The sequence below is a fragment of the Eumetopias jubatus genome, unplaced genomic scaffold (genome assembly GCF_037043125.1).
Source record: "Eumetopias jubatus isolate StellerSeaLion01/CBP00866 unplaced genomic scaffold, mEumJub1_p1.0 scaffold_4, whole genome shotgun sequence".
NCBI lineage: Eukaryota > Metazoa > Chordata > Mammalia > Carnivora > Otariidae > Eumetopias > Eumetopias jubatus.
Window position 1 is genome coordinate 15045900 of NW_028274810.1, and position 70028 is coordinate 15115927.

Sequence of the window (70028 nt, forward strand, 5' to 3'; positions counted from 1 at the left end):
GAGGTGTGTCCCTGCCCCACGCATATTTCCAGGACAGAAACGAAGTCAGCCTGCTTCTGGCCCTGGTCCTGGCTCTGTCCCCTCCTGCCTCAGGTCTGTCCACCAGGCAATGAGAGCGGGGCCAAGCCCTCCTGCCTCGGAAGTCTGGAAGGCATTAGCACTTCTCCCCACCTAGGCCCGGGGGTGGGCATCCCGGCTCAGCAGAGGTGCCCCCCCGCCAGGCACCCACCACAGCATTGGGTATCTCAGGCTCCAGGGGCATCGACTCCAGAGTTCTTGTGGGCTTCATAAAACTCTGCCTCTTGCTGTTCCAGCTCCCAAAGCCAACCGCATTAATCACCTTCACTCACCAATCCCCCAGGAATGTGGCGGTCTCATAAAAGTCAGCCCTGGGTTATACAAACCAACCAACCGAGGCTTCTAAGTCAACTGCTGAGGCTCTGCCAGGCTCCTGGCCCTCCTTCCTCTACTCTGCTTGCTGCCTCCCTCAACACACCTCTGAATTAGGAGGGATTGGTGTCGCCCACGTGAAACCACCTTTAGATTGGGGGTAGGTGCCCAGAAACCTGAAAACTACCTCCCCCTGCCCGGGGCCTCCCCTCTCTACCTGCTCCCACCCTACCACCATCGGTGCTCCCCACTCCTCCTCAGGATGCGCAGGCCCATATTCGGTGTCTCACACCCCACTCCCCAACCGGGGGCTCTGCCACCCACCTCTTGTTCTGCCCCAGGGCCCTCTACCCACCCTCCATGGAATAGGACATGGTTCTGGGGAGATTTCCCTACGGAAGTAACAGAACAGAGGGGTTGGGGCCAGCTGGCAGGCTCTGGGAGTGAGACTTTTCCTGCCCCTTCCTGCCTTCCTCCGTCCCCTCTTCAATCCCCAGGACTCCGCACCAGTAAAGTCCCACTGGGCCTGGCCTGGGGTAAGTAGGTTCGGGCCCGCCTCAGGGACTTTCTGCTGAAGGATAGGGGGAACCACACCCCTAAGTGCCTATAAACAAGGGAGAAAATATGCATACACTCCACCCACTCACCAGAAGGGAAGAATCCACAGCTGGACAGAGGGAGGCACACAGGTGCAGGCCACACTGCTGCTCTAGGGAACAGCAGCATGAAGGGGGCCGAATCCGGAGCGGCGGCTCCCGTTCCAGGGCCCCAGACTTCTAGAGTTTCTTACACCACTTAAAATATTTCAGAAAGCCAACGGACATCCTACATTTAGCCATGGAGAAGCTTCTAGGATTAACAAAAATTCCAAGGCTTTGCTTTTGGCTTGGATTACACCAGCTCAATACAGAAAGTCTGGCCATTTTGTGCTGATAAACACTCTGAGCGTCCATGTACAAGGATCAGATTGAGAGAATGCAGAAAGAAATAATAACAACTGCTGTTTACCAAATTTTTCCCAAACATGGAGTTTGTAGTGGAGGAAATAATAAAATGGGTCTTAGATGCTTATTTCCTTAATATACAAGGAGCCCCTACAAATCAGTGAGAAAAAGATGAATAACCCTCCCCCAAAATAGGCAAAGGCCAAAGACGTGGTATTCACAAAAAAAAAAAAGAAGAAGAAGCAGAAGAAATTCAAATAGCCAACAAAGATAGGAAAATATGTTCAGCCTCACTCTTAAAGGCATTTAAATGTTTTAAGTGAGATGTAATTTTTCAACTATCAAATCAGCAAAGACTTAAAAGGTTGATAATACCAATACTGGTGCAGATGTAAGGGTTCACCATACCCTGGTGGAAATGTAAATTGATACAGTGTTTTTGGAAGCAATTTGGGAACATACATTCAAGTTTTAAACACACACCACATTAGCTGGCAATTAATCTACAAATACAGCTGTTTATCCCAGCACTGCTGGGAATGGCAAAAACTAGAAGCAGCCTAAGTGTCCATCAAAGAAGAAACCGGTAGCTCAAGTCTATACAAAGAACTTTGTAGTCTTTAAAAATATGATAGGTACATCTACAGATATTAACATGAAGCTGTCAAAGATATGACATTAAGTAAAAAAAAAGAGGGGCGCCTGGGTGGCTCAGTCGTTAAGCGTCTGCCTTCGGCTCAGGTCAGGATCTCAGGGTCCTGGGATCGAGCCCCGCATGGGGCTCCCTGCTCGGCGGGAAGCCTGCTTCTCCCTCTCCCACTCCCCCTGCTTGTGTTCCCTCTTGCTCGCTGTGTCTCTCTCTGTCAAATAAATAAATAAAATCTTGGAAAAAAAAGTAAAAAAAAAGAAAACTGAGCTATAAAACAGCATGGTTATAACATGGTCCTATTTGTATTTTACTGAAGATTTTATTTATTTGAGAGAGAGAGAGAGAGCACGCATGAACAGTGTTGCAGGGGAGTGACAGAGGGAGAGGGAGAAGCAGACTGCCCGCCGAATGCATAGTCCCACTGGGGGCTCCATCCCAGGACGCTGAGATCATGACCTGAGCTGAAGTCAGCTGCTTAACCGACTGAGCCACCCAGGCGCGCCACCATTTGTACTTTTTCTAAAGCATATGTAGTGACTTGTGTTATCTATGCTTGTCTATAGAAAGACATGTCTTAGGGCTAAACAAGAAATTGTTGGGTGTTATCCTGCAGAATAGGCTGGAGCAAGGTGTAAGAGTAGGTAGAATACTTTTAATTTGTACTTGCCCTTCTCTGCTATATTATTTACCACAATTTTTATAATTTTTTATTGATTTTTAAAAGAGGCCCCTGACAAGGACAGGATGAGAGTTCCAGTTTATAAGGACGGGATGGGTACCAAAGAGGGCCCAGGGGTGGGGGTGGGGATGGCTGCGCCAAGGCCCAGAAGGGGAGGCTTAGAAGGTCCTCTGCAGAGAAGGGGAGGCGCGCAGAAACAGGCTTCTCTTTCGCCTGGAAGAGAAGGTCTGCCCTCTCAGAACTCTTCCGCACTCAGAAAGGACAGACATACAGAGTTTGGGGAGACAAACCAACCCTTTACTTGCCCGAGCCTTGTAGGGGCAGGCTGACTTGCCCTGAGGGTCTGGCTCAGCCCCACCCCTCTCACCCCCTCCTCAGGCCTCCTTTTTCTCTTTCACCCGGGCCTGGACAAAATCTGTGACCCACAGAACGAAATTTGCACGGGAATTTTTCTAAAAGGAAAAGAAAAAGTGAAAAGTCTGACAAATAGAAAGCCGTTCGAGAAGAGTTTTCTTTTTTTTTTTTTAAGATTTTATTTATTTGAGAGAGAGAGAATGAGAGATAGCACGAGAGGGAAGAGGGTCAGAAGGAGAAGCAGACTCCCCGCTGAGCAGGGAGCCCGATGCGGGACTCCATCCCGGGACTCCAGGATCATGACCTGAGCCGAAGGCAGTCGTTTAACCAACTGAGCCACCCAGGCGCCCCCGAGAAGAGTTTTCTGAAGATCTTAACAGTCTGGCCAGAGATGCTGGGCCCAACGTGAGGTCCTATGAGAGAGGAGGACTTTTCTGGTCTTTGTGAGATTCCTTCTACCTACACACCCCCCACCTTAATTCCAGTCCATGTGGGGTCACAGGGTCCTCGACTGGGATGTCAGCTTCTGAGCTTCTTACCGGGGCTGTCACTTTGCTTCCCTGACCCTCAGTTTCTTGATCTATAAAGTGGGCATCATGGTACCTTGAGGATTGATGTGAGACCTAGAAATAATATAAATAAATATGATGACACAATGTTTGCCATACAACAAGTGGTCACTAAAAAGCATAGATGTGTGTTTTTTTATTTAAAGATTTTATTTATTAATTTGACAGAGAGACACAGCGAGAGAGGGAACACAAGCAGGGGGTGTGGGAGAGGGAGAAGCAGACTCCCCACTGAGCAGGGAGCCCAATGTGGGACTCGATCCCACGACCCTGGGACCATGACCTGAGCTGAAGGCAGACACTTAACGACTGAGCCACCCAGGCACCCCTAAAAAACATATAGTTAACTAACCTTATTGAGGTCATCATTTTGCCATATATACATATATCAATTCACTATGTTGTACACCTTAAATTTACACAATGTTACACGTCAGTTATAGCTCCATAAAGCTGGGGGGTGGGGTGGAAAGCAAATGTAACCATAACTGTTCATCAATATTCCCTAAACACAGTCTCACTTCTGTGCCTTTGCTCATGCTGGTTCCCCTGTCCAGGATGCACCTCCTTCTCCAGCTGGCAAAATCTTACTCACATTTCAAAGCCTAGCTGCGGCATCACCTCCTTTGTCAAAACCTCTGCCGCCCCTCTGCTGAACAGAAGCAGTCTCCCCTCCTCAGAGCTTCTGGGCACTTTGTTCATAGCCTTTCCGGCCCTTGCTGGCTGAGTCACCGGAGTCCTTCACCCTGTGCACTTGGGGGCCCTGGGCCGGGATGCTACTCTCCCATCTTTGAGTCCCTGTCCCTAGCACAGAGGACCCTGGATAAATCTTTGTCAAATGCCCACATGAATGGCTTCCCCTCATACAGACAACCTTCCCTCCTCCTCTGGAGGGACAGGAGTGAGCAGAGAAATGGGACTTCTTTCTCCCCAGTCAAATTCCTGGATTTGGGTTGATTCCAAAGGAGCTGGGGTACCATGAGGGGCCCAGTTCAGATACTTCTCGACGCTGGGGCTCTCTCCACTGGCAAGGAGGGGCTGAGCATACCAAAGGCAAAGGGGCACAGTTGGAGAGCTAGGCTGGGGTGGCAGTATATGCCCAGGAAGAGTGGGTGCCCATCCCAGGGCTGTCTGCCAAGTCACCTAACCTGGCATTTCCAGTGACCGTAAACTGGCCTTTTGAGGAAACGGACTGGTCTGCCCCTCCTGGCCCAGCTGTGCACAGCTGGCCTCTTCACTCCACGCCTGTGTTCCTCCCTACTGCCACCCCACCCCAGACCTGGACTAAGGGAATGTCGTGTGTCCGTCCTGCCCCCTGCTGGCCAACTCGGGAATGGCCCCTCAACTGGTGAGGTGGTCCCGGGTGTTGAGGGCGTGAGGGGTGGGCGGAGTGCCAGGGCCTGCCTGGCCACCCTGCATGGGATTGTTCTAGAAGACAAAGACCACCCCAGCCCCATTGTCCTGTGGGTCTCACCATTAGACCTTACTGGTTCAAGTGGGCATTACCCAGAAAAGACGCAAAACTCTGTCCTCAACATCTAATGGAAGGAAAATAGAGATCTTCACCGATATCCTGCATTAAGGTTTTGGACAAGAGATGGAAGAAGAGGTGTGCCCTCTCAGATCAGAACCCTGAACCAGCTGAGGGGGAAGAGGAATCCGGGGAGGACTTCCAGGCAAGGAAGTTGGGGAGGCAGAAGGTGCCGCGAGGTCGGGGCTCCAGGTACCTCTTTGTGGCCGGGTTTGGGGTGGGGAGGGTGTGAGGTGGTCAGAGGAGGCCGAAGGCAGATCTCGGGTACCAGGGACGAATCTAGAGCTTGCTTTTTTCCTTAAAGCAATGGGAGCACCTGAAGGATTTACAAGCAGAGGAGTGACATGTGTAGATCTGAATTTTAAAAGATCCGTTGGGCAGAGGTGGGGAAGGAGCAGAAGGAGAATCCCTGGCGAGGAGACCCCCATGAGAGGTTTGGGAGGCTGTGGTGGAATAAGGGGGGATCAATGTCTGAATGAAGGCAGTAACTGCAGGGAAGGAAAACCATGAACAGATTCTGGAGAGTTAAGGAAGAAAGACCCAGGACTCGGTGGCTGCCTGTGGGGATCAGATGGTGGGACCACAGCTGGGAGGGGGACACAGGGGAGGAGCAGATGGGGGCTGTGGAAGGAGCAGCCTCTGTGTGGAGCATGGAGAGCCTGAAATGTTTGAGGCTCATTGGCCGAGGGTGACCAAGGGATGGCACGCAGCTGGGTCTGAGGTGCAAAGGGACTGGGGCTCGAGCCCTCAGTGGAGGCCTTGTCAGCTCTCCGACGGTGGCTAAAACTATGGGTGTGGATGCACTCACTCGGGATGGTGGGTGAGGGAGGGAAGGGAGGTTGAGAGGGAATGCCCTGCTCACGTTAGGGCTTGTATAACTAACCCCTGGGGAGACAGGGAGGTAAGGACAAGCTAGAGGCAGAGCAGTAAGTCAGAGGCACATCACAGAACATGGGCTCATGGCCCAGCTCTTCCAGATATGTAAGCACTTCTTTACATCTCCAGCCTCAGTTTCCCCTTCATGAAATGGCCCTGATAATACCTACTTTGTCGTATCATTGAAAGGAAAAGAAACAATACCCATAAAGTCCATCACACAGCTCCTTACCAAGAGGTATTCAATAAATAAGAGCCACTGTCATGAACAGCCAACTCGGAGAAGCTACAAGATTCCAGAATACTCCAAGTATGCTAGTGCCCTGGGCCGGAAGCCCCTCTGGGCCTCCACCTGACACTTTTGTCACCAGCTGGATGAGCAAATCCAGGCAAGACACAGATGTCCCTGAAAGTCCCATTTATGTCCCTGAGAGGCACAGGCTGGGAGACGCAGCTGTCTGGGCGTCTGTCCTGCCCAGGGATGGTGTTCTCTGGATGGACGCCCCAGCCCACCCCTCCTCATCTCCTGCCTCGCCCTTCAGGACCTTCCCTGGAATCGCAGCTTACCGGTGAAAGGGCACGGCAAGGGCCTCAGCCTCTGCCCGGTGCCTGAGGACAGGCCATGTCCTCCCCACCAAACAAATTCCCACCTCTCCACTGGGCAGCCCAGAGGAATGAATGGGATCAAAATGGGGCTTGAGGCGTCCGGGAGCCCAGTAGGATGGAATGGCCCAACTCTCCTCTGTGGGGCAAGCTCCCCGATCCAGGGCCACGCAGATAAACTTCATCCAGTGAGGTGACTGCACTGGCCTCGGTTTCTTCATCTGTAAAACCCCAGGCTGGGCCAGGCCCCCTGCGAGCTCCCTCCCACCAGGAAGGGCTATTCCGTCTGGTCCCCACCTTTCGTGTCTGCGACTCACCTGCTGTCCAGCAGAGGGAGCCAGCACCTCCTCCCAGCAGGCCGGGAGCCAGGGCTTGGGAAGCTGGCCCAGGGTCAGGGAAGTTGACTGAATCACCACCGTGCCCGCCTGTGACACCCCCAGTGCACCCTGGCCCCGGCAAGCATTCAAGAAGCAGCAGCCGTAGTTGTCTCCATTTCACAGATGAGGAAACTGAGGTCGCAAGAGTTTAACTTGAACCCAGGGGCTCAGGCATTAATGAGGATGTGGGCGACTCTCAGAGGGTATACTATCTCTAATATCTGAGCGACTTGCCTTAAAGGGGCGGGCACACGGAGTAGATGTTCCAGGGATGCGGGTCGGCCACTGGCCCGGGGAAGAATGCTGTGATGGTTAGAGCTGGCCAGCTGGGGCAGGACTCCGCGGCTCTCTCAGGGAGTCAGGAGTTAAGAGATGGTGGGTCTAAGGCCACCTCCAACCCAAGGTGCCACATTCTGAGAGGACCCAACAGGCCAGGCACAGTGGGTGCCTGCTCTGAGTGACAGGCCACTGCCCCTGCAGGGGCTTGGCTCTACTGGGGCCTCATGGCTACCGACACTCTTCCTGGAACATGTCTGCCTCAGGCCTGGATGGGCCTGGTGTTTTCTCTGAAGGCCTCTGGATCCCAGTCACACACCAAGGGGCAGACCCCCACTGGCTATCTCTCTCACCAAAGGCTTGTTCTGGAATCCCAGGCAGGCCTTGAGGTGAAGGCAGGGTGGGGGGTCTTTGGTGGCCTGAATTCTGTGCTGTGTTCATGGGGCTATGACCTCCAGCCTACTGGGCTGGGCGGCCAAGCCACAGAGCAAGCTCATCAGGCTCATTCTGGGAGCCCTACGAGGATGTCTGCCCTGACCTTTAGATGGACCAACATTCTGGATCAGAGTTGGGGTGTCCAGGGCTCCTGGCCCCAGCTACTGTCCAGTTTCATGGCAGGGCAAGCTTCTCTGGAAGGGCTCCAAGCACACCATGGGGCACACTCAGGGGCCTGAGTGGGGAAAGTGAGGGGCAAGCAGATGGACAGTCTCTCAGGTCCAAGCTGGTCAGGCAGCAGTCAAACACTCATCACTTCTTAGGCAGGACAGTGCCAACTGGAGGAAGATGGAGTGCTGGCTCCCTTTAGAACCACTGGAGAGACTGTAAAAACTTGGATTCTGAGACTCCTTCATGGACTCTCCATGGTGGTGTCCAGGACTTTCCATTTTCAACCAAGCTCCCCCCCAGGGATTCCCATGGAGCCAGCTTCTGAGAAACTGCTCTAGAGCAACCAACATGGCAGCCTGCCTGGGCACCCTGCTTCTGGGGTGGCTAAGGGTGGATGGAATGGCCCAATGGCCCAGGGGCAAGCCTGCCTGCTGGAGAGGCCCCTGGGAGAGATCCAGTCTACTCTGAGTGGTTCTGCTGGGAGCAGTAGGAAGGACTTCCAGGGAGGCCAGCTTTGGGGAGCATATTTGTGGATGCCCTCCCCTGCTCCAGACATGTGACCCACGCTGTCCTGTGTAACTCTCACAGTCAACGTCCACCCTTTTGACAAATGATGAACCTGAAGCTCAGAGAGCTTGGATTCCAAGGCCACATGGCTAAGAGCCAGCACTAGGGTTCCAACCAATTATTTCTGACGCCAAGGCCCTTGCTCTGTACTGTGTAGAGTCCCACACGGCCTGCATTGCTGGCAAGGTAACAAGCACCCGGTCACCAAGAGGGTTCCAATGGCAGCTGGATGCTACGAGGGAGAACCTTGCTTTATGTGGGGGCCTAACAGTGTGCAGTGGAAATGTGTGGTGGGCGTATGAAGGCCAAGAAATCAAGGAGAGGTTTTCAGGCTCCTTGGCTGGCTCTGTGCTCCCGGCCACCCCGACCCTTCTCTCTCATCTCTCTTTCACTCACAGTCACACACACACACACACACACACTCATACTCACACACACCTCCCCAAGGCTCAAGAAAGCCTACACAGCTAGTCCAGCCCCTCTCAAGGCCAAACAAGATGGGGCCTGGCCCCAGCCTTTGTGGGGTGGCCTGAGATTCTCGGGGGCACTGCCCAGGCCTCTGGGACCCCCGAGGGCCATGTGGGACAAAGGGGAGATCTGAGCCCTCTCACCGGCCTTCACAGGCTTCAGGCCACTGATCTCATCCTTCGGCAGACACCCCGGGGGCAGGACAGAGTCCCAGGGCCTCAGGGGGAGCGACTTCCTGGGATATGTTTGTCTTGTTTTCTTACTTTTAAAATTCCCATTTATTTTGTGTGGGGTGGAGTGGGAGCAGAGAGGCATGGATTACAATGGTAACTAACATGCTCTTCGGGAAGAAGTTGGAAAATACAGAAAAGCACAAAAAAGAGTGTAAAGCCACCAGGAAGGGCCCACACACCTAGAGATGACTGCCTCGGTTCTTGTGGCGTCTTCTCAAGGCCAGCCTCCTAGGTTCAAATTCCAGAGACGAATTACTTAACCTCTCTCTGCCTCTTTGTGCCTCAACGTCTTCATATGTAAATCAGAGATGCAAATAACAGAATCTGCTTGGGTTGTGGTAAGCATTCCCTGACCCCCGAGATGAGTGCCTGTCACAGCGGGTGCTGCATCAAAGTTTAGATTCACATGGCGACAATTTTTTGTCTTGCAAAAGATTTCACGATTGCAATTTTTTTTTTTTTTTACAAAACTGAGTGTTACCATTTTGTAAGTAGCCCTTTTCACCTAGAACTACATCATGAACATTTTTTTCTTTTAAGATTTTATTTTTAAGTAATCTCTACACCCAACCTGGGGCTCAAACTCACAATCCCGAAATCAAGAGTCACGCGCTCTGCCTGCTGAGCCACCCAGGCGCCCCCATCATGAAGATTTTCTATATGTAGATTTATATGATTACACTGTTTTCTATTTAGATGTATATGATTATAGGTTTTGTTGAGATTCTTTCTGGGTTTTGTTTTGTTTTGTTTCTGTTTCCATTTACAGGATTTCAATTTATTTATTTGTTAGTTCGAGGATCTCATGAGGATCTGTCACTTTGTAGCAGGCCTTTCCCAGCTTATGCTGCATCATGAACTTTCCCCCACATCCCTGAAGGGTCTTTTACAGGCTGTTTTGAATGGCTGCATTGTGCTCTTCCTGGGCAGCGTGTGGACGTGGAGGCAGCAGCAGGAGTGCAGGCCAGGGAGGCGGCTTGAGGCCCCTCCCCTGCACACCCAGGAGGCGAGGCCTGAGCTGGGCCCGGCCAGGCCCCGCCCTGGAGATCACAGAGGGCAAGCCCTTCCCCGGGGCTGCCCCCTCCACAGCAGCCCGGGCGGCCCGCTTTCCTGAAGGCCTGCTCTGAATCACAGTGCAAAGTCCGGGCCTCTGGTGAAGGGCTTTTCCAGACATCACTGAGGGCCTCTCCTTCGGGGCTGTCTGGTCAAGGGGGTGCTGGGTGAATCGAGGCCTCCTCCCTCCTCTGCACCTGGAGGAGGGAGGAGGAGGTGGGAGAGGCCCAGAATACCACGGAGTGTGGGAGTAACCCAGTGGATCCAAGGCAGGAGAGTGGTGGAACCAAGTGAGCAGAAGCAGGGGGAAGGGCCCCAAGAAACACCTAGAACGTCATCCGGCCGCCAGGGACTTTTAGGGAAAGGTAGGAGAAATAAGGCCTGAGCACTGGCTTTGGGTTTGGGGGTCTGGGAGATGGAGGGACTGAGGGCAAGCTGGGCAAATTCCAACCCTGGTCTCCCAGTCCTTGGAGGCACCTGGGGCCTGGCCTTCTCTCTGGAAAATTCAAGGCCATGACACCACACTGACCCCAGAGAATGGACCACATGCCCTCAAGTCACCCCCTCCCCCAACCTCCTGCTGCCCCAGCCCCCTTGTCTTCCTCTGCCTAAATGGGGAGTGGGGAGCACAGAGGACTCTCCCCAGGCCGCGCCCCTGTTCCCCCAGGGATGCCAGCCTTCTCCGTCTACACTCGACCCCATTCTCTGGCAGCTTCCTGAAGTCGCCAGTCCTTCCCTGTCTCTGCTCTCTCACCAGTAGCTTCTCCCCAGGAGCAAATATGCCACCGTATCTCCCCTCTTAAACACATCTGAACAAGTTTCCATATGTCATCCCCGGACCCCACCGTCCCATTCCCAGCAGAGCATCTTTGAGCCACCCACACGAACCCTCTCCAGCCAGCTCCGGCCACCGTGGCTCCAGGGAACTGCCCTCCTCAGGCGCACCCACGGCCTCCGTGTGGACAAGGACACGGACTCGTCTCTCTCGGCGCTTTTCCCCCCTCCTCGGTCCCCCCTCACCCAGGTGTCCACTCCTTCCTTCTAGAAGCACTCTCCCCTCCTCTCTCCCCTCAGAGCTCACAGGCTGCCCCTCAGGTTCCTTAGTGGGTTCCTCTTCGCCTTCCAATCTCCTAATGTGGCGGGCCAGCACTCACCCTGGGGCCACTGCCCTGCACTCACGTACTTTCCCCAGGTGGGCTTCTCCGGGACCACCACTCCGCGGCCGGCTCTTGCCCTCTTTCCGTCTAAGGCCTCGCCACCGTGAACTTCCCCCCAAAGGGCTGAACAGCTTTGCCACACGCGGTCTTGAATGGCTGCGTCGGGGTCATCCCACCGCGCTCAGCTTCTGATTTTCAAGTTCCTCCCGCCTTCTCGATGCTTCCACTCAGAGGCCACAGAGGCCTTTCAGACTGTAGCCGCCACTCCCTCCCGGCTCCTCCTTCTCTTCTTGTCTTCGCCGCCCCACCAAGGGTCACCATAACCCTGCCGAGTTGTCCAAGCCCACACTGAGTCGCCCCGAAAGGACTCTCCTCCGCCACCACAGTGCGCCCCCGCCAGTCCACCCACATCCTCACTGCCCTCTGCATCTTCCCCATCGCTGCCGAGCTGCCCCTCGGTCTCCCTGGGCCCACTCCCCCACTGCAGCCTGCTCTCCTAAAACACAAATCAGACCACACCACTCCTCCACTCAAAGCCCCCCAGCATCTCCCAGTGGCCCTTGAAATAAAAGCCAGACTCCTGGCCGTGGTCTGCAGAGCCTGGTACACTGTGACTACCACCCGGCCCTGCCTGCCCCACCTCAGACCACCTTGAACCGCCTCTCCCCGCACCCTTTCCGCTTCAGTCTCCCAGCTGCCTTTCCAGCAGCCACATCTTTGTCACGGGGCGCCCCTTCCATGGGCACTTCACACCATCTCCTTTCAAACCCTTTATCTCAGCTCGTAGTTCCCCTCCTCAGAGATGTCTTTAATTACACGCAAAGTATCTTCCCACACCCATGCCTTCAATCACACCACCCCGGCGCTTTGATTACCTTTACATCTGCTCCTTTCTTCTACCTCTGCAATGTAAGCTACAAATGCAGGCATGAGGTCTCTCATCGACTCCTCTACCTGGCCCACAGAAGCCACTTGCCCCCAGGTGCCAGGACTGGAGGCAGCAGTGGCCAGAGATGGGGTCTGTTTCTGAGCCCCAGGACCAGGCATCAGCCCCTGGCCGTGGCCTCCATTCAGGCCCCAGCTCCCGATCCGACATCATCCGTGCAGTGCACCCGCAAGAGCTCTGGGTGGACCCTGCCCTGGCGTCTGCTTCCACGAATCTGAGGTGCTCTTAGCTGGCTCTCCATCCCTTTCAGCCACAAGCAGGCCTCTCTCCTCAAATACTAGAGTCCTGCCCTCCCTCCCTGATGGCCCTTCAGGCAAGCAGACCTCTCTTTCCTCCAGAGTTCCCCCGGCACTGAGCAGGGCCCGCTCTGGAGTTTCTGGGAGGCCCAGGCCGGGGTAGCCTGGAGGGACTCCTTGGCCCCTTCAGCCTAAAGCCTGTGCACCTGTGTCTGATCCTACCCCTCACTCCTCAGCAGCCTCTCCCTGTGAGAGGCTGAGGGAACCAGCAGGTGGCAGGGCCTTCTGAGGAGGCAGCAGACCAGCAACATCCTGCTTGGCCGTTTGGCTGGGCGTTGGTGCCTCCACTGAGCTGGGTACATGGGCAGGGAGGCTGGGTTGATTGGAGGGAGACACTGAACTCAGGCTGAGTCCCAAGGTGTCTCCCAGCATCTAGCATGGGGCCCGGCCGACGGGAAGCCTTCCATATAGAGCTGGGGAGTGAATGAGCGAGTGAGTGAATGGGTGAGGTCCAAAGCCCTCATAGCCTCACAGTTCAAGGAGATGCCCTCTGAGTCCCAGCTCGTGGTGCCCCAGCCAGGATTACTTTGCTAAAGAACTACTTTGGCACCGGGAACTCTCTTTGTGCAAAAGCACCAGGAATGGCCCCCACAACCCCAGAGGTGGATGGCCTGGCCTCTCCATCCCTCCTAATGCCCCCCTTCCCTGGAGCGGCTCCCTTCTGGCAGACATCCACACTGCCCGGCACCAAAGAAGCCCTGGGTCCAGCCCTGCCCAGGCTGCACAGGGCTGCTGTCTGAGGAGGCCCCCATGCTCCCAAGGGCACCCCTACGGGGCACTGTAGAGAGCAAGAGCTGAGGGGGCCACGAGGTGCTCCTTGTCTCTCTGCCCTAAGAGTCATGTGCCTCTCTGCGGCGGGCGGCGCCCCTGCCCCCTCCCCCCGGGCCTGTGCGAGAGCCTACTGTCCTTGCACTGAGGTCACGGGAGACTCTTCAAAGGACCGGCCTGCCCTGAGCGGGGCAGGAGCACGGGCTTAGCTGGGCGCTGGGGCCTATGCTGGGGCTGGAATGTGGCTACGGCCTGGATGAAGCTGGGGCTGGGACTGGAGGAGGCCAGGTGACAGGCTGTCCTATCCGGAAGGAAGCTGGAGGACCAAGAGGCTGAGCCCCAGCGAGGCCTGGAGGGCGGGTTCCCATGAGGCCATGGCTCGGGGCTGGGCCAGCTAGCACCTGAACCCTGGGCCCCTGAAGCTGGCGGCCCGATGGACTCTTGCAGATGGGGAAGGCCCTGGCGGGGATCCAATCCCCGAACTCCAGACCATCCAGGGCAGTGTTGGCTCGGCTGGGGGCAGTGACTCAGCCAAGATCTCCCCGGGGTGGCCCGGGAAGCCAAGGATGGGCACACAGATGCAGGCTCTGCTCCCAGCCCACAGGACTCTCCATGGATCCTAACACCTACCAGGTCCCGACCTCTGCCCACAAGATCCACCACCACATTGGACTTCCCTCCTCTCCTCTCCTGTCCTGCCTTGTTCCCTTGGTGTCTGTTCATATGCTGCGCCCTTGTTAGACTGGGAGCTCCCAGAGGGGCAGGCAGCCAGGCCCACCCTGGGTGCCAAGGAAGGTTTTTAAGTAAAAGGAAGCCCAGGGACTGGGTGTGTTTGTGACTAGGGACAAAGGCAAGCCTCCGTTTCTCATTTTTGCTGAAGCCAGCCAGGTATGGACCAGAGGTCTGAGGGTACAAGGCAGGGGGTAGGAAAGTGAGTGGAAGAGCAAGGACTTGGGGGTGGGGGGTGCTCCCTGCTGGGTGGGAGGAGACAGAAGAAAGGACAGAATGAAGTGGTCCTGCCAGGAAAGGTCTCAGCCCTCCATGTAATACCCATGGTGGTCCCTGTCTCCGGTCCCCATCTGCTCTTCCAAGATCCATGTCCTGCTCACAGGCACCACCTGGGCACGCATGATCGTGCATCCACTCGTGTAGCACACGCACCCGCACGGGCACATGCCAGTCCACAGCTTCCCCAAAGCCTGGGGGCCACCTCTAGCCACCTGTCCCCTGGCCACAGAAGCCAGACCTCCCTGGGCCAAGGGGACCCTCTCCTTCTGGCCCCAGCCCTAGCGCCTGATGCGGACGGGGGACCTCAGTGGAGGTACCCAAAAGGCCACACCCCAACTCTGGAGGAAAGCAGAGGAGGAGGCTGGGCCGCAGGGTCCCTGGCTAAGCTTGGCACTGCCACAGGTCCAGGCTTCCGTGCCGAGTCGGGGTGGTGGCCCAGGAAGCCTCCACACCCACCGGAGTCCAAAGAGCACAGGTGTGGCTGCCTCGTGGCCTCATCACCATAAGGCCCGCCTGCTCACCCAGGGCCCGCCTGGCCATAGGACCTCTGTCTGTGGCCGCCAGCAGAGAAGACACTGCCCTCCCACAGCCAGCACCGGACCACCAGCTCAAGCAGCAGCCCCCGTGGTGGGGCAAACCTCACTGGAACACAGGTAAGGCCTGGCCTTCAGGAAGATCAGGGCCCTGCCCTGCCGCAGGTGATCCCGGGGTGGTGGGAACAAATCAGTGTCTTCCCAGGCCAAGGTCTCCAGCCCATTCCCAGATGCAGCCAGGAAGAGCAAGCCCAAGAAAGGCTTGGGACTCATCTGCTGGCTAGCTGGCTAGCTGGCTCGGAAGCAGGACAGGGGGGAGCCAGGGGTCCAGAAACATCTCTGGGCTCCTTCTCCCAGGGTTTGTGATGCAGACACCCCTTCGCTGTGCCAAGCCCCTAAGTTCAGGAGATACATGGGGGAAACTAGGCGGCCACAGCCCTACTCCCCCAAGGGCAAGGCAGGCCAAAGCCAGCTGCCTCCCCTCTCCTGTTGTCTGGGATCTTGAGCTCCAGACAGTTCCCGGGACCTGCCCACAGGGACCCACAGGGACCATCCTGGCTTGGGCGGGGGAGGGGAGCAGGGCTGACCAAGGCAAAGCTCATTTTCTCTTCTTTCTTTTCTGGATCTAGAAGCAGGAAGTGTGCAGCCTGGGGGGAGGGGTGGTGTAGAGTGGGGAGGAGCAGGCTTCTAGCACCCCTGTCCCCGAGGGAACAGGGGTGCTCCCAAACAAGGAAAACAGAGCCAGCTGCCTCCTCCACAATCCCTCAGTTGTTTCCTAGCAACTGGTTTCCCCATCCCTGAGTCATCTTATCAGACCCTCTGTTACTTTCATAACCGTCCTAATAAACGGGTGTGGGCTCTTCTCTTATACTTTGCCCAGGATGTTTCAGCGTTTCTGTACAATGCAGGCATACCACAGAGATGCATGGCACCCACAAACTTGACACCCTATTCATGATGCATACACACGTCATTCAAATGACACTTACCCTTGACCCCCATGCTTAATTCTCTCCCATCCCACCCTGCACCTGCACACACACTGTACTTACCTCCTTTCCTTTCTGACGTGTGTGTATTCTAGACAAACCCCCGCCCCATGCTGGGAAGGCACTGGGGAGACAGCCGTGGCAAGACAAGTCTGTCCTCAGCAGGTCACAGCCCCGTGACAGAGGCATATCTACACAATTAAAGCCTGGGGTTTGCAGCCAGACCGGGCTAGGCTCATTCGCCAGGAAATACTGTGGTGACCTCAGGCCTTGTTACCCTCTTTGAACCTCAGAGTCCCCATCTGGTAAATGGAACAAGAACAGCACCTGCTGGGTGAGGTTGTTTTGAGGATTAAGTGAGTTGATGAGGGTGAAGTCCATAGAACAGTGCTCAGCACGTAGAGCCAAAGAAGTACAAGCAATGGTAGTGAAAATTAAATATGGCGTTTGTAAGGGGCACGGCCCCAGGCTTGCACATGAACCAGAGCGGCTGTCTTTGTGAGAGAGAAACATACAAGATTGGCCGTGGCATCAGGAGGGCACTCTGGGCAGGGGAGAATGGTGGTCAAGGGGGGCTTCACGGAGGAGGTGATCCTTGAGCTGGATTTCAAGGGCTGGGTATGGAGGGGCTCTGGGCAGAGGGTTCAGAGTATGGAAAGGTGAAGAGACAGGAGTCTTGACTGTCTAAGACATTCAGGGAAGTGCAGATCATTGACAAATCCTACAGAGCTCCATGATTAACATGCCTGCACACGTGCATGCAAACAGATACACACACACACACACACACACACACACACACACACACACACACACACACACACACACACACACACACACACACCCCTCCCTAAGTGGGTCCGCAGCTTAAGAGGCAACATAACCTCCTCCCGATTTGCGGAACTGAAACAGACTTGCTCAAGAGGCTTGCTTTGGCAAGGAAGGCTGCTGTACCTGACACCTTTCCTCCAGAGGCTAGGTGCAGCCCATGGACCTGGCATCTTTTACATCCAGGCCCAGGACAGGATTCCCGGGTGCCTGTCCACACAGCTTTCCCGAGCCCATGGGAATGAGCTTTACTGACCAAATAATGGGAGGCCAGGAGCCTGCCTTGAGGCCTCCCCGGCCCAGCCAAAATGGGGCTCCTCAGAGGAAGGCAAGGCTGCAGGATGGTTCCGGAAAGGCCCCTGGAGCCAGAAGTTTTGGGTCTGGTTCTGGAGGCCCCAGGTCAGAGCCTGGCCCAAACTCAGGCCTGAGTGAGGGATGAGCTACAAGAGCACCGTCTCCTACCTGGTCCTGCCCTGGTATTTTTCTCCCCAGCCCTGATGGCTGTCTCTCTGGTTCAGTGTCAGTTCGAGGAGTCATCTAACCGTGCCAGCATGTCCCGGCCCAGCAGCAGAGCCATTTACCGTGAGCTCCCCCTCTGGTCCCCTCTCCCCTCCCCTCCCCGAAACCCCTGCCCTCGCTGACCACCCCGCCTCCCGTAACTGTCTGTCTCCCCGCCAATCTGTTCCTCCATCTCCATCCCCTTGCTTTGCACCCCTGCAGTGCACCGGAAGGAGTACTTGAAGAAGGTCTCCTCCGAGGCCACCTGTCTGCAGCACAGGGTGGAGGTGAGTAACTCTGGGGAACTGCTCTTTGCCCAGGATCTGGCATGGCGGCAGGAAGACAGCCCGCATGAGGATGGTGGTCCCTGCAAGGACCTGCAAGCAGAGCCCTGTCTCAGCGGGGAGAGGTCTGGGCTGGAGTCCCCAGGGCAGGCATGTGCCACTGGGGGCTGGAAAGAAGGTTCCAGCCCTGCCTGGGCAAACGGCACTGGCGCTGTGAGATCTAGTTGCCTGCAGGGCTGTTGGCACCACAGGGCGAGCGCAGGCTGGAAGGGTGTTGTGGGGAAGAGCAGACACCTGATCAGGCTGAAGCATCTGGGGCAGCAGCAGATTTAGGCTCCCAGGGAGAAGAAGCAGGGGAAGGACACAGGGACAGTGGTCTGGAGGCTCACAGGGCAGCAGGGATGCCCAAGCCTGCCAGGTGAGTTGGGGCCAGGAGTCCTGGGCCTCATGACAGTGGCGGGGGTTGGGAACTGGCTCCATTCAGGCCTGGTGGGTGAGAGCAAGAGGAGATGTGTCCCGGATGCACATGAGGTCAGGGGCCCCGGAATATGTTGGCAGCGTGAACTCCCAGAGAGGCGCTGAGGCCTGGACAGAGAGCAGGACAGGGGTGTCAGGAGCAGGAAGCAACGGCCGCCCCCCCAACAAGGGCCTGGAGGGGAGGGCAAGGGGCGGGGCTGTGGCTTGTGAAGGTGGCATTTGGATGGGAGAAGGGAGGGGTCTCCTTGAGGAAGAGTAACAGCAAAAACCTTCCAGGATGGTCAGACTAGCAGTGGGCAAGGCTCTGAGTGAGACTGAGATGACTATGGCCCTCATCGGGCAAGACCCAGGGAGGGAGCTCTTGATCTCCCTGGGAGACTGGGAAGGGATAGACTAGCAGAAGTGGGAAAAGCATTCTGGGTATGGTGAGAGGCATGAGCCAAGGCAGGGAGGCAGGACTGTTCAGTCAGTGAGGAGAAGGACCAGGCTGGGATGGTGGGTTCCCAAAGAGGGCAAAGAAAGCCAGGGACAGAATCTGAAGGTCCTATATCCCACCCAGAGGAGTTCTGACTTTATTTGTTGGGTTATTAGAGCCCACATCTACCTCCAAACAGCCCCCTCTGCTGGCCGGGACTGTTAAGGGCCATGACATCGTTTTTCCAGAGTCCTAAACCCTCGCATGCGGCTCATCAGACCCTGACTCGGGGGCCCTACCCTAGCCCAACTGCTCCTGGCCTCCCCTTGGCCACAGAAGGCTGCTCTATGGGGATGGCCTGGGACCTCCCCGACAAGGAGGCCAGGAACACGTCCTTCTCCTCTGCTGCCTTTCCCCCGCCCCTGCCCACCACCACCTATGTGCCCCCTCTCCAATCCTCCTTTCCCCTCAGCACCTGATGACGTGTAAGCTGGGGACTCAGAAAGTCCAGGAACCCAAGGATGCCCTGAGGAAGCTGCAGGAGATGGATGCTCAGGGCCGGGTGTGGAGCCAAGACTTGCTCCTGCAGGTCAGAGATGGCTGGCTCCAGCTGCTGGACATCGAGACAAAGGTCAGCCCCCTCTGGACTCTGCAGTGGGTCACAGCTAACATGGGTTGTGGATAAGCCAGCACCAGGCATGGACTCCACCCATCCCGTGCCCCAAACATAGGCTAGCTGTCCCCATATACAGTACGTACCCAGGCCTAGGGAGGGCTGGGGGACAGAGGCACCGGGGTCAGGGAAGACGACACCCCTGCCCCAGGCCACGAGGCGAGCTGGGGCGGCCCAGGTTCAGAGTTCCCAGCAGCCACCGTGGTGCTCACGGCCGAACTCTCCATCTGGCCCAGGAGGAGCTGGACTCTTACCGCCTGGACAGCATCCAGGCCGTGGACACGGCGCTGAACACCTGCTCCTACAGCTCCGTCCTGTCCGTCATGGTGCAGGAGTCGGGCCTGCCAGTCACCAGCATTCTGCTCTTCCAGTGCCAGGAAGTGGGGGTGAGGGACCAGGGGCAGGGTTGGGGAGGGAGTGGGCATAGGGTCCAACGACCATCACTCTCCCCCCGGCACCCCCCCCCCCGGCACCGACACACACACACACACACACACACACACACACACACACACACACAGAGAGCCTGCCTGATTGCTGCTTCCTCCAGGCAGAGCAACTCAAGGCCTGCCTGCAGAAGGCCCTGGAAGAGGAGCAAGAGCAAAGGTAGGCAGTTTGGGCCCCAGCCCACCTGCAGGACCTCAGAGCCTGGGCCTGGGTGGGCCAGGCCCTGGCCCCACTCCTGGGGGATCCCAGGAGCCTGTGGCCCAACCAGCCTGGGCCTGGAACTGGGGAAGGACCAGACTGGGGCTGGGATGTAGATGGGCATGAGGGAAGAGATGAGACTGGGCCCAGGGAACACTGGAGACTGTCCCCGGAGACTGACATGGGACCGAGAGGGCCTAGGGGGCATGAGTGAGGCAGGGTGGAGTCCGGCTGGAGACCAGGGAGCAGGGCAGGTGGATCTCCTGGAGGGGGGTGGTGATACCCCTTGATCCTGGGGCAGAGCCTCCATCCCAAGAAGCCTGTCAAAGCTGTATCCCCATCATGTGCTCAGCAGACCCCCATCTGGAGCCCGTCACCCCAGCCAATACAGATGGAAGGGGCCTCCTCTGGAAAGGTCATTCCCCAAGGAGCAGGTACCCTCACGAGAGCAGAGGCCCCCTCCAGAACAGCCCTCCTGGGCGACCCCACAGCACAGTAAGTGTGGGGCATGAGGGCAGGTGGAAAGGAAGCTTTGGATCAAAAATCAAAAAAAGGCTCTGGGCCACTGTCCCCTTCCATTGTAGGCACACCACCATCCCCACGGCGGCTGCCACACAACTCCAGTGTCCGCGAACAAAGCACCTTCACTCTGCCTCCTCCAAGGCAGCCCCCATCCCCCGAGAACCCAGAGAAGGATGAGGTAACCGTAGATTGTCTTGAGCCCGCTGAGGCTCTCTGGGCCTGGTCCCAGGATGGCCAAGGCAGGCCCGGGACTGAGGAGGGACAGGGAGGCTTGATCAGACTCTGGGCTGGGCCTGAGGCTCTAGTTGGAGGTGGGGAAGGGTCAGGGGAAGGGTCTGGGGTGGGGGCGGCTTCCAGGGTGGGCCCAACTGCCGACTCAAGGGCACGGGTTGTTTGGGGTCCAGGAGATACTAAGCCATGTCCTTAGGGACATCGAGCTGTTTGCAGGAAAGCTGAAGGAGGCCCAGGCAATGAACAGTCATAAGAAGAAGAGACTGGGGAAGAAAAAGGGCAAGGACCAGTGGGGTGAGTGCTGAGGGCTGCAGGGGAGGGGAGAGAGGTGGGGATGTGGTCTTGGGATGATCTACAGCCCACCACCTTCGCCCTCCCCTGTAGTGATGACACAGGCCCAGTATATTGATTGCTTCCAGAAGATCAAGTACAGCTTCAACCTCCTAGTATGTGACCCCTCACAAGTTCCACAGCCCTCCCCTCATCCCACCCCAGTAACTGCCTCCTCTCTGGTGTCATGGACACCCCCAAGTCCTTGCCTTCTCTAGCTTCTCCCCCTGGAACCTGCCCTCCTCCTCTTGGGACTTTTGGAGAGTACCAGGCTCCCACCCGAGGCCCCAAACAATTGTAGTGTCCTGGGGTCCTGGTGAAGGTGGGGAGGGATGAAGGGTAGTAGCACGTAGTGCCCTGTGTCCCCAGGGGAAGCTGGCCATCTGGCTGCAGGAGAGGAACGCCTCTGAGTTCGTGCACATCCTCTTCCAACTTCTAGACTCCGTGAGTTTGGGGAAAACAGGGTGATGAAGAGGGACAGGCTGAAGTTAAGACAGAGCAGAGGCCGGGGTGGAAGTCAGGCGGCAGAGGGAGGCTGTGGGGTCTGCACCTTGCTCACCACAACACAACCTCCTCGTTGACTTCAAAACACCAGCCCTGCTGTGTACAGAACCCCTCAACAGGCGAGATGGGCTGGGGTCGGTCCGAGGACACCAGGGATCCAAGGGAGGCAGGAAGGAGCAGCAGGCCTGAGGCAATATGGGAAGCCAGGAATCGCGGGCCCCTTCCCACTCCTGTTTGGCCCTGGGAGAGCCTCAGCTTCCTGACACCTCCCATCCCTCCCCTAGATCCTGGCCCAGTGCCCTGAGCCTGGCCTAGTAGCCCAAGTGATCTCACCCCTCCTCACCCCCAAAGCCATCGACCTGCTACAGTCCTGCCTCAACCCGGCTGAGAGTGACTTCTGGAAGAAGCTGGGTGTGGCCTGGACCACCAGCGGGTGAGTGAGGGCAAGGCCGGGACTGAACTGGGCCAAGGGGCATGGGGGCACCTGGCAGGACGTTGGAGACGGCAGGCTCTCGGTTGTCACAAACCAGAAATAACTCAGAACAAATCCAGGGGGACTCTACGTGGAGTTGCCAGCTTTTTATTAGACTACATACAAACAATAAAAAAAAAAAAAAAACCACACCAAAATGGCCGCTCACCATCACCGCCACCACTGAAGGAGAAAAGGACAATTCTTCCCAAGAAAGCAGAGTTGGCAACCTGCTGTTAAAATATTTTCTCATTTTGGTCAAGGACAAAGTGAAAACTTTGTCTCAATCCAGCCAGAACTTAAGGATTGCTGACGGAAGCGATGCCAATGCAACATCACTAAGACTTGGCAACCAATGGGCCAAGGGGTGGAGCGAGAAAGAGGTATTCCGTGTGGCCGTGAGATGGGCCACAGCACAATCAGGCCTGGCTGGGGAGGCCGCGGGGAGCGAGCGGGAGGTGGGACCAGCTGGGGGTGTGCCGAGCTGGAGCTGGGGCGTCAGTGAAACATTCCCCAGATAGAGCACCCCCCGCACCGGAACTCAGGAGAGAGGTCCTAGCTGTCCTGTGGGTTTGAGAACAGTCAGCACAAAAGCGACACCTGGGGGGCGCCTCGGTGGCTCAGTCGGTTAAGCATCTGCCTTCGGCTCAGGTCATGATCTCAGGGTCCTGGGATCGAGCCTCGCATCAGGCTCCCTGCTTCTCAGGGAGCCTGCTTCTCCTTCTTCCTCTGCCTGCTGCTCTCTCTCTCTCTCTCTTTCTGTGTCAAACAAATAAATAAAATCTTTAAAGAAAAAAAAAAAAGGTGACATCTGGAGCCACCTAGAGGCAAGGACTCCAGAGGGAGCCCCAAGAACTCACTTAAGCCAGCGAGGCCTGCACCAGCCCGTGGGATAGGAAGGAAGGGACACTTCCAAGGGCTGGTGGCAAAAGGGGGAAAGGGTCAAGGAGGCCAAGAGATATCCCAGAGAATTGAAAGGAGAAACAAAAAAGCAGGGGCGTGAAGACCCGGAGAAAAGAGGGTTTTAGAAAGAGAGAGAGTCGACCAGGAAATCAGCCCAGTTGTGCTAGTGAGTCTCCTGCCTAATAGGCAGCCCTTCCCTGTGCAGCCTCGTTAAAAGAATTTTTGCCCGATTCATCTAAAGACATGAATTACGATTCAATGTAATCTATTGATTTCACTGTGGTAGAACATACATAAGATCTGATCTACCATTTTAAAGTGTATGATTCGACAGCGTTAGGTACGTTCACAGTGTTGTGCAATCGTCCCCACTGTTTCCAGATCTTTTTCATCGTGCCAAACAGAAACTCTATACCCATTAAACAATTAATTAAACAGAACTCTGTACCCATTCCTCCCTCTCCCCAGTCCCTGGTAATTTCTATTCTCTTTTCTGTCCCTGTTTATTATTTCAAATATAAAATGAAGTCATATGTGCCCTAAAATGTTTTCCAATTTCTTAAAATAACCAAAAGTCAGTGAATGAATGAATGGAGAGACAATACAGAAAAGAGACTAACCAAAAAGATGTAAAAGCCCTCAAAAGAGTTGAGTTTTGGCAAATTATATTTAGGTGACTTGCTTTTAGGCAAATTGACTGGAAGTTATAAATAGCACTAAATGCTGTGGTAATCCAGAAGCATTTAGACCCTACAAGGCCATTGTATTTGGCAATCGGGAGATTATCAGGACTTTTGAAGGACAAATTTCTTTCTTTTTTTTTTTTTTTTTTTAGATTTTATTTATTTGAGAGAGAGAGAAAGAGAGCACACAAGCACGGGGGAAGGGCAGAGGGAGAGGGAGAAAGCAGACTCTCCCTGAGCAGGAAGCCCGATGTGGGACTCTGAGGGGCTCCATCCCAGGACCCTGGGACCATGACCTGAGCTGAAGGTAGACGCTTAACCGACTGAACCACCCAGGTGTCCCCAAGAACAAGTTTCGATAGAGTAATAGCAGAGGTAAAAATCAGGTTGCAAAAAATAAGGAAAGACCCAGGGGTAAGAAAATGTAGGCAGGACATATAGACACATTCTCAGAAAAGAGAAGGTTCTAGAATGACTGTCTAAAAGGAGTATTAACAGGGTCAAGGGAAGACTTGAGCATGTTTTCAGGGTAAAGAGAGGGAACCAATTAAAAAGATTCTGAAGACAGAAGGATGTGTTCGTTCCTGCTGAGCAGATATTTATTAGCTGCCTCCAATGCCCTACCCACAGTACTCAGGGTGCTGTCACGGGGCTCCCTAGAGTAAGAAACACAGACACAGGGGAAGCATTACTGGGAGAGGGGCAGTACTCCGGGGCCTGGTGAGGAAGGGAGGGGACTTCCTCAAGGGGAGTGAGGATTCCCCGGGAGAAGATTCCTAGCAGAACAAGCCTGGATGCCACGAAAAGCCCTGCCCTTCCTGCAGTGGGGGTGCAGCAGGGCCGGGGGAGGGGGGAGGCTGGGAAGCAAGTAGCAGCCCCCACCCTAGACTCAACCACAACAGCTGCTATGATGCAAGGTGAGTCCCACCCACAAGTGAGCTAAAAAGAAAGAGAGCACTGCCAAGAAATGAAACACAGGTCAGAAAAGCCCTGCCTGAGACCCCGAGGCGGGGACAGTCTGTGGTTCCACCCCTTTGATCCAAACCCCCAGTCCAGAGTTACTGTATCTGCACTTCACGGGCAGGGGTGAGGCCGGGCCAAAGATACCCTCACGGTGGGAGGTGTGCATGCTTCACCGCGTGCCCCTGTATGGGTGTCTGGGGCCTTTCATCCGTGCTCACGGGCCATGTCCTCCCTTGCCTAGAAGATCCCGAGGCTAGGCCCTGTCATCTCCTCCCTCGCCACATCCAGCAGCCCGGCACGGAGTGGACTCAGCTTTGTTCTCTCTGCAGGGCCGACTGGACAGGCATTGAGCCCCCGCCCTACCAACCCACATTCTATGATGGTTGGCAGCTTCCAGAACCTTCCAACCAGGTAAGGGGAGCTTCGCAAAGAGCCCTGCTCAAAGCCCTGGTCTCTGGGCTACTTTCTGCCCTCTCAGTCCAAACCACGGTCACATGACACCTACTTGGTAGGTGGGTTCACGGAGGGACCCAGATCTGCGTGGTGGCCAGGCAGGGATGGGGATATGAGGCAGGTGTGTGTGAGTGGGGCTGTGGTCTGATACCCCAGCTCCCCACCACCATGCTGGCTGACTCCCTGCTCCTGCTCTCTCTGTTTTTTCCCTACAGGCACCCTCAGGACACCAGAACTCTCCTTCCCTCCGGTACGCCCTGGGCTTAGTCGGGACTGCATGATTCTGGGGAGGGCCGGGGCGGGACTGACCCAGTGGATCTGTGGATTCTACAACTCAGACCCTCTGGGCTCACATTTAGCCAGTCATATGCCTTCCCTACCTTGGGTGAAAAAGTGTTTTACCTTCCCAGACTCCAGTCCTTCTCGTCATACTACCTCTGATTTCCCAGAGCTCAGGTATAAAGCACTCAGAGGAGAGTTCAGACATAGAAACGTGCACTGCTAGCAGAGTCTTCAGAAATCAGTGACATTTCAGACCCCTCCTGCCTGCAGGAACCCCCACCCCAACCCCCACCTTACGTTGACCTGCCATTAAACCCTGTGGCAGCCGAACAGTCACCACCAGACTCCAGGCAGGAGATATCTGGGTCTCTGGGGCTGGGACAGGGACTCAGTCTCTGAGGCTCCATTCTCCAGCCATCCTGACTCTGTGTGTGGTCGGGGGGGAAGCTCTGGGTTAGGGAGCACCTCCTACTTTGCTCAAGAGGAGACACAACATGGCCCTCAGCTTGGGGACCCCGACCACGTGCCCTCCAGCCCCAGACCTGTCAAGCCAGCCCTGAAAATGCAAGTCCTATATGAGTTTGAAGCCAGAAACCCACAGGAACTGACTGTGGCCCAGGGAGAGGTGCTGGAGGTGAGACACAGGCTTGAGCCTAGAAAAGGAGGTGGTGGTTGGCGGGAGCCATAGGCAGCCTGGCGTTGGTGGTCTGGGTATGGGGCTGCTGGGGTGGGTGGACTAGATAGGGAGAAGAATGGTGGGGGAGGGCAGGAAGGAAGAAAGCCTTGGCTGGGGGTGTGGGGTATGGACAGAGGCTTGGGTGACTGAGGTAGTGACTCTTGGCAGGTCCTGGACCAGAGCAAGCGGTGGTGGCTGGTGAAGAATGAGAAGGCACAGAGCGGCTACATTCCCAGCAACATCCTAGAGCCCTTAGAGTCGGGGGCCTCCAGGAACCAGAACCAGTCGCCTTCTTGGGTACCACCTGGCCTCGACTATCCAGAAGCTCTAAGTCAGGGGTGGGAGCAGGAAGGATTCAATGACAAGTGGAGGAGATAGCCCTGGTTCAAGTTCATCCGTACCACCACAGGGTTACTACATGCCAAGTTTATTATCATGGGGCCAGAGCAGAGAATAAGCCTTGTCCCCACCAGATAAGTGAACCATGGAGTGAGATAAATGATTTGACAGGAACCCAGAGCAGGGGCCTGGATGACGGGGGCTGTGGGTAGAAAGGAGATGAGGGGCGCCAGCGTGGCTCGGTGGGTTAAGCGTCTGCCTTCGGCTCAGGGTCCTGGGATGGAGCCCTGCCTCGGGCTCCCTGCTCAGCGGGAAGCCTGCTTCTCCCTCTCCCACTCCCCCTGCTTGTGTTCCCTCTCTCGCTGTCTCTCTGTCAAATAAATAAATAAAATAAATAAAATCTTAAAAAAAAAAAAAGAGAGAGATGAGATGAGATGGCCTCTTACCCCCAGCTCCCCTGATTCCAGGCTCCAATGCTTCGACTTAGCTCAACGCCTGAGGAGGTCACAGCCTGGCTGCAGGCCGAGCACTTCTCCACCAGGTGAGTGCCTAGCCCCAGAGGGCGTGTCGGGAGAACCTCTTCGAAGGACTCCAATAATAGCCAAGGAAAGCCAGAGACCCAGAACACGCGGGGGCCAGAAGAGACCCACAGTGCCCCCCTCTGCTGAGTTAGAGAGAGCAGGGGAACGGGTGCGTCCATGCCTGCGCAAGAGCACTGAATGAGGAGCCTCTGCCTGGGGGAAGAGAACAGGATCCCCCAGGGAACTCAGGAAGAACTTCAGCTGCCAGCCACCCCTCCCCACCATAAAATTCTCTCCCAGGGCGTTTCTCAGTTCAAACCCAGGAGTCCTGAGCTTGGTTTAAGCCAACATGTCTCTCTGACTCCTTCACCTCCAGATACCCTATTCCCTAAATTCTCCTGTAACCCCAGCCTCCAAGCCCAAACAGCCCCCCATCCGTCCGATACTCCAGAATATACCACGCCCCGAATACACAGGCCCGAGTCCTTCCGCTCTCCTGCTGACAGATCCTGCTGTTCTCGTTCCCAGCACGGTGAGGAGCCTTGGCTTCTTCACAGGGAGACAGGTGCTTCACATGAGACCCGGGGAGCTACAGATGCTGTGTCCACAGGAGGCCCCACAGGTCCTGGCACGGTTAGAAGCCGTCAGAAGGATGCTGGGGGTGAGGACACCCTGGGCCCCTGACCCGCACAGGAAATGCGGGATGCTCCCCAGGGTGGGAGGGAGAATGCCAAGTGGACAAGCCTGCAGGCTTCTATTCCATTCCATTCCATTCCATTCCAGGCCTGGGCTAGAACGGGGTGCGACAGGTACTGGGCACAGGATATTCCCCCCTCAGAGGCTTGACTTCACATGCTCAGGCATGCAACGTCAGGCATGCCGTGAGCCTCCAAGCTGATTGTCAACATGACCCGCCTCACCTCAATGCTTTTCTTTCCTCAGATGAGTCAGTAGGCACCAACCTAGACACTTCTGAGATCAAGACCCTCCCACAACAAGCAAGATGGCAGATCTGATACTCCTTGGAGCCCTGAAAAATTCGCTCTCGGGTCCCCAGTTTGCAGCGAACCCCACACCCCAGCTCCCACAGCAAAGAGGATGAGCAAGCCCAGAGGTTGAGACCAACGGTGCCCCTTCTCGCTGTGTTGGGAGCCCTCCCCAGTTATCACCTATTTATTGTATCTCTTTCCTAAGCCTGGAGCACTTAATCTGTCAGGACTCCGTTCAGTCCCTCTCCTCCCCAATAAAAGCAGCTTTGAGCTTGGTCTGTGCCTCCCCGCAGCTTCCTCTGGGCCTGATGGGGGCCAAAGGCAGGGAGGCAGGAAGAGGTGGGACTCCGGGCCTGAAAACGGCAGCCGCCCCACGCCCATCACTGAGCCAGGCTGTTGGAAGGTGAGTGGGGACTCCCACTGCAAGCCCGGAGCTGAGAGAATTTGAGCAGAAGCTCTCCTTACTCTCTTTCTAAACAAACGCCAAGATAAGGCTCTGCCCACCATCTTTCTCCTTCTCTGTACCCTTCTCCCAGCACGCCCCAAGGCACCCAGGACAGCTGAGGTACAACTCTTCCCGGGAGGAAAGAGTACTCAGTCTGACAGTGGCTGGTGCGGATCACCCTGGCTGAGGAGCCAGAGGAGCATTAACAAACACGTCAGCTGCTCCGGGCTCCACTTGGCAACTTCCTCTTTTAAAACAACTGTGGTCCCCTCCTGTTGGGTGAGCCAACCCTGAGCTCCTCTGCCCCACCCCACCCCCAGCTTGTTTCTTTAGTGGTGGCGCATAGGGAACACTGGACTGCAAGTTGCAAGTCTACCAATTGGCTGTTTGACCGGTTATAAAGTCAATTCACACTCTGGGTGCCTATTTTCTCAAAGGTTAAGTGAAGAGTTTGGACTGTTTGTGGCTTCTAATATTTAATATACATAGCCTTTTTAAGTCTCATAACTGTCATGGACTCTCCTCCCTACAGAACAGAGGTTATTCTTTTATTGCTTTTGGCTACAGAGAAAGCTTGATGTGCCTGTGATCAATGGTCCTAGAGGGTTCTTAAAATGTTCCCCTAAGTCTTTTGTCTGGGCCCCTGAATACCCTATTTTTGGACTGCCTGTGCCTGGCCTCCAAAAATCACCTCTCTTAGCTGGTCACACTGAATAGGAAAGCCAAAACTTGCCTTCACAAAAGAGAAAAAAAGGTGAGACTCTTAGAGTCTGGCTGTCAAGGGCCAAAGTTAATTTCTTGGGATGGGGAGAGGAGATATTAATCCATCACCCTTTGGGGTTTCATAGAGCTGAAGGAGTCCTAGACACAGGGAAAGACTTCAGGACCAGAAAAAAACAAAAACAAAAAAACCCAAGTGTTTTAGCACAGATTTCCCAGCAAAGACTCAGACGAGGTAAGGGGCTGCCAGGGCACCCAAAGCTCAGTGGACCTGGCACAGGTTATGCTATTAGACAGACCTGGGTTTGAATCCCAGGCCACCCATGGAAACTGAAGCTTAGAAAGGTGACTGCACCTCTCCAGGCATTGCTTATCTTCATCAAATGGGCCTAAAACCTATTTCACAAAATTGTTGTGAAGCTTGAATTGGAATAAGTTAGCCAATCTATATAAAATATTTAGATTCTTGCCTGACAAATCATAGGTGTTCAAAACATATTCATCTTTTGGGGTGCCTGGGTGGCTCAGTCGGTTAAGTGTCTGCCTTTGGCTCAGGTCATGCTCCCAGGGTCCTGGGATCGAGCCCCACATCCGGCTCCTCGCTCAGCAGGGAGTCTGCTTCTCCCTCTCCCTCTGCCCCGCCCCCCGCTCGTGCTCTCTCTCTCTCTCTCTCTCTCAAATAAATAGATAAAAATCTTAAACAAACAAAACATGTTCGTCTTTTACCTCAAGTTAATTTGTGACTGGCCTTTTGTTATCTTGGAAGAGAAATCCAGGCATCTTAAGTCATCTGTCCCTATGTGTTTGCACTTTTTTCCTTCTTCCTCTTAGTGAGGTGTCCTTTTAAAAAGTCCCAACCTCGCTTCAGCAAGCTACGGGGGAAATGTGATTTCCCACAGCCGGGCTAGGTGGTTGGGGGCTCAGTGTCCTGAGGCCATGCTGTGGAGGCCAGGCCAGAAACCCGAGGAGCTGCCTTCCCACCACCGTCAACGATAGCAATTTCCTGGTGGTCAAGAGTCTCAGTTGTTCTGTCCACGGCAAAATGAACAAACTTTTTAGAATTGCAAAAGAAAGAAAAACAAAACGAAGAGAGTTTTGTTCGAGCCCAAGTGAGGACAGCTGCCTGGGATACACAATCTTCACAAAGAAGAGAGTGCGCCTGCGAAGGAATGTTTACTACAGGGTTATATATGGTTTTTTGTTACAACAAGAGTTACAAATCAAAATGATGAAGGACATTTCAGGAAAATCACAAACTTTATCTTATGTGCAAGGTTGCGGGCTTCGGAAGTATGGGAACAGAACTGAGGGAGATGTTTACTCTTATCTTTAGGTTGAAATGTTTCTTTTAGGTTATTTGCTAACAGATGTACCATGTGTGCTCGGGGCAGAAATAGAGCCCATGCTTTGAAGTTTGGTGAAGTCATTCTGATCCTGGTAACAATCGAGCTTCCCTGGGAGCCCAGGAGCAGGGCCCACAAACACTGAAAGTTGAAAATTTCCTTTAGCACCTCTTGGCGCTTGCCCACTCCCCCCACCCCCAACACTCTCCCCCTCCCGCTGGAGAAAAATTTAGGACACGAATCTCACCGTCCAGGGATTCACCAGGGCCCTCACGGCCCGGGTTGTTGGTGCTCCTCCTGCCCCGACTGGCACTATTAACCACCCAAGGGCAGCTCCACCAGCAGGGAGCGCAAAGCCCCAAACCCAGCGAGCTCCGCCACTGCCCAGCCTCCAGCCGGGGAGGCGGCACAGGTTGCCCAGAGCCAGTCTTGCGGGCTCGCGGATGGAGCGGACAAAGATGGGTGGGGGCGGAGTCAGAGCGCACGCGTTGTCCCCGCCCACCTAAGTCGGGTATAAAGAGCCGCCCGTTTCCGCTCTACTCCCAGTCCTGGAAGGCACCGAGGCAGCATCGGCATGTCGTTGTCCAAGTCGACCATGGTTCTAGGTTACTGGGATATTCGCGGGGTGAGTGCCGTCTCGACGGCCGAGCCGCTGCGTCAGGGAGACGGCCGCGGAGACGACCGCGGGCTCAGGGTCCCTCCGAGAGGAGGGTCGCTACTCCGGAGCCACGGCGTCCCTCGCCACGGCGCAGCCCGCCGCAGCCGAGCTCCCCGACCGCGGAGACCGACCCCGCCTGGCGTCTGGGGTCACCGGGCCCCGGAGAAGGATGAGGACAGCAAACCGCCGGGGTCGATCTCGGTGGGGGTGGGGGGCCGCTTAACGACCGCCTGGGCAGGATGCACGGTTTGTGCAGCCCCCGGCAGGGGGACGTTGGCGGGCGGGGGTTGGGGGCCGGTGGGCGCCGCGCAGGCGCTGACGGCGGGTTTTTCTCCCCCAGCTGGCGCACGCCATCCGCATGCTCCTGGAGTTCACTGATACATCCTATGAGGAGAAACAGTACACGTGCGGGGAAGGTAATGCGTCCCGTATCCGTGCATCCGGTGTCCAGCGCTATAAGCCCCCTGGCCTTCCAACTGTCCCTGTCGTCTTGTGCCCAGAGGGTGGTATCACGCCTAAGTCGGGTGGGACATCTGCCCCAATCATCCGGGACCCCCCTGCTGTGTCCCGTGTGGAGAGAGATGGATGCATCCTTTATCGAGCTGGGGATCCTCCCCCTGCCGCCGTCCAACCGCGTCTGAAAGTTTTACTAAATAGGCCCGGAGAGTAAATGGTTACCTTTGGGGGCCTCGGAATGTGAGGTATTAGCATCAGGTTATTTCTTTTGATCTTTCCATGCTCCTCAGGCAGGATGTTAAGGAGGTTGGGTCCCACTTCATTCTCTTACAGCTCCCGACTATGATAGAAGCCAATGGCTGGATGTGAAATTCAAGCTCGACCTGGACTTTCCTAACGTATGTGGCTTTAGGAGAAGAGGGCGCAGAAGGGAAGGCCGTCAAATATATCCTTGCTTCTTTCCTGTCCGGTCTAGGGGGACCTAGAATGTGGGCTCTTAACCTGGTTAAAATAAATAGAATTCAAGGGTGCCCGAACTTGAATGGAGAAAAAAAAAGTTATTTTCATTTCCACTAACCACGGACGAAAAGTTAACAATTCCTTCTATTGTGAATATAGGTAATAAGTGACATTGGTTATTAGCCATGGCTGTGACCTTGTCACTAGTAGAATTGGGTATTTTCATATTATATTACATGTGTGGCAGTACATAAATATTAGTTACATGCATCATACTTTGAAATTATAATAGCTGTTACCCCTGCTTGTTATTTAACGCATTAATAGGCACATATTACTCTATGATAATTTTGTTTCTTGAATGTTTTATAAATTGTGAAAACATATGTAATTTGCTTTCTGCATTTAAATTTAATCTTACTCTGACGAAGGGTCCGTAGCATGCACATACACATACACATGCACACGGAGAGAGAGAACGAACCCTGGTCTAGAACCAGGTGGGGACCCAATTGCTACTTTCTACTTATTTTCTTCTTCCTCCTAACACAGCATCTTCTCTCTACTGTTCACTTCCCTGCAAGTCTCAAATGCCCCAGGAGAGAGAGGCAGGGAGGCAAGAGAGAGTTGGTTGTTCATCTGACATGTCCTTTTCCTTCCAGCTGCCCTACCTCATGGATGGTAAGAACAAGATCACCCAGAGCAATGCTATCTTGCGCTACATCGCTCGCAAGCACAATATGTGTGAGTGGGGTAGGGCCAGTGAGGGACACCAGGCTGACAGTTCTCTGGGAGGTGGATAATTCCAAGGGTGACTTCTCATCCTGCGGCCTATAGGTGGTGAGACTGAAGAAGAAAAGATTCGAGTGGACATCATGGAGAACCAAATAATGGATTTCCGTACGCAGCTGATACGACTGTGCTATAGCCCTGACCTTGTGAGTCTCCTTAGGAGGCAGGCATCAAGAAAAAAGAGCGCTTAGAAACCCAGGCGTTCGTTCTGCTCCATTCTGCTACTTCTGCTTTCCCACCAACCAGTCTCTCAGAAATTGGGGGGGGGTCCATTTGTCCTATAACTCTGGTGTTGGCCCCTCCTACTCTGTCCTGCCACCCCTACTGAAGGCAGTAAGAAGGAGGCACGCGGAGAAGGGGGCCGCTAAGTGTCCCTCACTGGCCCATGCCCTGATGCTGGCGACAGCATTTCTCCCACTCTCTTTTTCCCTCTCTCCCAGGACAAACTGAAGCCTCAGTACTTGGAACAGCTACCTGGACAACTGAAACAGTTCTCCTTGTTCCTGGGGAAATTCTCATGGTTTGCAGGAGAAAAGGTAGGAAGGAAGGAAAGGGGGAAGATGTCTTTCTATCTCCCAGCGTTACTGAACTCTGCAGACCTGACCATCTTGTGCCCCTAGCTCACCTTTGTGGATTTCCTCACCTATGATGTCTTAGATCAGAACCGTCTGTTTGAGCCCAAGTGCCTGGATGAATTTCCAAATCTGAAGGCTTTCATGTGCCGTTTTGAGGTGATGTTCCCTGCCCCTTTCCCTTACAGAAACACTCACAGGCTGCCCTGCTCCCCAGGGGACCCCATTGTGGTAGATTCTTTCTCAACACTAGCATTTGTGTAAACGGATCCATAGTTGGACACTTCTCAACCTTCAAGTCTTGGGAAGGTTCTGGCTTCTACACCCTAAAGGCACTGTCTACATGAAATGGTGGCCGGGGGAGGGAGGGCTGCTGTCGAGACAGCAGTGTGTGAATGTCCCTGGCTTGGGACGGGTCTGTTGGACTGGGTTAGAGTCTTTATCAGGCGTGGTGTGCTTTCCCTTCAGGCTTTGGAGAAGATCGCTAACTACATGCAGTCTGACCGCTTCCTGAAGATGCCCATCAACAACAAGATGGCGCAGTGGGGCAACAAGAGAACATGCTGAGCAGGAGGTGGACTTGCACCGCTTGTTTTGTTCCATCCTGTCCCTAGGGGGCGTGTAACTCTCTCTTCTCTGGTCTTTTCAATAAATAGCGTTTAGGCTACTGGTGTCTAGCTGGATTTCTCTTGGGTGTAAAGGCCAGAGGAGAGTAAGGATACGTGGAAAATTTCCAAGACGTGAATCCAATCCCTGCAACACTGACAATCCCCTTACCTCCCCAACTATGTTCAAAGCTAGAGGTGCTTACCCAAGCCCTGAGAGCGAGCACTGGAAATGAAGGTGAGATCGCACAGTTGTAGTGAACAGGTCTGTTAAATGGAACTGGAGCCCTTTAAAAATGTGGTGTAGATACCAAGTGAAACTGTATGGGACTGTGGATTTTGCAGAACTGGAGTTCAGAAACAGACCCTTATACGTGGGAATGTAGCGTGATAAAGATGGAATCTCAAATTGGTGAGCTAACCAATAAATAGGACTGGGGCAATTACTTACCAATTAAAAATAATAGTGGGGCACCTGGGTGGTTCAGTTGGTTAAGCTTCCCTACTCTTGGTTTTGACTCAGGTCATGATCTCAGGGTCATGGGATTGAGCCTCACGTTGGGGCACGCTCGCTCATGCTTTCTCTCTCTCTCGCTAAAATAAATAAATAATAAAATCTTTAATAATAATAATAATAATAATAGAGCCCTACCTCACACCATTCACTAAAACTAACTCATCTTCAATTCAGGCCCAACATTAAACAGAGCTGTAGAAGTGTTCATGAAAATGTAAGAATATTTGTAATCTTAGGGTAGGTTTCTCTAAATAAGACATAAAAACAAAAAGCCGTAAAAGGAAAGATCTGCAAATTGAACAGTATCAAATTTAAGAATTTTCTGTGACAAGGCACAAATAAGCAAAATTAAAATGACAAGATCACAAATGAGACAAAAACAAAAGGACAAAACAAAGACAAAAACAAAGTACCAGTATAAATAAAGACTGTATAAAGAACTCCTGTAAATCATTAAGACTCTTTTTTAAAATGGACAGAAATCAGGGCGCCTGGGTGGCTCAGTTGGTTAAGCGACTGCCTTCAGCTCAGGTCATGATCCTGGAGTCCCGGGATCGAGTCCAGCATCAGGCTCCCTGCTCAGCGGGGAGTCTGCTTCTCCCTCTGACCCTCTTCCCTCTCGTGCTCTCTATCTCTCATTCTCTTTCTCTCAAATAAATACATAAAATCTTTAAAAAAAAATAAAATAAAATGGACAGAAATCATGAACAAATGATTTACAGAAATAGAAATAGTGATAGCCAAAAAAAAAAAGTTAAACATGTTTATAATCCAAGAACTGCAGATTATAACAGTGAGAGACCATTTTCCATCTATCAAATGAACAAAATCTAAGAAGTTTGTGAAGCGTTGGCATTTCCTGCCAGTGTGCTTGTAAATTGATATAGTTACATTGGAGGACAGTTTGCCAATATCTTCTAAAAAATCATGTCCTGTAACCCAACAATTTCCATCCTGATAAAAAATTTACCCACGTACCTAAGCTATATACTAAGATTGTGGTATTGTTTGTGAGAACAGGTGAAAATCCTGTCCATGCCCATCAGGACTGTGGAATACCATAAGGCAACTGAAGAATGAGATTGAACTGTGTGAACTAACATGGAAAGACCCCAAGACACATTGCTGAATTTTTAAAATTAGATTGCAAATAAGCATGTACGGTATAATACCTTTTACATTTTAAAGAAGGAAACCATGACATAAGCATTTTCTGCGATACAATTATGTTTGTGAATGCATAGAAAAAGATCTGGAAGGGGGCACCTGGGTGATACAGTCGGTTAAGCATCCAAATCTTGGTTTCAGCTCAAGTTGTGATCTCGGGGTCATGAGATCAAGCTCCACATTGGGCCCCACCCTCAGCACAAAGTCCACTTGAGATTCTCTCTCCCTCTGCCCCTCCGGCTCATGCTCTCTCTCTCTCTAAAATAAATAAATCAGAAAGAGAAGAAAGAAAGAAAAGAAAGAACGAAGGAAAGAAAGAAGAAAGAGAAAGAAAAAGAAAAAAAAGAAAAGTAGGAAGAAAAGGAAGGAAGGAAGAAAAGGAAAAGCTCCGGAAGGACACACTGAACAATGCTTACTTCAGGCAAATGGGAGAGAGCCCCAGGCTCCAGGATGGAAGTTAACGGGGATTTTAGAGATAGAGCTAAGGATTTCTCCTTTTTTTTTCTTTGTAGAACCATTATGCACTGAGGACTATCTTTACTGAAATGTACATTTTAAAAGGGTGAATTTCATGTTTTGCTTGTTTTATTGTGCTATACGTATTTTTTTATTGATGTAGTTAACATACAATGTTCTATTAGTTTCAGGTGGACAACATAGTGATTCAGCAACTCCACACACTACTCAGTGCTCACCACGGTAAGTGTAGTTACCATCTGTCACGATACAACAGGATTACAAAATTAGTAACTATATTCCCTATGCTGTACTTTTCATCTCCGTGCCTTATTTATTTTATAATGGGAAGTTTGTACCTCTTAATTGCATTTATCTATTTCACCCATCCCCCCACCCACTTTGCCTCTGGCAACCACCAGTTTGTTCTCTGTATTTAAGTCTGTTTAGGGGTTGTTTCATTTCTTCATTTGTTTTGGCTTTTAGGTTCCACATGTCTGTAAAATCTTTCTCCGACTTACCTCACTTAGCATAATACCCTCTAGGCCCATCCATGTTGTCACAAATGGCAAGATCTCCTTCTCTTATATGGGTAATACTTCACTGTATATACAACACCACATCTTCCTTATCCATTCATCTATTGATGGACACTTGGGTTGCTTCCACATTTTATCGTAAATAATGCTGCTAGAAACATAGGGGTGCAGGTATCTTTTTGAATTAGTGTTTTTGTTTTCTTCTGGTAAATACCCAATAGTGGAATTATTGGACCATATGACAGTTTTATTTTTAACTTTTTGAGGAAACTCCATACTGTTTCCCACAGCAGCTGCACCAGTCTGCATTCCCACCAAGGGTGCACAAAGATCCCCTTTTCTCCTCATCCTCAACAACACTTGTTATTTCTTGTCTTCTTGAGTCTAGCCATTCTGACAGGTGTGAGGCATTTCCCTGATGATGAGCGATGTCAAGCACCTTTTCATGTGTCTGTTGGCCATCTGGATGTCTATTTTCTCTTTTAACAAGGGGAGTGTATTCATATATTACTGTGTAAGAGAAGACAGAGGGCCTGAATGGCCAGGTGATGTCAGGAGGGTGGCCTCAGGAGGTATTAGACACAAGGTATTATTAAGCAGGTGGTTCAGCTGCCACCTGTTGGCACCCCTGGGGGCAGTAGTCAGGTATCTAGGGCCCTATCTTGGGTATGGGGAGCCATTGGCCAGGACAGGTACAAAACTGGAGTTTCTCTGTGACCCATGAACTAGTGACAAGAATTTCCATAGCGTGAGTGGGTGAAGTGTGCCCTAAAGGAAAGGAAGGCTTTGTGGATTTAGAGAAGGCCAGAGGAGTTGAGAATACCTCTGTCACTAGACAGAGGATGTGACCAGAAGTCAGAAAGGGAATGAATGATTTATTGCTGTGTAACAATATTACCACCAATTGAGTGCTTAAAAGCACACACACTATCTCACGGTTTCTGTGGGTTAGGAGTCGGGGCACATCTCTACAGGGTCCTCTGCTTCAGGGGCTCATCTGAAAGCCACATTCAGTGCATCAGCCAGGGCTATGACCTCATCTCAAGGCTCAGCTGGAGAAGGATCTGCTTCTGAGACACGAGATTGCTGATAGAATATGGTTCCTTATGACCTGTTGGACAGAGAGAGGGCCTTAGGTTGTTGCTGGCTGTCAGCTGGGGGCTACCCTCGATTCCTTGGAAGGGGGGCTTCTTGCTTCATCAACACCGGTAAAGGGGAGAGTCTCCTGTGAAGATGGGTACTACGGCCCTATGTAATGTAATCATGGAAACAACATCCCATCACGTTTGGGGGCCTCTATTAGAAGCAAATTACCAGTCCCACCCACACTCAAGAGGAGAGGATTTCTCACAAGTGTTCGAGTACCAGAGGGTGGGATTAGGGGGGATCATCTGTTCACCACAGGGAAGAAGGAAAGAAAACAGGAAATTGGCCTCACAGTCAAAGACCCCCGGGAAAGGTGGGTGACAGAAGACAGCAACAAGGCAGTTAGAAGGGAGAGGTTTAAAAAGCATAAATCTGCCGGGGAAAGGGATTTCATGTGAATTCCAGGTAGATAATGGGTAAATCACATGTTCCAACTTTTTCTAGTTATTATGTTTGTTAGTGAAAGTCCAATGAACCGTTATACAAAGCCAGGGACCTTACTGGCCCAGGAGGCTGGGAAGGCCACTGAGAGGAACAGATCCATTCTGTAGGAGCTGTGGTTCCCTCGGGCCCCAACCCACCCCAACACTGACTCTCACCCAGGCCAGGAAGAGACTGCTGTCACATGGTGGCCTCCAAACAAGGAAGGGAAGCGCATGCCCTCTCATCCCAGAGACACAGAGACCATGCAAACATTAGGAAATTCGTCCATCAGCAATGGGATTGGGCAAGGCGCATCCAGAAGAGCTTTCAAGCAAAAACAAAAACTTGTGATCGGTGCTTTAAATGTGGTAGAGCAGTTCTCCAAAAAGTATTAGGGAAATTCATTTGTATTCGTTGTTGAAGGCTGAGCAACTGGATTAAGGCACTCCTAGTTCAGAAAGAAATAGCTTATGTGATTCAAGAAAAAATGAGTTGTAGAGTTATTTCACTGATTGGATGAGTGGCCCAGGGGACACTGATGTGTATGGATGGATCAGCCAGCTCGAGGGCCTGTGAGAATGTCTGCACTTTGCACAGCAGTTGCACATTCCTCATCCTTCATCTGCAGGACTAGGTGGATTGATGAGCCACACCGACAAAAAGGATTTAGGGAGTTCAGATGGATGGTAGGGCAGAGAGAAGGAATGGAGCATTAGCCGGTGATTTCTCTGATGTGCAAAGATGCTCATGTCGCTCCCCTGCTTTAGTTATCCCTCATAATCTGACCTCTGTTTCCTTCCCAGCTACTTCTCTGGGCTTGTGCTTGTCCCTGCCCCGGAGCACTGGGTGCCAGCCTTGCTGAATTCCCTAGGGAGAAGCAAGCCTCTGGAGTCTGGAGGCTGCCAGGGTAGAGATGCTGGCTCTGCCCCAGTAAACTCTGGCCTCCTATGCCCCCCTCAGTGCCTTCTCCCATAAATAAACCCCCCTCACTGGGCTGTTAGGAGAATGAAGCCGATAGTTCTAGAGCATTCAGAACAGACCAGCGTAAATACATTTATAAATATGAATTATCCAAAAGGACCATGTTCTCCTCTATCTCCACGCTTTTGTACTTGCTCTTCCCTCCACCTAGAATGCTTTTGCTTTAGCCCTGCCTGCCTAATGGCCATTCATCTCCTAAGGTAAGCTTAGAAGTCACCGCCTCTAGAGGCTACAACTGATAACCCCCATGGAAATGGTTAGTGATGGTCGCCAAGGATTTGTGACCGTTTTCCTTTGGGGAAAGCTTCGCTACCCTCTTGCACTTAAGTGTAGCCCTGTGACTTGCTTTGGTCAATTAAATACGAGGAGAGATTACACAGATTTTCCAGGCAGAAGCTTTAAGAGTGAGAATGTGAGTTGCCATATCCACTCCCTACTGCTGGGATCTCTGTGAGCAGGTGTCAAGCTGAAGTCTCCACCAGTCCGACAGATGAAAAAAGCAGGGCCCCTGTTGACCACATCCGACATGAAGCATGAGTAAGAAATAAACGTATATTAAGCCACTGATGGGGTACCTGGGTGGCTCAGTCGGTTAAGTGTCTGCCTTCAGCTCAGGTCATGATCCCAGGGTCCTGGGATCGAGCCCCGCATCGGGCTTTCTGCTCAGTGGGAGCCTGCTTCTCTCTCTGCCCATTCCCCTGCTTGTGCTCTCTCTCTGTCTCAAATAAATAAATTTTTAAAAATCTTAAAAAAAAACACAAAATACTGAGATTTGGTTTAGGACTGACATTTGTCCACCTCCCTCAGGCAAATTTAAATGTGCTTATTTTAAATCTCTCTTCCCTTAGGATTTGATATTTTCTTCCATCAACTTACCACACCGAACTCTAATTGCTTGTTTAAATGTCTGTCTCTGCCATTAAACTCTAAGTTGCCTGAGAGCAGGGACTGTGTCTTAAGCAAATTTCTATATTCAGTGCTTATATAAAGCCCAACACAAAGCAGGCACTCACAATGCATTGATTCCAATGTGTTCTAATGAAAATTGGAAGGAGAAAAGGAGTTTGCTTCAAATAAGTGCTTAATGCTCTCAAAAAACTTTTTTACATTCTCCTCTGTTTTGGAAAAATGGAATGTCCTGTTTTGTTTTGTTTTGTTTTTAAAGATTTTATTTATTTGTCAGAGAGAGAGAGCACAAGCAGGGGGAGCGGCAGGCAGAGGGAGAAGCAGGCTTCCCGCTGAGTAGGAAGCCCCATGTGGGACTTGATTCCAGGACCCTGGGATCATGACCTGAGCCGAAGGCAGATGCTTAACCAACTGAGCCACCCAGGAGTCCTGGAATGTCCTGTTCTTAAAACAGGTAGAGATTGTCCAGGTAGAAGTGCTTAAAGTCTGGGCAAAAGTTCAGGTTCAGGAAGGTCCCAAGGATCAGCAAAGAGCTCCGAGCATGGAGAGTAGATTTTATGATTTCGGAGTCCAGCTTATTCCTTGCTTAGGCCAAATTGGAATGGAACATTTCTTTCTTTTTTTTTTTAATTTTTATTTATTTGTTTGAGAGAGAGCGCGCAAGAGCAGGGGGCAGAGGGAGAAGCAAGCTCCCCGCTGCAGGGCTTAATGTGGGGCTCGATCCCAGGACCCCGGGACCATGACCTGAGCCGAAGGCAGAAGCTCAACCGAGCCACCCAGGCGTCCCTAGAATGGAACATTTCTGAAAGCCAACAGGGATAGGCTGTCAGTGTTCTTTTGGCATTTTCAATGGAAATAATTACAGGTGACTCATGTGAGATTTAATCCAGAAGAAAAGATTAAATGGATATGTGTATATTTGAATTTCAAGTGAATTAGTGCTGCTATGTTGCCCCACATGGAGACAGAGGGCAACCGAAGGTCATTAGTAGGGAGTGTTTTCAGTGGTGCAGAGGAAGGGGATTAGAGCAAACGGGAGAATGTTCGTGTTGTGTTAGAGGTCTGAAGCACAATTCGAATAGGTCTGTATTTTATCTTCTATGGTATAATGTTTCCAAATTGCATTAATAGATTTTTTTAAACTGTGACCGAAGCCCTACCTGTTTCCTTCCAAAATTATGTTTCAATTGGGAAGAGAACAAGAAGAGTGTGGGAAACACAGGGTGAGCGGGCACTGGGCCTTTTGGATGGAACTGTGCTTTGTCGGGAGATTGTTGGGGCCACCTCACAAGGTGGAGTCTGCTGGGAAAAGCCAGATCTGGCTAACTAGGAATATGGCAATTAGCATTACAGGAAGAGTTGTTCTGGAATCCATAAGGATTGGCCCCTCTTATTCTCTGCTCCCCAGATCTTGAATCATGATGTAGCAACTGGCTGGTCTCTGTATCTGTCTTCAATAAATTGTGACATTCATCATGTCACATGAGTTAGCAAAATGTAGGCTAACAAAGTGGGATGACAGTTGAACCTGAAAGTGTGATCCTCAGAGGGAAGGAGACCAAAAAAAGCCAATCCAGGGACGCCTGGGTGGCTCAGTCAGTTAAGCATCTGCCTTCGGCTCAGGTCATGATCCCAGAATCCTGGGATCGAGCCCCACATCGGGTGCCCTGCTCAGCATGCAGCCTGCTTCTCCCTCTGCCTGCCGCTCTCCCTTGTTCTCTCTCTCTCTCTCTCTCTCTCTCTCTCTTTGACAAATAAATAAATAAAATCTTTTTTTTCTTTTTTAAAGATTTTATTCATTTACTTGAGAGAGAGCGAGAGGGGGAGCACAGGGGAGAGGGAAGAAGCAGGCTCCCCACTGAGCAGAGACCCTGATCGATGTGGGACTTGATCCCAGGACCCCGAGATCATGACCCCAGCTGAAGGCAGATGCCCAACCGACTGAGCCACCCAGGCGCCCCATAAATAAAAATCTTAAAAAACAAAAAAAAAAGCCAATCCAGGGAGTGCCTTTAGGTTGTTGATATCCAAGTAAAAAAGCCTTATTATGCAACATCTCTTTGGAATCATCTCAACAAAGACCATCTTATAAGTATTAAATAAATGCAAGATGTAAATAGATACAAATAAATGCAAAACAGCTTACCTGCAAATCTGAGTGCAAGCTGTTTTCTACTACATTATTGCACTCACCTAATTTTCCCTTTTTTCTACCTCCCATTCCCTTACTATTTTATATAGGGTGAATTGGGGGTCATTGACATTACACTTTAGAGCGTCATTTTCAAAATATCAATCTGAACATTTCTCAGTGATCTCCGACTTGGAACAGGATGCAGTAGTTGATGACACTTTGAGTTGTTCCTGTTTTGGGTAAAAGAGGGTGAATGTGTTTTTGTTTGTATAAGGGATGGTTGCATTATATTAGGCAAGAGGATTTTATGGTGGTGGCTAATGTTTGGAAATGCACATATGGAAAAGAAAACGTTTATCTTAGGCATCTGTCTTCTGCATCTTTATTTTTGATTTTTGTTTTTTTAAAAAGATCTTTATTTATTTTATTTGACAATGAGACAGAAAGCACAAGCAGGGGAAGCAGCGGAGGAAGAGGGAGAAGCAGGCTTCCCACTGAGCAGGGAGCCCGACGCAGGACCGGATCCCATGACCCTGGGACCATGACCTGAGCCAAAGGCAGACGCCTAACCAACTGAGCCACCCAGGAGCCCCTGTCTTCTGCATCTGTGGAACGTCCTTCCTATAGGTGGGGAATTTCTCACATTTTCAGTCCCATCTCCCCACGGTAGAAGACTGCCAGTTGACTCTTGAGATCCATCTCACCAGCTTCTGCTGTCACGACCCTCCATTTCTGCCGGCACATTACTTCTCAGGCAAAAGACGTCATTTCCAACCTGATTAAATTCTGGCCAAAGAGGTATAAATGGAAGTGTTATACTTTACTGCCAGAAAGTTTCCTCAAGAGGAAAAGAGCAACCGCCATTTCCTCTTTCTTCCCCCTGCTGTTTGGAATGCAGATGTGGTGGGGCTCTAGCAGCCATTTGGGGCCATGAGGTGACATAAAGAATGGAGCATAAAGTTAAGCTAGGTCATTAAGTCTACAACGAAACCAACGTTACCAGGGTTTCCCCGGCTACCTCCAGACCTTTTTTCACATGAGAAATAAACCATTTAAGCCACTGTTATTATTTAGTAATATACAGCAGAACTTAATCCTAATTAATCCAGTTGATTTTCCAGCCCTCTCTTGTAGCTGAGGCACAGGCCTGTGACCCAGGTTCTGTTAATTGTGCACAGTGGTGCAGGATTTCAGTTCTAAAGAAGCAGGCCCTGAGAATTTATTTTCTGGCAAGGATAGGAGTGGAGGGGTCAGGGTTCTGGAGGCAGCCATTGATGTCTGGTGCCACATGTCAGGGGTAGGAGCTCCACCAAGAACCACAGCAATGGCTGTGAGGCTTTCTCTAGAACAATCTCACGTGTGGTTAGGCACATTTCCCGACTACCCAGCTTCCAAGGCCAGCTCACGGTCCCTCTCGGATTCAGTGAGCAACCTGATACCTCTAATAAATTATTTTCCTGTTTCAGCAACAACGAACCCTAAGTGAGACGGCACTCCCCTTAGGTTTATCAAAAATAAAGAGCTTGTGTTTCATACCTTAGACTCTATCCTACCTGTTTTAAACCACTGGCTAAAACCCACGGTTCCTCCTGGATTTGAATTTAATCTTTAGCCTCGCTTTTCTGGGTGTGGGAGTGACTATAGTTGGCCACCAAAATCCATTCTTTTGTCAAAATTGGGGTCTACCCTCGTGACTAGGCATAGCCACGCAGCTGAACCTCGTGAGTGGAATGTGCATGGTTGTAATGCATGCAATTTCTGTCTCACTTGCATAATGGGAAGTTGCTTCTTTGGGTTTTCTCTATTTTCCTTCCATGTTCATGATATAGCTTCAGCGGAGGAGACGACATACCCTCGGGGATGACAGAGCCACACAATGGAAGATGCCTGAGTCCCTGGATAATTTCATGGAGCCTGAACAGCCTGGACCATTCCCCATGAAATGTGAAATGAGAATAAATTTCCACATTCTGGAAGCTGCTTGCTTGGGGTCTCTACCAAGAGAGACCAAGTTATCTTTCTCTGCTAACACAATGACACAATGATAATGGAGAAATACCAGGCAGGCAACTTGCAACTAACAGCATGTGATTACAGATCCTTGCTGAGACAGCCATGCAGGCAGCCATGTGCTCAGAGTGTGTCTTGTTTTCCCATTCTAGAAGGGGAAGGTATACACTCAATGGAGGATGAGCACCATCATCAGGTGCCAAAGAATCCCAAGTCTTGGGGCCTTTGCTAGATCCTAGCTACAATAAAATAATCTTTTGGGGGGACCTCAGTTTGAAGTATATACACTCTACTACTTCTACCCCCAGGCTTTAAAAATGTACTATTTTACCTTTTATGATTTTGACCATGTTTAGAGAATTGCCTTCATTTTCAACTATCTTTGTTATCACATCTTCCCTCTTTTTAAAGGACTGAGTTATTTTGTTCTTTTCTTCGATTATCACCCTTTTCTTCCTTCCTCCTTCCCTCCCTTCCTTTCTTTTTCTCTTCTTTCTTTTTAAGTAAACTCTACCTGCAACGTGGGGCTCAGACTCATGACCCAGAGATCAAGAGTCACATTCCCTACCGACTGAACCAGCCAGGTAACTGGATAATCACCTTTTTTATTTAAAATTTAACATTTAAGTTTTCATATAGCTATGCCCTTTTAATTTGAGCTTCTGGATCAGGAGTCGGGGAACTACAGCCAACTGTTTTTATAGAGAAGTTTGGAAAATACAGCCACCTGTTTTTGAATTTTTGTTAGATTACAGCACCACCCATTCATTTCTGTGTTATCCATGGCTGCCTTCACCCTAGGTTGGGGGCGATCATCCAGATGATCTGACTGCTGGTTGACCCATGAGCTGGACCCCAGCAATCAGAAACCCCTCATTCCCTATCCCTGGAAGTTGCATTCCATTGCCTTCCCTGCTCCCAGAAGCAGCCCCAAGAACATAGTCTTCAGACAGTGAAGTGATGCTGAGACCATCTGGATGGTACACATGACTGAACCCTGTTAAGGCCTCTATATCAACTTTTTAAAGATTTGGCAGGTGGGTGTGGAGATCTTATCACATGATAAGTTCCCATGCTTGGTAAGCCTGCCACCTACCAAACTGGAATGACCTGCCTCTTCTGTCCTTGCCTGCCCTCCTAGTACAGGAACAGTCTCAAATTACACCTGGGAAGTTCCAGAGGAGCTTGCAAACTGACAGACTACAAAGGTAGAGGTAGGGCGCCTGGGTGGCTCAGTCGTTAAGCGGCTGCCTTCGGCTCAGGTCATGATCCCAGTGTCCTGGAATCGAGTCCCGCATCAGGCTCCCTGCTCTGCGGGGAGCCTGCTTCTCTCTCTGTCTCTCATGAATAAATAAATAAAATCTTCCAAAAAACAAAAAAACAAAGGTAGAGGTAACTGTGACAGAGACGACCACGTGGCCCACAAAGCCAAAAACCTGTACAATCTAGCCCTTTACAGAAAACATCGGCCAACTCCTGTTCTAGATCTGGATCTATTTTACTCTGACCTAATAGTTTTGTTTTCTCTGCTTATCTTTTAACTTAATGTCACTCCTAATTTCTATTACGTCTTTCCTTTTTATTCTTATCCCTTCTTGTTCTGTTGAGATATGTAAGTTGACCACGAGGCAGAGCTGAAATAAGACAAAAGCATGTACTTGGGGTCTCAGAATTTAATTCAGGGAGCACAGATGTGGGTAGCAACCCAAATCGTGTTCCCCTAGGGAACAAAAGTCAGAGGTTTTAAAAGACATTTGTATGGGGGTGCCTGGGTGGCTCAGTTGGTTAAGCATCCGGCTCTTGGTTTCAGCTCAGGTCATGATCTCATCATAGTGGTGAGATTGAGCCCCGTGTGGTCACAGCTACCATGCTCAGTGGGGAGTCTGCTTCCCCTCGCCCTCCCCCTGGGCCCCTCCCCCCGACTTGCATGCGTATTCACGCATGCGCTCTCACGCTCTCTCTCTCTCTCTCTCTCTCTCTCTCTCTCTCTCTCTCTCTCTCTCTAAAATAAATAAATCTTCTAAAAAGAAGACATTGTCGGTAAAGCGGCTGCCTTCGGCTCAGGTCATGACCCCAGGATCCTAGGATGGAGCCCCACATCTGGTTCCCCGCTCAGCGGAGAGTCTACTTCTCCCTCTGCCTGCCGCTCCCCCCTCCGCCCCCCCGCTTGTGCTCTCTCTCTCTCTCTGACAAATAAATAAATAAAACCTTTAAAAAAAAAAAAAGAAGACATTTGTATTTGTTTACAAAGAATTGTAATTGGTGTTGGTGGCAGAAAACTAATCTCAGCTGAATATAATTGGTTTGCTAAGGCCATTACTGAGCAAGGTCTCCTCCCCCCCCCGCCTCCCGGCACCAGAGTGTAGGACTTTTAAAGATTTTATTTATTTATTTGAGAGAGACAGAATGAGAGATAGCACGAGAGGGAAGAGGGTCAGAGGGAGAAGCAGACTTCCCGCTGAGCAGGGAGCCCGATGTGGGACTCGATCCCGGGACTCCAGGATCATGACCTGAGCCGAAGGCAGTCGCTTAACCAACTGAGCCACCCAGGCGCCCCGAGAGTTTAGGACTTTTAATTTGTCCCAAAGTTGCTAAAGCAAAAATCATGATAAAACATTCTGCTTTCCTTTATGCCCCCCCCAACGCAAAAAAACAAAACCAAAAGTATTTGTAGGGAAAAAATGGTTTTGTACATGGGAAGAAACAATATAAATTCAAAACTTACAGATAAGGATTAGGTCTACCACTCATCTCTTTAAAAAGTTTATATGAATATCCAGTCAAAATCAACAGGGTGTCTCCCTTGAAATGTTACCTATACGAATTTCCAAAGAAAGATTCAGGTATTTGGGCAGAGTCCTTGGAATATTTGCAATGTGGCCCAGGTCAAAGTTCATGGTTTCATTAATGAGGATGTGCATAAGGTCCATCTCCTTAATAGCCTCCTGGCTGCTTCTGAAAACCCCTCAACATAAGTGATTACATTTCCTTTCACCTTGCACAGTTGTAAGGGCATGGAGGAAGGGTTCCCAAAGCAGGGAGAGCACCCAGGGAAGGGTGACCACTATAGGTGGACTGCCCAAGCCCTGAGAGCCCCCGGACCACGACACAGTACTTACTGTGAGCTTCCAGGAGGCACTCCAGGAATGCTGCATTAAGGAGGGACCTAGGCACAGGAGGGCCCCCCTCTTTCTGCAGAGACCCCATGCTGAGGCACAGAAGTCTATGAAGTAGATAGAAACAAGCAAGAATCCTTATAATCCTACACATGCCCTTTCCTGGCACCACACACACATCCAGATCCACCGGGCTGGTACAACAGACACCAGAAAAGGGAACTCCCATGTCCCCAGATATGCTCAGTCCTGAATCCAAAGGCCAGAAGGGAAGAACACAGGCCAGGTCAGGGTGAGTAAGGCTTTACTGCGGATCAGGCAGGGCTGGGCAGGGACTACCCTGGGGGAGCCGGGCCTGCACTCCAGGTCTTACGGGGCTTCGGGGCAGCCCGGGGGAGCTCACGGCAGGGCTCCCCAGGCCAGGAGTCCAGCCCAGCTCCTGCAGGTGGAGCAACCACCCAGGGAAGAATGGTCTGGTTGGCTTTAGTGCAGGAGGGATAACACTGGTGGGGGAGGAAGTTTGCTGAAGTAGAGAGCTGACAACAAAGGGCCCGGTTGAAGACAGGTTTGGGAGGGAAAAAAGGGGGCCCATAGGTATTTCGAGGGGACAAAGGAATGTAACAAAGGACAAAGAAGCAAGACAGCTGTTGGGGGAGACACAGCAAGCACAACTCTGGCTCCTCACCGGCACCCCCTCCCACGTAGGCCCTACTTGCCGCCCCACACGGCAATCTTTAGAAACAGAGGGGCTGGGAGGAAGCAGCTGGACTTCATGTAGGCAGAGATCTTCTTCAGGCTCTGAGGGTGGAAAGAGAAAGTCCAACATCAGGGTTTGCGGCCTCACTGGGATTCATGCAGCCCCACTGAGGTGCACCAAGTTCGGGTCGCTTCCTTGTGAGGCCAGTGTTGAGACACAGCACAGTCTCCTGTGGTCCCTGCTCTGGAAAGTCATCCAGCTTCCTGTAACTAATGGGACATCTGACTAAGATATGGAGACTCTACCTGTACAGGCGCTTTAGATCCCCCCGAGATGATGATACAGGTGTAGAAACCCCACCAACCACCCTACAAGATGGGTCCTACTCTCACCACCCAGCAGAAGGGAACCAAAGGCCCAAAGGGCTTCAGCGGCCACGCCGGGCTCCCAGGGCTAGCAGGTGGGAAGGGCTGGAGGGCAGCTGGTTCTCTTGCCAGGGCTGTGTTCTTCCGGCTGGCCTCCCTCCTCCGCCCCTTCTCCCCCCTCCTCCAGGAGGCCCTGTCCCTCCCTGTCTTACAAACATCCCCCTTTGGCAGAGGGAGCAACCTGGCTTCTCAGAGTTTGCCACATAGGGAACCCCAGCAGAACACGGAGGCTCAGATTGTGGCCATGCAGCTTGCAGGAGAGGCCAGACCTCACCCAGTGACTCAGCAAAAGCTGCATGAAGTGAGAGAGGCTGGGAGCATGAAGGCCAGGCCAGGCCAGACTCTAATTACTGAAAGTCCAACTGCTTGGCCTGGTACCTGTCCCCAATGTCATGGGCACCTACTACCTCCTCCCCAGGCCTGCTGCAGCCAAGAGGGCATAGGGCACTCAGGGGTATCTGAGTACCATCTTCCCAAGACCCAGAGGGCCCAGTGAGTTCTAAAGGGTTCCAAGTTCCTGGGACTGCCTATACCCAGCGGGCCACACACTGCAGCCCACAGCCACCCTCTGTCCCTCCTGCCAGCCAGTCCCCGGAGCTCTGGCATAATCTCCAAGGCCAATCACCCAGACCCACAACCAGGGCTGATAAGAACCGGCTCAAAAAGCACATCTCTTGATGCAGAATGGGAAAGAGAAACAGACTGCCGCCTGAAAATCCTGTTGGACAAATGCCTCAAAGCCCCACATCGCTCACAAAGCACAGTCCGCTGGCCTCCAGTGAGGGACTAAGGGTGACCAGGGACACCAGGGGAGGTCCAGGCTGTGCTCCTCCTGCACCCACCTGGCCCCACACACACCACACGGCTGGGTGTTCCTCTAGTTCTCCAAGCGCTCTGAGCCCCAGGACGGTGGCTCCAGGGCCGCGTCACCCTGGCATCCCCACTGTGCCTGACACAGTGCCTCACACCCGGGAGAAGATCCGATCGGCCAATAGGACTGAAAATAAATGGACTGCCCCAACTCTGACACAGAATCTCGGGTAATGGGAAAGAAGAAGGGCAGGGAGACAGGGAGGTAAGGAAGGTGCCCACCACAGGACACTCAGGACAGACTCCTTCCACAGGCGCCCTCACCCATGCACTCACAGCCCAGGACCCAGGACATTCCTGGGGATCTTCAGGGCGGGCCCAGGCGGGGATCGGATTGCTGCAAAGCTGCCTGGGCATCCCCAGGAAATGCCATCTCTGCCCTTCTTATGTAGTCTCATCGCTACCATGGCTCGGCTCTCCTAATGCAACGCCAGCACCACACACGCTCCCGAACTGCGGCCGCATCCACAGGGTCCTGAGCTGCATAACCCAGACAAGTAAAGCAACTGAGCTTCTTTCTGGCCCAGGAAAGAGAGAACCATGGCCTGCTGCCTACAGAAGCCAGAGGCTGAGTCAGATCCCAGAACAGACAGTACTGGCTCGGTGAACTTCAGCGAATGACTTATCCCTTCAGACTCAGTTTCCTTACCAGCAAAAATAAGCTGATAATTCTTCTACCATGTAGGAATGTTGTCCAGATTTGATTTGACACAAATATGTTAAGATCCTGAGCACATATCGTGATATAGCAAAACCTCAATAAATGCTACTTATTCTTTATTCTGCATACAGGCCTAGGAAAGCATCCAGCAAAAGGAGGAAGGACAAAAGAGATATAAACAGTAAGGAGGATAAAGAAATCACCTCGAAGCGGGCCCTGAACTCTTCCAGGGCTGGGAATGCATCCAGGCACTTGGGCTCGAATATACGCAGTGTATCAAGAATGGCATAAGCCAGGAAATCCACGTAGGTGAGCGAAAGAAAGGCAAAGGAGGAGTGAGCAGGTAACTCTGAACCTGGGGAAAATGACAGCTTCCCACCCCCCAAAGCCTTCCCCTTACCTTCTCCCCTGCAAACCAAGGCCTCTTCCCCAGAAACTGTGAGCAGAGGAGCAGGGAGCAGGGAGTCCCTCCAGGTACCCAGGCTTCAGTTTCTCCTGAGGCACAGAACAGCCATCACCACCCTCAGGCTCAGACTCCCTGGGCAGAGAGGCAGGTCTCCCCCGGGCAGTGCATGACCCCCAGCTGCCAAGGGGTGAGCAGCCACGTCCCCCCACTGGAGGGGGGGGTCATTGCCCAGGCGATGATTTATCCAAGCTGTGTTCAGCAGACTTCTACTGGGTCCCACCTCCCATCCGTGAGAGGCTGTGGGAAGGCAGAGAACACCACCTCGCTGTCCCTGAATCTGTCACCGCTCATCTCCAAGCACCCTCCCAGACCTCAGACCCAGGAGGGCTGCGAGAACCCGGCAGAGCTCTGGGTGCAGATGTCAGGCAGAAGCAAAGAAGCACACAACTGAAACGGCCTGGGGAAAGAAGTCCTAAGTTCTTCCTGGTCAGGGACAGATAGGAGAGGCACTTGAGCTGTCCTGGAAAGATGTAGAATTTGAGAGACAGAGAGGAAGGAGAAGGAGGTACAAGGCCCCGTGTCTGTCCCTGTGCTGCCTGCCGGACAGAGTGCTCAGGCCTCAGGGTGTCAGGACGACTGTGCTGAGCAAACAAGGTAAGCACACTGTCCAGGAACTGAATTTCCACCCTGGGGACTGGACTCTACCCTAAGGTTAGAAGGAACTGAGTGTTCATCTGATGTATTGAATTATAACGGCCACTCTGGTGAAAGTATAGGGAGTGGCTTGGAGAATCAGTTGCTCCTTGGGGTTCAAATGACAAACAAGGCCCCGTGTAGATGGCACACAAGAGTCCAGTCCGCCGTCAAACCCTGTCCATCCCAGCCCCCAGGGAGGTGACTCACAAAATCAGGGCTGTAGCACATCCTGGCAAAGTATAGGCGGTGTCCATAACCTCATTCTCCAAAATGTCCATGCGACACTTCTCCTCTTCTGTCTCCCCACCTACAGCCCACACAGCGGAGACTCACCCTCAGCATCCCACCCCAGGCAAGCACAGGGGGCACGCCACTGTTCCCCTGCATCCCGCCCCCAGCCCCACTCATTGTGAGCAATGTAGCGAAGGATGGCGTTGCCCTGAGTGATCTTGTGAGCCCCATCAATTAAGTAGGGCAGCTGTAAGGGCAACAGGGGCAGGTGGGTAGGCCACAGGGCACCCCCTTCGGCACCCTCACCCTTGAAGAAGGGCACTCCCAGTGCCTGGCTCATGGTAGGCACTAAAGCAATCCACTGTAAAATGGATGAATGAGCTGGAACATAGAGCATGGGGGACAGGCAGTGACAAGAACCAGGAAGCTGAGAGGCTGAGCAGAAGGCAGCAAATCCTGTAACCTCTGAGCTGGGAAAGCAGGTGGAGTACCCACCCCTCTCACTTGCCCCCACATCACCCCCACCCCTTGCACCTACATTGGGGAAGTCCAGGCCCAGCTTGAATTTTTCATTCAGCCCCTGGCTTCTATCATAGTCGGGAGCTGTGGTGGAGAAGATGGAGGGAAACACACCTCCCCAGAGCCCACTCTCATTGGGCCTGGGGCGGGGGCAGGGTGGGGAACCCACCAAGGATCAGTGGCAAAGCTCCCCAAAAGGTAGACCTAGAATCTGGAACACTAAGTCTCACATCCCAGGTTTGGGGGCAAAGAACACTTATAAGACTCTGGAACCTGCATGAGTAAGCTTACAAAAGGTTTACCCAAGCCCTAAGGGGAACCCATCCCAGTTACTGAAACAGGGGGTCCAGCACCCCCCCTCATGTCCTGCCTGGTAAGGCCAGCTGCACCTGGAAGGAGTTAGGGAAGGGCAGGCCCTGCTCCAGCTGGGGGGCAGAGGGAGGAGCACGTGGCCAGGGCAAGGGTAGCTCGGTACCAAAAGTCGGAAAGTGACCGGGATGCCCTTATCGTCCCCCATCGCGTACTTCTTTTCCTCATAGTGTGAGTCTGTGTACTCCAGGAGCAGGCGGATGGCGTGAGCCAGCTGGGAGAGATGCCCAAGGCAGAGGTCAGAGATGGAAGTCCTGAGTTGGTGCCTTTCTCTGCACCAGGTAACCTCACAGACCCCAGTGCCCCCAGACACGTGCATTGGCACCCACTCCGCAACCCTCCGCAATCCCCTGCTCCCTGCCCCCTCCCGCAACACACTCAGAAACACGTCCACCTGAGAAGGACAGACTGCTGGAAAGGGTTGAACTGCACCCAGCCCTGAGCAGGAACATTCTGGTAGTATTGGTGTCTACTGCGCATTTCCTGCCCCTGTTCGTCTCCTTCCCATCCAGCCTGGCGGCCCCCTCGCTCACCCCGCGGATATCCCAGTAACCCAAGATCATGGCCATGGTCAGTGAGCATTTCGCGATTTTAGGGTAAGGCCTAGGCAGAACTGGGCTCCAAGTTCATCCGGGTGTGGGCGGGGCCGGGGCGGGGCCTGATTGCGCCTCTAGGCCCCGCCTGTGCCCCGCCCCGGCCAGCTTCCACTACCCGAGCCTGGGAGCTGAAGCGAAGCGCCCAAAGACGCGGTATGTCCCGCAGCCGGGGGGGGGGGGGGGGGGGGGGGGTGCGGGGGGTGCAGAAGGAGCGTCCTGGGGGAAGGCCTCCTGGCCTCGGGAGCCCCTGGCTCCCCGCCAGCCCACGGCTCCCCTCCCCGTGCAGGGTCTGTCTCCAAGTCTGGGAGCTGGCGGGGCGCTCGGAGACGAGCCTGAATCACAGAAAGCGCATACCCTTCTCCCTCCTCTTCTCCCTGGGCATCACTCCGCCTCGCCCCTGCGCTGTCCAGATCCCAGGGACGCGGGGAGCTTCTGGCTGCCAAGTTAAAGCCAAACAGCGGTGTCCCTCCAATCGGGAGTTTAAAGCAGGGCCTGTCCCGGGAAACCCAGGACTCAGGCCACTTTGAAAATTCCTCCCAGGACGACCCTTGGAGAACACATTATCCGTGGGTGGGGACTACCACCCAGGACAAGGGCCAGAGAAAAGGAACTGTGGCCTCAGTGTTTCCTTCAGGGCCTGTGGAGGCCCCAGCCCTTCAGTCACGTGGCTGAGACCCCTTAGCTCAAGTGGAAATCAATCAATGACCGTTAGGACTGGAACTGTGACTCTAAATCCAGAACCAGTCCCAGCAAAGGGCAGGGTGCAGTCCTGCCAGTCAGCTAAATGTCCCCAGGTGGCCAGGACAGACGTGACAGGGAGTGTGGCGGTGTCACACACAGAATGTGACTGAAGGGGGAAGGGGGATTCTCTGACTGGCACAGAGGGCAGCCAGAGGGGATGGTCAGCAGGAGGGTGGAGGCCGCCCCACAGGACCACAGACAGGCTGGTCCCCAGCAGACCCTCAGCTGTCTAGTCCATGCATTCCAGCCTGACCCTGGCTTCCCACCCATGTGTGCTTTTCTGTAGGTCAGGGAGGCTCAGGTGGCCAATCATGTTCTTCTGTGATCTGTGATCTGTGACAACAATGTCCTACCTGCCAATTTTCTTCTTTGAAGGCAGGAGACTACTTCAAACTAGGTAAGGGGGACAGAACTCAGCCTGTGGCTCATTTCCCTTTGTATAAAGGGTATTGCAAGTCTTCGTGGATATGTGAAAACAGAAGAAGGGAGGGTTCTCTGTAATCTTAAAAGGATTTAGGTGAGGGAGGTCTATGCCAGAGAAGTTGGGCTGTACTGATCCAGGCCCCCCATGTTCTGTAAACATGTTGCTATGCTCTTGATTATCCCTTTGTTCAAAGTCCCAATTCTACTAGCCATTCATTCAACAAACATTTCAGTACCTCTGTGTGCTGGGCTCTGTGTTTGACTCTGAGAATGCAAAGGTAAAATCCCAACCCTCAAGAAACCTGTGCTTTAGAACGTGTGCTGTGCCAAGTGGTATCCACCAGCCATGTGTGGGCAACAGAGCTTGAGAGAGGGCTGGTGCAACTGACAAACTCAACTCGTCATTTCATTTTAATGAGTTTAATTTTTTTTAAGATTTTATTTATTTATTTGAGAGAGAGAGAATGAGAGACAGAGAGCACGAGAGGGAAGAGGGTCAGAGGGAGAAGCAGACTCCCTGCTGAGCAGGGAGTCCAATGCGGGACTCGATCCCGGGACTCCAGGATCATGACCTGAGCGGAAGGCAGTCGCTTAACCAACTGAGCCACCCAGGCGCCCTAATGAGTTTAATTTTTAAAACTGATACTCAATTTGGTTATTGAAAAGCTTTTAGGTGTGTTTGGGACACGCTGGGTATGTGAATCCATCTTTTCAACTGTAAATGTTTTGCAATCTAGATATAGGTCAAATATTTCCAGTGAAAATGTAGGTCCAAATTGATATATGCTCTAAGTATAAAATAGACACCGCATTTCAAAGACTTAAGGGTGGGGGAGGGGGAAGCTTGTAAAATATTTTACTAATAATTTTTAAATTGATTTACATGTAGAAATTATACTATTTTGGATATATTGGGTTAAATAAAATATATTACTAAAGTTACTTTTTTTCTCTTTGTACTTTTTAATGTGGCTACTAGAACACTTAAAATTAGACATATGGCCAGCATATTTCCACTAGACGGTGTTTGTCTAGAGCGTGAGGAGATCATGCTGGTATGTTGGTGCTGGGAGGGAGCCCTGGGTTGTTGTGGAGACTTCGGGAATAACAGAGATGAGGAGGAACAAGGCTCATAAAATTCAGGTACTTGGGAGTTTAACTCTGGGCTATTGGGCCCTGGGAAAATATGGATTCTTTATGGAGCATAAAAAGAGGACATAGCACATCGACCCTAAGATGTACTGTCCCCCCACTTTCTGACCCTAACATCATCAAATCAAGTGACTTCAGAATCAGGATGTCTTAGAATCCACAGTGCATTGTAGTTACACGGTAGAGTCTTTTACATTTCTTATTTGTCCATAAAATAATCGCTCATCTCGTCTTGCAATTGATGGAAAAGTCAGTATGCTTTTGTCCTCTGAGATGGCTTTTTGTCACAGTCTGTTTCTCAGAGCAGACTTGTTGCACATTAATATTTTGTTATGCAAAGTGTATGGAAGGTCTAGAAGAACACTCCAGTGCAGCCACAGGACAACCCTGGTTCCTTTCATGAACCACAGGGTCACCGTGGTCTCAGGGACACCGATCCAAGGTAGTGACAGCAGGACTGTGTCACATGTACCATCGGGGGGGGGGTCTCTGCCCCATCCCTTGCCCATACCTGGTGGCTACTTGCTCAGTCCCTTCACACTGAATAAAAGAGACTTCCTTCCCCCCCGGAAAATAAGGATTCTACTACCTACCGTATTTCACAAGGTGGCTATTCAGATCAAGTGACAGATCTACAAGCCCTAAAGAGTCATACCTGATTACACCATAAACAAAGACAGAAAGCTGCTGTTTAAATGGATTAGACTACGAACAAGAAGATGGAAACTATATCAGAGAGACACAGACAATCCCTGACTGGCTCTTTAGGCATGTACCCTGGGTGGGTTGCTTAACTTTTATTAAAAAAAAAAAAAAATCATCAGCCTTTCCCCAGCTCTGGTGACTTCAAAGCAGTAACTTTCCACCTTTTCTGCATGTTAGAATCATCTGGAGAACTTTTAACCATACCGATGCCCGAAGCCTGTCACAGACTAATGACATCAGAGCCCTAAGTGCACAGTGGCCTCTGTAGTTTCAAAAGCTCACCAGATGAGTCCCTTGTGTGCCAGGCTGATGCAACAGATGCTGCCTCCTAGCCACGCTCCAGGATTCTGTCAGAAGATGCGAATCTAAACTCGACACTCCATGCAAACGCTCAGCAAACGCTCAGATGCAAGGAATAATATACCTGATATTATTTATTTCTGCAGTCTCTTCATTCCTCTAGATACACGAAGTTGTAACCTTTGGTTAAAACAGCCTTTCAGAAAGAGCGTCTTTAGACCACATTAAAAAAAAAAAAATTGTGATAAAATAACACAACCCCTCAGAAGATGACTTTAACAGAGCAGAGCTTCGGCATTTTGACACCTGCTGGCTATGTTGGGAGACCCTGGGGAAAATCCCTTTCATGGGACTTGAGCCTTGAGCCTCTCTGACATCTCTCCAAACCGAGCCAGCAGAAGGGATGAAGAGCCCCGGGCTACCGCTGATTGCTCTTACAAAAGGTACTCCAATACCTGTGCGTCCCTTCCCAGATTATTTGTTATAGATCTTTGACAAAGAAAGACCCTCGAGTGTTTTAAGTCCCCCTTGCTTTTCCTGGGTTCCCATCAGAGAAGCTGGAGAAAGCTGTAGCTCTGGGACCAGGAAGAAGGGAGGGAATCTTGACTGGCTGTCGCCTGCAGGAAGGCACTAGGTCCTCTGCCTCAGCCAGCACCCCACGGGGTTCCAGAGAGGCCCAGAAACAGGTAACGGGGCCTTCTTCAAAACCCCGCACGCGCGGATGGATGGAGCCAGCCCGGGATCATCCATGCACCAGAAGTAGGGCTCCTTCAGGAGAGGGCGGGTCAGCAGGGCAGAGAGGGCAGTGAAGGGGGGTGGGGGGCAGAGCACTTTGTGGCAGGGAGCCCTGTGATGTCTACAGCCTGGCCCAGGAAGCGGGCCAGTCCTTATTGTGGTGGATCCTAAAACACTTCCTTAGAAGGATGTTGCAAAAGATAGTCCCTTGAAACCTGTCATCGGGTTTTCCCCCCATTACATTTAATGGGATCTTGTAGGAAACATTCTTCTAAGGGGTCATTCCTGGAAGAAGGTGGCTTTCCCCAAGCCACTGGTTCATTTTCTTATTTTTATTTTTTATAGGCCCAGAATTGCCTAACAAATTGTACTTCATTCTCACCTTGAGTTCTAGGCAAGTCACAGCCAAATTCTGTCATCTGGAAAGAATACAGGCTCTCATGATGTTCACTCTGTGTGAATCTGGCCTCTGACTCAGTGCTGTTTCTTGTCTTTTTATTTCATTTTTTCCTCTGATTAACTCACTTTCTACAATTTTGTGTATCTTTTTATAAGACTCTTGGGGGAAAAAAGAGAGAGAGAGATCAGAGTAGGAGAGAGACAGTCATGGGCCTCTGAGAAGTACAATTATTGTAAGAGAAAGCAACAACCTGAACAACATTCACCGTCAGGCACAGCATTGCTTTAATATCTGGGCCGAGAATTTTAAATGCCATGATGGACACTGTCACTGCCCTCCAACGAAAGACCACCAGGAACACGGAGGAGTAGGAAGTTGGGTTTATTGGTCCTTGAAGCCACACAGAGAACCAGAGTGTCTCAGGAAGAAAGTGTGAGAAACACCTCATCAGAGGATGCCGGTTTTGCTTGGGTGATGTGGGGGAGGGCCCCAGGAAGAAGGGGGTGGGTCTGGGGTGGGGCTCACTCTAGATTGGATGCTGTCAGAAAGTTAGGGAGAATTCTGTGCTTGGGTATTTTGTCACAGTGCCCTTTTTTTGTGATTAGGTAAAATCATAAAGTGGTCTTGTTTTGTTTTATCATGGTCTCAGAGTAACTGGGAGGTTGTTATTCTGTGGGATGACTTGTCCAGTAAGGGAACAGAATGAAGAGATACAAATTCCAGTTATCAAATAAATATGTCATGGGAATGAAAAGTACAGCATAGGGAATAGGGTCAGTAACATTGTAATAACATATGGTGACAGTTGGTACCTATGTTTCTCAAGGTGAGCATTTCCTGATGTGTATCAAATGTCAGATCTCTATGTTGTATGCCTGAGACTAGTGTAATCTTGTATGTTGACTATAATTTTTTCTAAGTTCTATTGATTCTTTTTTTTTTTTAGATTTTATTTATTTATTTAACAGAGAGAGAGAGACAGCGAGAGAAGGAACACAAACAGGGGGAGTGGGAGAGGGGGAAGCAGGCTTCCTGCCGAGCAGGGAGCCCAATGCAGGACTCGATCCCAGGACCCTGGGATCATGACCTGAGCCGAAGGCAGACGCTTAACGACTGAGCCACCCAGACCGACCCCCCCGACTATACTTTAATTTAAAAATAAATAAATAAACAAACAAGAGGAGAACGGGGTCCTGCCGGATCTGAGCAGCTTGCAACTGAGGTCTACACTCCATGCACACTCTTCTGAAACATCAGGGGCTACTTTCTTTCTTTCTCAGTCCCCTACCCCACCTTTGGGCCAGTGACAAAGTCAGACCCCAAGACATTAATTCATGAAATCCAGATTTCTCCCGATGCTGACATTTTCCTGAGGTCAGAAGAGTGTGCATGGAGCATAGTTTGTAGTTAAACCAGAGCTCATCTTCATCTCCCTCAATGATAGGATGAGATGTTGAACTATCAATGTGACAGTGGCTGTGCAGTAACATTTAAGAGCAGGAGACATTGGCCAAATGTAAAATAGGCAATTAACAGGAAAAAAAATGACTATTAGTCCCGGTAATAGGTCTCCACGCCAAAAGGTAAAGTGCTGATTTCCTTTTCATGGAAGCAATGTAATTAAGTTATCCTCTTTTTAATAGGACTGATGTGAGTCGTTTTTGAATTGACATAAATTGAATCGGAATTAATCTCAAACCAAAGTCTTGAGCAGAAGCTGTTCACTTCTGAAGTAGCATCTTCTAGAAAATTCCTAAGAATTTCAGTTTAAGATTTCCAATAGAATGGATGTCCAGTCCTCAGGAGGAAGTGTTGTATATCTTTTGAGCTAGTAAATATTAACCTAAGGATCAATACTTTACAAGTCTAATGTTGGGTCAGTTAACAGGATATGTAAGATCCTTTTCATCGAAGCTCAAGGGCAGTTTACTTCAGGTGTCTTTTCTAGAACACACAATCTCCTGTTGTTGATCATAGGTGAGTGGTTTGGAAAGGCAGCTCAGACTTGTTTATGATAAAGCTAGAGTTATTGTATGAGTCCCTTGTAGAATGTAATCATATTTCAATCATATCTTGTAATAGGATAGAATCTAAGATTGGGGGGCGGGATTTTCAAACACATGGACCAACCTCTTACTAATTTATAAGAATATAACCTTTGAGTCCCAGAAGGGGTTGATCTTATACATATTAAAGCTAATGGTAATGTGTTAGGCTGTGGGAGTTTAAGGAAGCTTCATTAATTTCAGCTTTTAGGATTCCACTAGTTCTATTTTCCCTACTATGGATAACAAGATTGGCAAAAATTTTGGGGTAAAAGACAAACTTTATAGAGTTCCTTAATTACAGTACCAGTAAAATGAGTGTCTGTCATTATTAGAGAGACAAGTGGAAATTTCCCAGGGTGGGAGATAAAAATCAAGCAAAAAAAAAAATTTTTTTTTTTTTGCTACAGTTAGAACCGTAGCTCCCTGGCAAGGAAAATCTTTAATCTTCTCTGAGAAGAAAACAGAAAATAATCCAAACATATTTATAATCCATTGCAAGAGGCAACTGCATAAAGTCCATCTGCAAGTATGAAGGGCTCTCGAGACTTTGGTTCTTGTCCACATTCTACCTTGACAGGACATTTTAAGACATTGTCAGCAGCGTGACATGTCTTAAAAATATCCTTGGCAATACTTCTATAGTACCCCACTGATGTTGGTTTAATATTGTTGCTGGTGTATCTCTGCTATTATGAGTAATATCATGAAGCATCTTTACTAAACTCCATTTAAAAATATTTGGTGTTACACATCAGCCATTCTGACAGCACAAAATTCATCCCTATGCAACTTTTCCCACTTCTGAATTTTTCCACTTTCCAATTTTCCAAATCAGGGATTTGCCTATGATGGTTAAAAATAACCTCTTTGTTGGGGCACCTGGATGGCTCAGTCAGTGGAGCATCTGACTCTTAATCTTGGCTCAGGTCTTGATCTCAGGGTTGTGAGTCCACACTGGGTGCGGAACCTACTTGAATAAATAAATAAACATTTTGAAAAAAATTGCTTAGAGAGTGGATCTTAAATGTCACCAGGGGACACCTAGGTGCCTCAGTCAGGTAAGTGTCTGACTCTTGATTTTGGCTCAGGTCATGAGCCTTCTCTCTCTCTCTCTCTTATTTCTCTCAAATAAAAAAAATGTTCTCAGCACACACAGAAAAAATGGTAACTATGTCAGACAATGGAGGTGTTAATTCACCTTATTGTGGCAACCGTTTCATAATATAGATCTGTATCAAACCATCACGTTGTACACCTTGAAATTCCACAGTGTTATATGTCAGTTATATCTCAGTGAAGATGGAGGGCAGAATCCCAAGTAGGCCTCCTGAGTGCGTTAGTCCTCTCCACAGTACCGGCGCTATGATTCTAGAGACGCCCTTTTCTTTCTTCTTCACATAGCCCCAAATTAAGGAAACCCAGCAACATCGAAGACCAGCCTGATGCACAACAAAGGCTGTGCATCAGAACCACTGGTGGGGTAGAGGCTGTTACTGCAGAGTCCTGGACTCTGCCCACACCTGCTGCATTCGCATCACAGGTGGATGGTGATGCAGGGCACTTGCATCTATCTCTCTCCAGCCCCAGCAGTGCTGCCGCTGGGCAGCGAGGGTGGAGAGCCTCGGACTGGAGATGGCCTCCTGGGCTGGGCCAGGCATGCCCCGAGCCCTCCGGGTCTAGAATGAGGGAATGAGTCTCTGGGGGTGAGGTGGGAGGGGAAGTAGTGAGAAGTAGGTGGAGGGGGAGGAGAGAGGAGAAGGGGCGGGGGCATGGGGGGGGCGGGCAGAGAGCAGAAGAGGACCTGAACTGAGGCAGAGACCCAGCCACACTGATGGCGGCTCGCCTCCCGGCTTGACCTTCTTTATTTCAGTCCAAGTTTCTTTTCAAACGTGTGACCCCTTGGGAAGAGCATATTCAGACACCATCACCTCCATTTCTCACATCTGCACAAAACATGCGGAACAGTCCAGAAGGACTTCCGACTGTGTGTAAAGGCTTCAGCCCCAGGAAGTCGAGTTCCCTTCAACACCCTGGCATCCTGAAAAACTAGAGTCTGAAGTACTTGTAAACCAGACCCGTTATTGCTATACTCTGTGAAACTGGGAAATCGATAGTAGGTGGAGCTGAGTGCCCCAAAGGTATTTTGTCTGAGTTCTACAAATGTCTACAGACAGCCAAGGTAGGAAGAACTCCAAGCCAACAGATCGCAAGAAGGAAAAGAAACTCGTCCAACATTCGGTGAGAACAGGCAGGAGGAAGAGGGGAGAAATCTGGAGGCAGCCTCTCGCCGTGACCTGAGTTCGAATCCTGCCTTTGCCCTTTACCATCCAAGGCATTTACCTTAAAGGGCATTTACTGCCCTTTACCATCACCGTAGTACATATGCGCTTCATAGCGTTTGTTCATTCTCCAGATTTTTACTAGGCATCTATTTAATGTGCTCGGCACTCTTGTGAAATTCAGCAGTGACCAAAATGGACGAAGTTCAGACTTTACGGAGCTTTCATTCAGTGGGAGTTGTTTGGGGGATTAAATCTGCTAAGACATGAGAAGCACTTAGAAGCAGGGCTGCACACAGTAAATGTTCAGTAAGTGTGCGCCATCTCCCGCCCATGCCTGGCTCTGCTACCCTCCAGCTGCGGGACCCCCAGCGGCTGTCAGCATATCTGGGCGTGTGGATTCTCATCCAAGGTCCTGGGAGCTCTGTTGTTCTCTGAGATTTGATCCCACACTTGGCTGTGGGCCTTACACCTAATACCTCTGAGAACAACACTGCCTCTGCCCAGACAGAGGGCTCTGCTCCTCAAACCGCCAGAGGTTGGAAATGGTCTTGCTCCTGCTTTTTGCCTAAGGGCGCAGGAACGTAGCACCAGGTGGCAACCCCTCTCCCCAGCACCCTGGGCTGTCCCCTTCCCCAGGCCTCTGCTTCTGGACGCCTCGAAGAGTGATGACTTCCTGGCAGCCACTTTAAGCGTGACCAAGTTGTTTAGGAAAGAGCACTTTACATATTTCTTCCCCCCATTTTATAGACGAGGAAGCTGAGGGCCAGAGAAATGAAGTAACCCGCCCAAGGACACACAGCTAGTCACTGAGGAACAAACATTTGGACTGGCTCTAGCCAGGACACCACACTGCCTAGAAGAGGCTGCAGGGTGAAACCACAGGATGGAAGGATCCAACAACAATCCAAGACTGTTTCCAAACCCTGTGGGAGCTGACGCTAGACAGACTTGGCAAGTATGCTAAGAGGCCCTCACATGTCAAGCACAGTGGATGTTTCTTAGATGGCTTTGTGTCCTTTGTATTCATTATCGGCAAGAAACTCAACTTCTCAAGGCTAGAATATTCCAGTGTTAATGTAGATCTTATAAACACTTCAAGGGGTGTAAACACGGCAACAGATATGCCAGAGACAGACCACAAACTAGAAAGAATGTGCTGGAAAGCTTCCGAACAGTGCCCCCAGGGGTCAAAAACTTCATTGAGTTGCAAGAGGCCCCTTGTATTAAACTTCTGGGCTTTTGAATAACTTGAGAAGATTAGTGGTATTCTGAATACAAAGAAATACAAAGCAAGTATGCAGAGGAAGGGTGGGGCCGGGTGGGCAAGGCAATGAGCTGGATCTGGCTTGAGCACAAAGCAGGGTCTAGGCTGGGACCCAGGACCCTGGCGATGGCCTCATGTGCATTTGGGAGGTCTGACCTGGAGCAGGGTAGAAGCAGGGATCTCTGAGCAGCCGGGATGGTGGAGGTACTGGGTGGTGTGGTTCAAGAAGCTCTGTCCCTGGTGGAGCATCAGGGGTTGGGGACTGCGCCAGAGGAAGGGCCAAGAGGGCTGGGGTCTCCCTGGGCAATCTGCGATTCCAGGCTGACCCCAGCCTGGCTGAGAAGTGCCCCATTAAACATGAAGCAGAGGTCATGCGGGCTCATGCCCAAGGGGTTGGGAGAGAAGGAAGGGTGTGGCTTCATAGCATAGAGGGGTCAGGACACACATCCGATCCCCAGGTCCCTGAACCTTCAGCTAGGAGACCAACCCTCTCTCCCCCCAGCTGCTGGGTTGGAGCCTTCTCACGCTGGGCCTGCATCTGGCACTGGCCGGGCCCTGAAGGCGGAGGCAAGGCCATTGGTGCAGCAGTTGGGAGTGGCTGGGCCCAGAAATGTCTGCTCTCCCCTCTGAGCTCACCCCCTTCACCACAGAAGGTGCAGTAACCCCTTTACTCTGGAGGGGGTGCAGGCTAGAGAAGGACGGGAGAAGAAGCCTTGAGGGATCGTCTGGCTTCGGGTAAGCGGCGCGAGAAGACTGGGGAACCCCGACACATCCCACGTTTAGTAGGCTGCAAGGTTACCAGGAGATTGCAAGTTTAAGTAATTAGTCCTCTGGAAGGCCGAAGTCGTCGCCCCATACCTGGGCAGGACGGTTCCAGCAGCGTCCCCTCGTGGCCGAACGTGCAGCTCCCGGGCGGGGAAAGGCCCCGCTTCAGCCCTGCGGGCCCGGAATGGTGCGGGCCTCGCCCTGACCTCCGGGGCCCCTCGGTTCTCCGCGCCGCCCACCTGCGGGACCACTCCGGGGAGGGGCGCGCCTGGGTCCGCACGACGGCGACAGCGCTTTAGGCGCTACCTCGGAACTGCCGCTCTTTGGGGGTTTTCGGGTTCTCTGCCCAGGTACGTAAGCCTCACCACCGACGCCCCCCACCCCGCCCCCCGGGGTTGGCAGGGAGAGGCGGCCTCCCTGGTGCGACCTTAGCAAGTGGCACTCGGAGGACAGTGGCTGTCCTTTTTGACTAGCTGAAGGCGAGCCCCTCTGCACATGCTCTTTCGCTCCCTACCATCTCCCATTAGCCTCTTTTCACCAGTCAGAAAACTGAGACTGCTTGTTTCTCCTCGCTTGTTTTTTTCTGTTGAGGTGAAATTCACATAACATCCCATCAAACCAGCAATCACATTTAAAGCGAGCAATTCAGTGGCAGTCAGTGCATTCACAGTCCTGGGCAATTAGAACCTCTAACTAGTTCCAAAATATGTTTATCACCCCAAAAGGAACCCCACGCCCATTAAACAGTGAGTTGTCCCCCATCATCCCCCTTCCTCAGACCCTGGCAACCACCAATCTGCACTTTGTCTCTTTGAATTTTACATATTCTGGATATTTCATATAAATGGACCTTTTGTGTCTGGCTTCCTGCACTTAGTGTAATACTTTCGAGGTTCATCCATGGTGTGGGGTCTGTGTCAGTGTTCCCTTCCTTTTTGTGGCTGCATAATGTTCCGTTGTACGGGTATACCTCATTTTGTCTGTCCATTCACCTGTTGATGGGCATTTGGGCTCTTTTCACTTTTAGGTTATTGTAAACAGTGCTGCTATGAACACGCATGCTCATCTATTTATTTGAATAAAAGTTGTCAATTCTTTTGGGTATATCTTAGGAGTGGAATTGCAGGGTCAGGTGGTAATTCTATGTCTCACTTCTTAAGAAACCATCAAACCATTTCCCACAGTGGCTGCACCATTTCGCATTCCCACCGGCAGTGGATAATAAGGGTTGCAATTTCTCCATATCCTTGCTGACACTTGTTATTTGTTCTGTATCTTTTTTTTATTATTATAGCCATCTGAGTGTTTGTGAAGTTGTACTGAGACTAATTTTTTTAAAGTGAATTAAGTTAATATTTAAAGAAAACTATTGGGGCGCCTGGGTGGCTCAGTTGGTTAAGCGTCTGCCTTCGGCTCAGGTCATGATCCCCAGGTCCTGGGATCGAGCCCCGCATTGGGCTCCCTACTCAGCGGGGAGTCTGCTTCTCCCTCTGCCTCTCCTCCTGCTTGTGCTCTCTCTCTCTCCCACTCTCACTCACTCATTCTCTTTCAAATAAATACAATTTTTTAAAAAAGATCCTTTAGAAAAAATAAAACAAATTATTAAGAAAATAATAGCATGGCATATGTGGATAGGGCAGCTAAGACTGACAAACCCAAAGCCTGTGGTTTGGAGGTAGAAAAACAAATGCAGGCCAGTGTGTCACTCTCCTCTGGCCCATGCTGCCTCCCCTCCAGCAACCCAAGCCAAACACAAACCTGATTCTGCAAGAGGCTGGCAAACCTCCTCTATCTCCTGCATCAAGGTGAGCTCCAGGTTGAGACAAATCTCTTCCAGGTCAGAGCCTTCCTTGTGTTTCCCATCCTAATATGGCCGAGCCCAAACCACCTCTGCAGGCCCTACTGTGGTCCTGTGTGCCAGATTGCCCAGATTTGGATCACCAGGGCTCCCAGGTCAGGTTTGTGGGTCAGCCCCACCCTGACCTCTCCCCAAGATTTTGCTTTTTAACTTCTTACTAGAGTAGAGAGCACAGAAGTTTGAAGTCTGTGGTTTGATATATTTTCACAAGTTCAACACTCTGGATAGCCAGCACCCAGATAGAAACAGACCATTATCAATACCACCCAAACATCCCCAGAGGTTCGTACTAACCCAGAGGAAGAAGGCTGGGGCACAACAGGTAGAGAGTTGCCTCTGGAGCCATACCTCCTGGGTTGACATCCTGGATCCACCACTTACTAGCTGTGTGACCGTGGGAAGATTACTAAACTTCTCTGTGCCTTTGTTTCAGTCTCTGTAAATGGCAGTAACAATAGTGCCTACTTCACAGGGCTGCTTGAGGATTAAATCAGGTCTTACCTGCATATGTAAGCGCTCAATAAATGTTAGCCATTGTTATTATCCTTGATGGCTCAATTCAGGGCCCCAAACTCCCTGCCAGGGCTATTCCCTGAGCACCCATGGGGAGCAAAATGGAGCGGGGATCGTGAATAGCACAACCAAAGGGCCAGAATGTACATCTCCAGCCTTGTCCAGGAGAAAGCATGTCCACATCAGCCGGCCCCCGAGCGACTGTCCTTCTGCGGGAGCCCTGGCTTAGCCTAAGCCATCGATCTCACGTGAGCCACCCTGTCTACTGGATTGGTAGAGTGGGGCCCCACAGGTGCCCACCGCATGAGTTAGTGAGTATGGGTACTTGGAGAGGGTGCCCCAGCCCAGGCCCAGAGCCAGAAGCTGCAGACAGACGCCAAAGCTGGCCTCCCAAGAGTCTCAGTACCGCCACCCTGTGGACAAGTTGGACACTGCAAAGGGCTACCAGTCAGCAGGTTCAGCAAGAGGCTGAAATCCAGCCTATATTCTGCTCACCAAGGAGCTGGCCCTGGCACTGCTACAACCACCTGGAGGGAAGGACGCCCTTTTCCCTATCCAAAGATACCAGCAGTTCCGTGAGCTGTCAGGGTTCTGTCTGCCCAGAGGGCCCATTGTTTCCTAACTCACACAAAGGTGACATCTGGGTGAGCATCCGCCCTGGGTTTGTGCATGACCCAGGTGCCCAAGCAGCCATGCAAGCTACCTGGTGCACAGCGACAGGATGTGGCAGAGGGGGAGGGAGCGAGCCATGCGCCTGGATTATTCACAGCGGGGGCTCCAACACCGTGGCAGGGGGTCCCCCGGGGGAACCTTGGCACGATACAAGCACTCCCACAGAAGCACTGAGCCCCCCAGACAACCCTGTGGGCACCAAGCCTGGTTCCGCTACAGAACAGGACTGGGGGTGGAGCAGAGGGGACTGTAGCTTCTCCTAACGTATAAGCTTCTGCAGGATGCTGCGGGGAATCCCAGGCCCAGCTGGGGGGCATCCTCCACGAGCAGGTGCAAGAGCCAGTGGCCTCAGTGGAAAAACAGCTCCACACACAGCTTCAAGGTGCTAGTGCCCAGGGACTTCAGGGCCAGGCTGACACCTCTGTCAGGCAGGATATGCACTGATAAGAGCCCCTGGGTGATCAGGGAGCAAAAAGTAACCTGCTCTGCTCATGGATCTGTGCTCCCCAGCATGAGGCTGTGTTGACCTAGGGAAGGGGCATCTTGTTCTAAATACACAAAGGCACTCTATAAGCCAACATGCCTCTCCCTGCAGCACAGGGAGGAGGCCCAGGAGGCCCAAGGAGGAGGCCAGGGCCCAGGGCCAAGGGGGCTGTTCAAAACCCTGGTTCTAAGCCCCTGCTCGCTGACTTTTGAAAAAACCCTATTCTTGGTGCTTTGATTCCCCTATTATAAGCTGGAAAGTAGCTCGCCTGGTCTGGTGTACATTTTCTGTGAGCTGAGTTCATGGGAGTCGGTTCCTGTGGACTGGTTATCTCTGGGTGCTGTGACATGTTCAGCGTCTGACCTGCAGGACCACCCTGCCCCCAGGAGCCTCTTGAACCCCATCTCCAACTCCCTCTTGCCCTCTGCTAATATATTTATCCTCCCAAGACCCTCAGTGAGCACCGCAAAGGAGTGTCCCCTCTCTTCTCCTCCCCTCTTCCCACCCCGCCTCAGCACCAGCCTCCCCCCCCCAAGCAAATGTCTTTCCCGACTCTGCGATGTGAGGGTAATGGATAATATCCATTATCCACCATGGATATCTAGCATTTTTTTTTTAAAGATTTTATTTATTTATTCATGAGAGACAGAGAGAGAGAGAGAGAGAGAGAGGCAGAGGAGAAGCAGGATCCCCTCTGAGCAGGGAGCCCAATGCGGGACCCGATCCCAGGACCCTGGGATCATGACCTGAGCTGAAGGCAGGCGCTTAACCATCTGAGCCACCCAGGCGCCCTAGCATTTTTTTTTTTAATTTGTTTGGATCCCACTTCATTTCAAAATAATTTTAGGCTGCTGGTAGGAGTAAGCACACTCCCGTCTAACTCATAAGACTATTGTAAAAATTAAATGTGGAAAATTATCCAACACAATACAGGTGTGATGTTGTTGCTGTTTTTCTCCAAAAGGACTTAGCCCACCCTACTCTGGCGCCCCGGTGGAGTTGCCGATGGTAACTCCATGACTTTCCAAGTCCTCTGGGCTGAACTCAGGCATGCTGTATGATTGTGTCCTTCCCCACTGGCTTCCACTATGGCCTTATAAGTTCCTCGGATGACCCGAGGGTTTTCTGTGTGCTGGTCAGTCTGCTAAGAGCTTTAAATGCCGTACTGAATATCAACTCAGTAGACCCTTGTGTCCCCATTTTTTAAAAGATTTTATTTTTTATTTTTATTTATTAAATTTTATTTATTCGCGCACGTGCACGATTGGGGGGAGGGCCAGAGGGAGAGAGCAGACTCCCTGCTGAGCAGGGTGCTCCATCCCAGGACCCCTAGATCATGACTTGAGCCGAAGTCAGACACTTAAGCCACTGAGCCACCCAGGCGCCCCACCCCCATTTTATAGGTAAGAGAACTGAAGCTCAGAATTCATAAAATTTACCCAAGATCTCACAGGTAACAAGTGAGAGGGCTGTACCCTGAAACGGTGATTTTACCCCAGGGAACACAGACTCCGAGGCCTCCCTGGCAGTGCGTGGACTGGGTCAGGTGTAAGGCAATGGGGGATGGGGGTGGCTTGTGGCAACTGGAGCACCTATCTGGGGCATTCATGTTCCCAACCTTTTTTCCGGCCACCCCAGCCACGACACAGTGGCACTTCCACCACCCTTGGATCAAGCACTAGTCCTAACTGCCTCCCTGCAAAAGCTGCTCTCCATGCCCGCCGCCAGCCTGCAGGTCCTCATCACTCACACCTGGGAGGCTGCAGGGGCCTCCTCCATGGCCTTTCTGCCTCCAGCCCCTGCTCTCCAGAGCCAGACACCATCCTTCCCCCGAGCACCCAGTCCTGCAGAGACCCAGCCCCCACTGGCCCACCGCAGGGACCATCACAGAGTGCAAGGAGCAAGGACTTTGCAGCCCGACGGTGCTGGGTTCAAGTATCAGCTTTGCTATTTGCTAGCTGGGTCCTCTTGGGTAAGTTACTTAACCTCCTTGGCCCTCAGTGTTCTCTAGAAGGAGCATCATGATGATAGCCAGCACACAGTCCTTAGGCGCACTAGATGCATTTATAATTGTGAAGAGTTCAGCCCAGGGCCAGCCCAGTGTGTGTTCACCCCACTGATAGACACACAAGGTGGTAAACAGGTTGGTACTCTCGCCCCTTCTTGTATCACTGCCAAACATGGGAAGTCAGGGAGGATTGTGGACTTGCCCAGCTAATAAATGGAACATTCAGCTTCCAAATCCAGGGCAGTTTCTCATCCGCAAGATGGAGACCGAACCTCCAGCTACACCCGGTCTGGCATCCACCTAGAGAAGACACCATGCATATAGCAGGGGCAGGTGCTCTGAACCTACGCCACCTACTTAGGGAGGCAGGAGGGCCAAGGGCCCGCTAGAGCAGAAGCTGAGCTCATCCCCAGACCCCAGCAGTCCTGCAGGGCAGGGCCGTTTTCAGCCCTTTACAGACCCTGCATCTGATTCTCGCCCGCCCCCCATCACAACAAACTAAAATGGACTCACATCCCTCATCAGATATAACATTTCTTTGTTTTAAATGTAAAAGGGCTTTTATAAATTTGCTTTTGAAATTACTTGACTATGAATAAGTCATTTAATTTACTCTTGGCTATGATTTCTCTTCAATCGTTCTGCATATCCTGGAACTCTTGACAAAAATCCAACTTACAGATTGTTTTCAAATATAATGACATTTGTATGGATACCAAACTTAAGGGGTATTAAAGTTGACATGCTACTTTCTGAAAGCATTTGATTAAACCTTCACCATTTTGATGTAGTCTATTTCATATCTTGCAGCCCCCAAAGCTTTTCTTTTAGGGCTCTGACATTTCCCAGGCCTTTAAAAGCCCTCCCTGGGGCGCCTGGGTGGCTCAGTTGGTTAAGCGACTGCCTTCGGCTCAGGTCATGATCCTGGAGTCCCGGGATCGAGTCCCACATCGGGCTTCCTGCTCAGCAGGGAGTCTGCTTCTCCCTCTGACCCTCTTCCCTCTCGTGCTTTCTATATCTCATTGCCTCTCTCTCTCAAATAAATAAATAAAATCTTTAAAAAAAAATAAATAAAAGCCCTCCCTGGGCCCTGGGTAGGTGGGTTTGCTCCCAGAGCCAGGGCACTTGGGGTCTTCCGGTCTCCAGACCCGAAGGCCGCCCCTGAACATACCGCTGCAGGAATACCCACCCCAGACTGTCCGG

At 51.6% G+C, this 70028-nt stretch overlaps 3 protein-coding genes across 3 annotated transcripts; 2 read left to right on the top strand and 1 right to left on the bottom strand.

The window, feature by feature from the left end:
- Positions 1 to 17251: 17251 nt before the first annotated feature.
- On the top strand, positions 17252 to 27673 carry EPS8L3 (EPS8 signaling adaptor L3). The gene is made up of 18 exons (XM_088022835.1): positions 17252 to 17282; positions 17421 to 17485; positions 18847 to 19005; positions 19284 to 19433; positions 19598 to 19653; positions 20045 to 20187; positions 20277 to 20392; positions 20619 to 20739; positions 20830 to 20891; positions 21145 to 21219; positions 21564 to 21712; positions 24630 to 24711; positions 24969 to 25003; positions 25483 to 25669; positions 25880 to 26008; positions 26518 to 26591; positions 27100 to 27232; positions 27629 to 27673. The coding sequence occupies exons 1-18, from the start codon at positions 17252 to 17254 to the stop codon at positions 27671 to 27673; spliced, it is 1812 nt and encodes a 603-aa protein (XP_087878961.1).
- Positions 27674 to 30622: 2949 nt separating this feature from the next.
- Positions 30623 to 33665, top strand: LOC114207940 (glutathione S-transferase Mu 3). The gene is made up of 8 exons (XM_028102007.2): positions 30623 to 30693; positions 31067 to 31142; positions 31516 to 31580; positions 32304 to 32385; positions 32479 to 32579; positions 32874 to 32969; positions 33054 to 33164; positions 33474 to 33665. Exons 1-8 carry the CDS (start codon positions 30643 to 30645, stop codon positions 33570 to 33572), a joined length of 681 nt encoding a protein of 226 aa, XP_027957808.1. The 5' UTR covers positions 30623 to 30642; the 3' UTR covers positions 33573 to 33665.
- Positions 33666 to 47713: 14048 nt separating this feature from the next.
- On the bottom strand, positions 47714 to 52448 carry LOC114207995 (glutathione S-transferase Mu 1). The gene is given in 10 exon segments (XM_088022923.1): positions 47714 to 47803; positions 49862 to 49973; positions 50060 to 50117; positions 50120 to 50153; positions 50968 to 51008; positions 51011 to 51067; positions 51163 to 51238; positions 51530 to 51594; positions 52012 to 52093; positions 52413 to 52448. Coding segments are annotated over 10 exon segments (651 nt in total).
- Between the last annotated feature and the right edge of the window lie 17580 nt (positions 52449 to 70028).

Coding starts and splice junctions, on each gene's coding strand:
- EPS8L3 (XM_088022835.1), top strand. CDS start 17,252: ATGTCCCGGCCCAGCAGCAGAGCCATTTACC. Junction 19,006..19,283: donor TGCTGGACATCGAGACAAAG/GTCAGCCCCCTC, acceptor CATCTGGCCCAG/GAGGAGCTGGACTCTTACCG. Junction 27,233..27,628: donor CCGTCAGAAGGATGCTGGGG/GTGAGGACACCC, acceptor TCGGGTCCCCAG/TTTGCAGCGAACCCCACACC.
- LOC114207940 (XM_028102007.2), top strand. CDS start 30,643: ATGTCGTTGTCCAAGTCGACCATGGTTCTAGGTTACTGGGATATTCGC. Junction 31,581..32,303: donor TCGACCTGGACTTTCCTAAC/GTATGTGGCTTT, acceptor TTTTCCTTCCAG/CTGCCCTACCTCATGGATGG. Junction 32,580..32,873: donor TGTGCTATAGCCCTGACCTT/GTGAGTCTCCTT, acceptor CCTCTCTCCCAG/GACAAACTGAAGCCTCAGTA.